This window comes from Passer montanus, unplaced genomic scaffold (assembly GCF_014805655.1).
Source record: "Passer montanus isolate IOZ18808 unplaced genomic scaffold, ASM1480565v1 scaffold5, whole genome shotgun sequence".
Classification (NCBI taxonomy): Eukaryota; Metazoa; Chordata; class Aves; order Passeriformes; family Passeridae; genus Passer; species Passer montanus.
In genome coordinates this window covers 17,629,620-17,698,185 of record NW_024369929.1, presented here as the reverse complement: position 1 = coordinate 17,698,185, position 68,566 = coordinate 17,629,620, and the positions used below count along the sequence as shown (strand labels likewise).

The 68,566-nt window shown below is 58.2% G+C and overlaps 2 protein-coding genes and 1 long non-coding RNA gene across 4 annotated transcripts; 2 read left to right on the top strand and 1 right to left on the bottom strand.

Annotated features, from left to right (window-relative positions):
- Positions 1 to 3: 3 nt before the first annotated feature.
- WDR76 (WD repeat domain 76) lies at positions 4 to 6,697 on the top strand (the record flags this gene model as incomplete). Its single annotated transcript, XM_039723036.1, has 12 exons — positions 4 to 153; positions 569 to 661; positions 1,052 to 1,107; positions 1,540 to 1,663; positions 2,369 to 2,470; positions 2,557 to 2,600; positions 2,696 to 2,849; positions 3,531 to 3,683; positions 4,270 to 4,484; positions 4,857 to 5,012; positions 5,795 to 5,848; positions 6,310 to 6,697. Coding segments are annotated over 12 exons (1,554 nt in total), but the record flags the coding sequence as incomplete, so codon positions are not given.
- A 1,398-nt stretch (positions 6,698 to 8,095) lies between these two features.
- FRMD5 (FERM domain containing 5) lies at positions 8,096 to 65,221 on the bottom strand. 2 transcript variants are annotated; one of them, XM_039723245.1, is made up of 15 exons: positions 65,031 to 65,221; positions 23,682 to 23,786; positions 23,197 to 23,239; positions 22,642 to 22,720; positions 20,379 to 20,476; positions 19,707 to 19,830; positions 18,640 to 18,727; positions 16,702 to 16,790; positions 15,974 to 16,037; positions 15,214 to 15,305; positions 14,215 to 14,289; positions 13,233 to 13,301; positions 12,752 to 12,858; positions 9,527 to 9,867; positions 8,096 to 9,347 (listed from the first exon to the last, which is right to left on the bottom strand). In XM_039723245.1, the coding sequence occupies exons 1-15, from the start codon at positions 65,130 to 65,132 to the stop codon at positions 9,300 to 9,302; spliced, it is 1,524 nt and encodes a 507-aa protein (XP_039579179.1). In that variant the 5' UTR covers positions 65,133 to 65,221; the 3' UTR covers positions 8,096 to 9,299. The 2 variants fall into 2 exon arrangements, with proteins under 2 accessions (XP_039579179.1, XP_039579178.1); XM_039723244.1 differs by having other exon boundaries at positions 8,096 to 9,867.
- On the top strand, positions 23,223 to 24,363 carry LOC120509038. Its single transcript, XR_005629139.1, has 3 exons — positions 23,223 to 23,344; positions 23,612 to 23,765; positions 24,086 to 24,363. It is a non-coding gene; the product is annotated as an uncharacterized LOC120509038 (long non-coding RNA).
- Positions 65,222 to 68,566: the final 3,345 nt, after the last annotated feature.

The following is a 68,566-nucleotide window of genomic DNA, read 5'->3' as shown; positions in this document are numbered from 1 at the left end:
CGCTCCCCGGCCGGCAAGAGGCTGCGCCTGGAGCCCGACAGCGGCCCCAGGGCCGCCCCCGGCTCCCCGCCCGGCCCCAGCTCGGCTGCCCGCGGCCAGGACTGGCTGCGGGATGCGGACAGCGACGGCAGCGACGCGGGAGACGCGGCTCCGGTGAGTACCCGGCCCCCGGCGAGCATCTTCATAGAGTAAAGCTTTTAAGTGTTTTTTGTCTGTAAGTAGGTTTTATTCCCCCTTCTTAACCTCTGGCTGGCAGTGTCCTACTTCATCTTATCCTTTTACTAAAGTTTTAAGTTCTTTATTGAGTCTCTTTTTCATTGCTTTCATTATTAAATTTTTTATACAGTTCTCTTCATAGAGTTAATGCCAGAGTAAGTTTTGTAAAGCAAACTGGACCTGTATGGACAGATTTTGATACATGACCATCCCAATTTGTATGGTCTTACATTTGTTATTATATTTGTTAAAAATAATGTAATCAGTTTAGAGGTTCACTTCCCTGAGCCCGGGACCACTCTTGCAGCCATGTAACTGTATGATGGAGAGTGACTGTCTTTTCATTCTGTAGGATGGATACTCCCACCTATCAGCCTATGAAAGGAAAAGACTAAAGAACATCACAGAAAATGCTAAATTCTTTGCTGCTCTAAAGCTGCATGAGGTTTGTATTGGATCTAAATAGCATTAAAATGCTCTTTCCAAGTGTCAGAATTACACTGTCATCTCTCCTGGTGTGAAACCCTTTCCTCACTGGGCAGCTGTATATGAGGAAAGCCATGAAAATCACAGAATCCTGGAGTGTTTGGAAAGGACCTTATAGCTCCTTTCATTCCACCCCTGCCATGGGTAGGGACACCTCCCAAAGTCTGGGGTGCTCCAAGCCCCATCCAGCCTGGCCTGGAACACTTAGAGGAATGGGGCAACCACAGTTTCTTTCTTCTTACTATAAATAATTGCAGTAAGTTCATCGCTGCCTTGAGATAATTGTATTTTATACAGGTTAATTCTTTAGGCTCATTATCTATAATTAGTCTCTTTTTTTCTCTTTAAGTCAGCTGCAAGACTCAACCAACTTACCACTAAAAGGCAATCTCAGGTCACTAAAAGGTACAGTAACAGTAGATGAGATTTATATCCTTGGTTTTTCATTGTGGGAGGAAAACAAATGTTGGGAAAAGGTGAGGGGAAAAAAAGGAGAGAGTGTGACCAAGGTGCAAGGGAGAGGGTAACCAGTAAATGTGGAGGAGAAGACATTGGCTGTGGCAAAACAATGCCAGGTCAAGCAGATGAGCTGAAGCCCAAGTAAAGAGTGAGCTGTGTGATGGGAGAGGGTGGGAATGGCTGGGTGGATAATGATGAGGAGAGCTGGGAAGGGATGCAGAGAAACAGGGGCAGCACCTGCGTGTGCGAGTGCTCGTGGCTTTGTTCCTCACTGCTGTGGGTGGAAAAGCAGGCCCAGGAGGGGCTGGTGCCAGCCAGCTGTGCCTTGGGTCTGTCCCTAACCTCTGCTGTGTAGCTGAGGTGTTCTGGTTGTTCCAGGCCCAAGCCTAAGAAGGTGGAGGACGAGCCAGCGCTGCGGCGATCCATGCGCCTGCTCAGGGTGGAGCCTCCGCTGGACATCCCGCTGCTGGACACGTTTTCCCGGCCAGAAGCAGAGGAATATGTGAGATGGGAAGGGCTGCAGCAGGGGAGGGTGCACAGCAGCTTTGGAAAGCCCCTGCTGGTGACACCGATGGGTGGCACTGGGCATTGCGCTGAGGCTTTTGGGGGCTGTGACACAGGACAGGAAGGAAGGGTCACTTCAGTCACCCCGAGCAGGTGCCACGGTCTCACACGAGCCAGGCAGTGCTCTGTGGCCCAGGCTGATGGCATGGTGCAGCTGGGGATTCACAGAAGTGTCCTGAGGTAGAACATCCCATACCAACAGCCCATGGAGCTGGGCAGCCTTAAATCCAAAGGTTTATTACTCTGGTTTTTATTTCACTGTAACTTCTGAACTGGTTTTATTTTCCTGGGTAATATTTACCATCTCTTTGATGCAGTGATGGAGCAACAAGTAAAAGGCATGTTGTTCTGAGAGATGGGAATTTAAATCTTCCGTGGAGCTGTAGAATAGATTTGAATCTGTAGTAAAGGTCTTGCTGGAGTATCAGGAGAGGAAGAAACCCAGGGAGGCAGTTGGTCTGTGCTGCCAGTGAAATTCTCTTTATCTTTTTAATAAGGTCATGATATCACCTTCTCTTTTCATGGTTTGTTTCCTGTCCTGTTGTAGGCATGTTCTCAGAATGTCTGGTGAGGGAAAAGTACCAATTCTCCTAGTTTGTGGTTTAGTTGGTTTGAGTTACAAAAATTGCCAATGTCCTCCCAGCCTCCAGTTCCAGTCGGACCTTTGCCCATGCTTCCAGAGGGCCAGGTGGCCAGCAGTAAAAGGACAGAGGCCTTACTGAGCACGTGGATGAGGATAAGTGAGGTATTCCTGGTTTTATTTGTTAATTTTGGGTCATGTAATTTCTCTTGGGCTCTGGTTTTGATTAGATACCTCCTTTCTGTCTGTAGGTGAAAGCGGATGATGCTGAGCGGGGCACACCTGACATGAAGAGGTATTGTGAAAACAGCAGCCAGAACTGGGGGTTGTCTGGCCCCCCTTCCTTCCCTAGTGAACGTTTTGGTGATGGTTGTCATTTTGGTTTCCCAGGTACCAGGAGAGCCTGGGCAGCATGGTGCTGAGGGAGGAGAACATCAGGAAGGTGGTGAAATCCCGGGTGTGTTCCATGGCCATCCACCCTTCCGAAAGCACCATCCTCGTGGCAGCTGGAGACAAGTTTGGGCACGTTGGCCTCTGGAATGTGGTGAGTGGCTGATGTGCTCCTCACCTGAACAGGTGTGTGGCTCAGGACAGCTGCAGGTGGGGCATAGCCTGGGGTGGCATTTTGTCAGGCTCCTGAGAGTGTTTTAGGATTTTTCCATTCTTAGGGATAATACCTGGTGGTTGTCAAGAGTGATTGTCAGATGTTGCCAGAACGGCTTGCCCTTTTGCTCTCCCTTGTATTTTTCTGAAGTTTGAGAGCAGAATCATCTTTGTGGGATGAACCAGAACTTGGTCCAAAATGACCTGTTCAGTTTCTTTTAAATTATCAAAATGATGAAGAGAAGACACAGGAGATCCTGGGTTCATGCAGTTTGGGTCACTAATTCGGCCTGAACTCTCAGTAACCCAGCGTGTCCATGTTTTGATGTGGTAGCAGAAACCAGCTGTGTGGCTGAAAATGAGCCAGGTGCTGCTGTCCAGATCCAGGGCTGGTGGCTGCAGTGGCACAAATTGCAGCAGGAAGTTGCAGCATTCCATAATCAGGGACCAGAAGCAGTCTCACTGTCCATATCACCTGTGCTGTTGTCTCCTCTCACCCAGCACCCTCTGCCTCCTCCAGAAAACATTGAAAAGACAGAGCTTTGGCGTTGGGAGTTGTAGTCAGTAACAGAAATAGCTGCAGTGATCAGCACCTGTGTCTGTGGGATCTGTCGTTTTGCAGGGCTGCGGGACGGAGGAAGGAGCCCACATGTTCATCCCCCACAGCTTCCATGTGAACTGCATGCACTTCTCTCCCTGCAACCCTGCTCACTTGCTGTCCCTCAGCAATAACACTCTGCGCTGTGGCGATGTCACCAAGGCTGTCTTTGATGAGGTGAGGCACTGCTGGGAAGGTTTGGTCTGCTTGTACCAACTCATTCTTTGGTTGTTTTATTAACAGGAAAGTTCAGGTTCTAGTTCCACAAGGACATGTGAACCAACAAATTAACATCACATAAAATAGGGAGATGTTTCCTACTCACCAAAACCCAGTGACAGCCTTGGTTCTCCCAGTTTCCAAGTTTACATTTCTGCACATGATTAAAAGTTTCTGGAGCACTGGAGAAGGGAAAGATAGCATTAATCCTCACTCAGTGTGTGCTCAAGGCCAACAGCTCTTTGACTGCTGGAACACTGAGGTGACAGTACCTTGTAGGAGCTCTGACAGGGAATTCGGAGTGTGCTGGTGCTGGTCTGGTTTGGATGGTTAATTGTCTCCTGATTATTTCCCCTGTGGAAAGCATCCTTGTTTCACAGAAGGGTTTACCTGCACAGCTGGATGAAGCTGTCACATGGGCTGCATGGTTTTTAGTGAATTAAAGAGGGAAAAGATGAAACCCATAGCCCAGGGAGTGTTTGGGTGTTAGCACAATTGCCTGTTTATTTTAATTCTGGTGACATTTAACCTTCCCTGGGCTCAGGTCTGCAGGAGTGAGGAAGACTTGTCCTGCTTCGACTTCCTGGAAGAGAATGCCTGCACTGCCATAGTGAGTCAGTGGGCTGGGCCCGTGGCTCTTGTGGACAGACGGACGCCAGGGGTGTCCTCGGAGCTCTCTGTGGACATTGGCTTCAGGAGGATACGGACAGTCCACGTGCACCCCGTGAAAAAACAGTATTTCCTGGCTGCTGGGTCCGTGTACGTAGCCCAGACTGAACTGGCTGTTTTCTCAGTGGTCTCTGGGCTGGGGAGAGCTGGGGCTGAGGGGGTTCTCAGCCTTGATTTACAGTCAGAGCTGTCTCGGTCCTTGTAGGAAACAAGTTCTCAGTCCTTAGCAGGATTTAAGGTGGGATTTGGTTTGATTTCCCAAATCAAATGGGGACAGATGGGCCCCGGTGGACTTTGTATGGAGGGCTGGTTGGGGTGGTTTTGTTACTCCCAAAATCCCTCAGAGCCACGATTTGAGTGGATATTGAGGCTCTGAACCAGCTCCCACACAGCCTGCCGTGCTCTGGAGCTCTTTTGGTGAATGAAGGATAATTCCTGAAGTGTTTGTGGTACCTGTTGCAGGGATGTTTGTGTTTTTGATGTTCGGTACCTTCGGAACACCAAGGAGAACAAGCCCCTGAGCACTCTGACAGGACACACCAAAAGTGTGGCCTCAGCCTATTTCTCACCTGTCACTGGCAGCAGGGTGGTGACCGTGTGTGCTGATGACAAGCTGAGGTAAGGCTGTGGTATTATTATTATTACTATTATTATTAATAATATTATTATTATTGTTGTTGTTATTATTATTATTATTATCACTCCTCCACATGACCCATCATCAAGCACCTTCTGTCTTTATCACTTTTAAAAAATTTAAAATATTTACTTGCATTAATATTTTTTATGTAGTTCTTGATGATCTTTTGGTTTGGTTGGTTTTTCCCCCAATTCTCATTTTCCCTTAGGATATTTAAAAGAAAAATATACAGTTGCTGTTAATCTTTAAAAAACAAACAAAATCAAACCCCACGAAAACAGCCAGCCAAAACCTGGCTGGTGAACACAAACACAAAATGCTCAGAAGCTAAATTTGTTTGTAGCTGGTACTTGAAATGATGATGGTATCAGCTCTTCTGTAAATAGCCTATCATTTCATCATTTGAGCTGCTGTGAGTTGCTCGTGTTAGAGGTTCTTCTTCTCCTGGTTACTTTGTGACCGAATTCAGATGATGACCTGATTTTGGGTGGGCTGGGCAGTTTTGGCCCCGAGGGTGGGACCCCAAGTTCATGGGGTGGAGGAGCAGGTGGGATGCTGGGCTGGCCCTGGGGCCCTGCAGCCCCTCCAGAGCTGCCAGGGTGGGCTGCAGGTGCAGCTGAAGGCAGTTCCAGCTCTCTGAGCACATGCAGTGCTTCCAGCTGGGTGTCTGTGCACACTCCAGGGCCCCAGCTGCTCTGTGTGAGGCAGGGCTGGCTTTCTAGCACAGGTTCTTGGTGTTAATGTGCTCTTCTGTGCCCAGGGTCTACGACACCACGTCCTTGTCACCCACTGTCACACTGCTCAGCTCCATCAGGTAAGGACAGCACACCTGGGCCAGGGCAGCGCCGTGGCTGCGCCTGTGGAGGGACAGGACACAGGGAATGGCTCCACTGCCAGAGAAGGATGGGATTTTGGGAAGGAATCGTTCCCTCTGAGGGTGGTGAGGCTCTGACACAGGGTGCCAGAGCAGTGGGGCTGCCCCTGGATGTCTGGCAGTGCTCAAGGCCAGGCTGGACAGGGCTTGAGCAGTCTGGGACAGAGGAAGGTGTCCCTGACATGGCAGGGGTGGCACTGGGTCACCTCTAGGGTCTCTCCCAGCCCAAACCATTCTGGTATTCTTGTGCCATCCTGCCCATCCCAGGACAGGGATCCACTGCAGGGATCTGAGCACTGCAGCATGAGTGCTGAAGGTTTAGAAGGCAAGGGAGCAGATGGGACATAAATGATGATTTAAAATGCTGGATTCACAAGGAAGAATGTTCCTCTTCCCTGCAGCCACAACAACAACACGGGCCGCTGGCTGAGCCGCTTCAGGGCCATCTGGGACCCCAAGCAGGAGCACTGCTTCCTGGTGGGCAGCATGGCACAGCCCAGGCAGATCGAGGTCTTCCAGGACACGGGGAAGCTGCTGCACTCCTTCTACAACGTGGACTGCCTCAACTCCGTGTGCTCCATCAACGTGGTCCACCCCAGCCAGAACATCCTGGTGGGAGGCAACTCCAGTGGCCGCCTCCACGTGTTCAAATAGAAGTGTCTTAGGTCTTCATTTTCTACCTTCCTGCACTGACTTTGTTTATTCTGTATTAAGCAGTTCTGAAGCTGATTGTTGTTTCTCAGGACAGAAGTGTACTTTGAAAGTCTTAAAATAAATAGTTTAAACTGCCTTTGGCACCCATGTCTTCCATGGAAATAAAAGTGATCCTTGAGCCCCCAGCTGCCTCAGCCACTCCTGGGGCTCCAGCTCCTTCCCTGGACATTCTCCAGCCCCTCAGTTCCTTCCTTGTGCTGAGGGGGCCAAAACTCCTGGGTGCATTTGTAAAATTGGGCTCCTGGAGTACAGAGACATGCGAGGCACTCACCTGCAGCTCTGGAACTCTCACTCCAGTGAGAAGCTGCTAAAAGACCAAATTTCTCACCGTTTGAGCTGTTTTCACAAGAAAAATCAGAATCGCTGAACAAAGCTCATCCCGACTCTGCTTTTCATGATATTTAAATATTTATTTAAATTTAAAAATACTTTTCATGGCACCAATGATTTTATGCTAACTAAGGTATTGGATATGTAGAAAAAGGTACATTTTGAAGGAAAAAAAGATGTAACTTACAGTATTTGGCACATGAAAGGTTAATCTCTAGGTTTTCTTTATGAAAACTAAGAAATTCACATTTTCAGGTATTTTACTGTCTACTGCTGAAAGATGCAGTATGCTAGGACGAGATTCATGGGTTTCTGATCTCAGAACCTATGGAAACAACATTTTGATAGAAAGACGGGTAAAACTAACAGGGCCTGAAACACACGACAGGATCTGGGAGCGACGGGAGAAACGGACAACGGAAAATCACCAATTCTCGTGGTTCTGCAGTAAAACGCTGGGGGACAGCGGCAGAGGTGACCTGGGGCTGGCACAGAGCGGTACCCGAGGAAAGCCAAGGTGGAAGGGCCCGGCTGGGGGCTCCGAGGACGTGTCCGAGAAGGATGGAGCACGTGGGATGGAGCTGTGCTGTCACACGTCACACAGAACATTGCCGTGAGGAGAGGAGGAGGAGGAGGAGGAAGGACGACACTGCAGCGTTAACCCGGGGTAAAAAATGTCAGCGTCGGGACGAGCACAACTGCATAGAAACATCAGCGCTATGGGCTGAGGTAGGAACACTACACTAAGAGTTAATTCTGCTATGTTGCATAAAACAGGATTATCATGTAAAAAACTCGCTCCTCCGCCTCCTGGAGCCTTCCCCGGGGCTCCTGGAGCCTTCCCCAGGGCTCCTGCCGTGCTCTGGAGCCGGGGCTGGACCCCAGCCCTCCTCGGGCTCGTGCTGAGAGCGCTGTGACGCGGGCAGGGGGGCTGTGCCCCCGACGGGACCTCTCCCCTTATTGCAGTGACAGGGAGCCCGCGGGGCCCAGCGTCACCGTCCCGCCCGCCGGTGGCTGCTGGGTGCTCAAAGACAACACGGACATCAGGCTTTGTAAAACTGCAGTTATGGCCCCAGCTTACAGAAAAATCTCTCCCTGAGATGAAATTAAACTTGCTCAGCTGTTTTCACCCTTCTGGTTTGGTTTTTTTTTTTTTTTTTTTTTTTTTTTTTTTTTTTTTTTTTTTTTTTTTTTTTTTTTTTTTTTTTTTTCCTGATGTGTCCAACTTGTCACCCCAACCTGACCAGAACTGGCTGTTATTGCTGCCTGTGGATGGGCTGCTGCTGCTCCTGGTGACCAACAGCCTGGGGATCATCACCGGCACGATGAGTTGGGTTTATTGACTTGCACTCAATGATGGTTGGGGCTAAAGGTGTCCATTGGCTTCGTCAGTGTCACCTGCGCTTCCAAACTTGTGTCCTCTTGGGAAGAGTCCCAAAAGCAGAGCTCCTTCTCTGTCCCAAGCCCAGCAGGGCTCGGCTGGCCTTGGGCTCCCGGCGTTTCCTCTGAAACCTTTGCTCACTGGGAGCCGCTCGGTCGCGGCACCCACGGTCACCCCATCCGTAAAGTAAAAAAAGACTGGATTAGATCTGATAACAAAATAGCATTTCCTTGTTAAAATAGACCTTGAAATGTCTCTCTTTCTTTTTTTGTTTGTTTTTTTTGTTCTTTTTGCTTGGTTTTTTTACAAAACAGGAACAACTGGCGGAGGGTAAAGGTCATCCCAATAAATCTGACACAGTCACTTCAGCTCCACGCCAGGTTTGGCCGCGCGTGCCTGGCGTCCCCTGGCTTCCATGCTCCCCTGCCCTCGGGAGCACCGATGCTTCAAGGCTTGAAAAAGTGGCGAAGGGCCGAGTCCGCAGCGGGGCGAGGGCTCGGGAGGAGGGCACGGGGCGTCCCGGAGCCTGGCGGCTGTGTCACCTCCTGGGAGGCTCCGTGAGCAGGGAGGGCTCTGCCAAGCGGTTCGTGGAGGGCGGGGGCGCGGGCACAGTGCGGATTGAGTACCGTGACAGTACACGAGTGTTAAATGAAACCTCAGTAGCACCATTGCTAAAGCTCCTGCGGAACGGCCCCGCCAGCCCCGGCCGGGGCGGCAGAGCAGAGAATCCAAATAATTCCCCTCTGCTCGGTGCTTCCCAAGTCGTGCGCGGGGGATCGGGACGGGAGGTGTTGTGCGGGCTCCGGGGCTGGGAGCACGGGGAGGAGGGGGCTCCGGGGGCTGCGCCCACCCTCCTCTTCCTCCCGGAAAGCCGCCTCCTCGCCGGCCGGGCTGGGGTCGGGAGGGGAGGGTTAGAGAGTGACGGCGGCAGGTCCAGGCCCCCGTGGTGGCTCCTGCCTTCAGGTGTCAATGAGCAGGTTTACCACGGCGCGGAGCTTGCAGGCAAACCATCGCCTGAGGGGACAAAAGTATTGGTAATGGAACTGCTCGAACTCTGGGGTCTGGCGGATATCGCGGAAAAAGGCAGTGTCAAGGTCGGACTCGGTAAGGACGATCAGGAGGAGGAGCAAAACAAAGAGGAGTCCAACTGTCACAAGGAGCAAACGGAGGACACTTAAAAGAAACTTATTCACCTGTTGGGCCTGTGCCGGCCCCAGGCCGCCGGCGCCCGGGCACAGCGCCCGCAGCTCGCCCTCCGCCTCTGCCGCCGGCGTGCCCGCCTCCGACTCCTTCTCCTCCTCGATGCTGCACGGGGCCCCGTTGGCCTGGCGCGACAGCAGCATCAGCTCCAGGCTGTGCTCGGCCACGGGCGTGGGCAGCACGCTGTCCGCGGGGCTGTAGCTCTCGTCGGCGATCACGGCCACCCGCTCGCTGCTCTCGGCGCGGCCGCTCCGGCCCGGGCCCGCGAAGGCGTCGCCGTGGGAAGCCGAGCGCACCGGGGTCGAGTGGGCGCTGTCACGGAGGGACTCCAGGCCTGGGGAGACAGGGCAGGGGACGCTCAGGGCGTGCAGTGGGTTCCCCTCCCCAGCCGGAGCTGCCCGCACTGCCCACACCGGTGTCCCCGCGGGACAGAGCGCGGCGGCTGCCCTGGGTCGCTGCTGCTTGTTGCTGTTGGTCCTTCAGGACCTGCAGCCCCTTCAACAGGACCTGTCACTGTGGCGGTGACACCTCGACACCCGCCTGGCTTGTCACCGGCACCGCCAGCCGCTGGCTGCCAGCCGGGACCGCGGCAGGGTCCGGGCTGTTCCACGGGCAATGACACACACCCGCGGGCTCCTGCTGCCCTGAGGTGACAGTGACAGCCCCCCGGCAGCTGCCCGCAGTGCTTGGGGCCCCTCTGCTGCTGGCACTGCCAGCCGTGGCACTGCAGCACCACGGGCACCTGCCCGGGACAGGGTGACACAGACAGGAGCGGGCTGGGGGCACGGCCATCGCAGGGATGGGGGGCAGAGATGAGAACCCTGGAGGTGCGCGAGCAGAGGGTCGTGCTGGGCTGGTGGGGGTCCCTCAGCACACAGGGGAGATATCCCCATCACATGCAGGAACACCTGCAGCACAGGCTGCTCTGAGTTCACCACAAACCAAATGTTTTATGTCACTCACAGCCAAGCAGGAGCTGTGGCAGGAGCTCTGTGCCAGCCCCAGCCCTGTACCAGGCTGAGCTTTGGTCCTTTGTGCCAAGGAACTCCTGCCCCTACCAACATCTCCTCTAAATCCCCAAATTCCAAGAAACCACACACATAAGGGACTTGTTTCAGGTGGTTCTGGCAGGCAGGAGGGGATAGGAACTCTGCTATTGCAGCGGCCCCAGCTCCAGGGAGGGTGTCTGAAGGTCATGGTGGGGACCAGCTGGTCCCCAGGGCCACCCTGCAGGCGGCTGGAGAGGGACGGGGCTGGACCTGTCACCGGGGGAAGAGCACAGTGCACTGAAGCACCTCGACATGCTGTCACCACGGCCTGGCTGCCGGAGGGTGAAGGGCAGCACCCGGAGCTCATCCGGCCGCATTCCCGGGGATTTGCAGCCTCTCCTTTGTGAGCGCTGCCCGGATGAGTGCCACAGCAACGCCGGGCTCCCGGGCACTGAGGAGGGAACACGCTCTCACCCTGCCAGCTCTGCGCTCTCCCCTCTCATGGGAGTGCTCCCCACGGCACCCGCTGTGTCCCCGACACGGGGGACAGCCCCTGAGGGGGTGCCACCGCTCATCACCACAGTGACAGCCGTGCTGGCCCCCAGACCCAAACCCTCCTGCCATCTGCTCCCACAGGACTGGCAGCAGAAGCTGGAAAATGCTGGAAATCCGAGAGTCCAGCCCCACCACCAGAGCTGGTGTGGTAACAACAACCTGGAGCCCGGCCAGCCTGGGAGACCCCAGCCCTCTCCCTGCCACATACCCTGCACCCCCATTCCTGCCCCCCTGCTCACCAGCCGACCACAGGAACCAATCCATGGGAACCCCGTGCAGCTGCAGGAGATCCCAGGAGATCCCAGCGTTACCTGGCTCGGGCGGCTCCCCGGCGCCGTCGGGAGCAGGGTGGCCGAGGCTGGGGGCAGCCGGCAGCAGCGGCAGGATGCCCAGGGCCCGGGAGAGCAGCCGCGGGCCCAGGGCCAGCACCCGCACCCGCACCCCCCGGCAGCAGTGGTTGATGAGCCACAGGTGCACGCTGACCCTGGTTTTAATCTTTACCAGGCACTTCACCATGGTGGCCCGGGGCACGGGGACACGAGCAGTGCGGGGACAGCTCCGAGAGGGGCACTGCTGCCGGCCCTGGGCTCAGCACTATTTTGGGCGCCCGCATTCCCACGGGACCGAGCTGAAGTGAGAGTGAGGAAAAGCAAAGGGGTGGAACCAGCTCGGGGTGATTTATGGTGGGAGGTGATTTAACGCACTGGCCGCTTCCCAGCGGCATCTGGGGACAGACTGTCACGTGGAACTGCGTGGCAGAGGTGACCCTGTGTGCTTCCATCCCCAAAACTGGCACAGCCACCAACCCTGGGATCCCTTGGTGGAATTAAATCCTGCCCAGGGGGCAGACAGTCCTGTCCCTGCCTGCATTCTGGGACCAGGATCAGGGTGGCTGAGCAGGGGCAGGGCTGGCCCCGTCCAGGGGCAGGGAACAGCCCTGTCACTGGGAGTCACACTGCTGTGAGCAGCAGGTAACACAGCCACAGCCCCAGCATGTCCCCAGCCCTGCGGGGCACCGCCACAGCTGCTCCCAGTGCTCTGCAGTGCCAGACCTTCTTCCCAGTGCCTCCTACTCTGACACAGCCCCAGGACCGGGAGCAGCCTCCCTGCTCCAGCCGGCTGCAACACCAGCTTTGCTGACAGCAAGCCACAGGGCTGTGGCCTCAGCTGGACACTGTGCACGTGTGTGTGTGTGTGTGTGCGCGTGTGTGTGTGTGTGTGCACGTGTGTGTGTGTGCACGTGTGTGTCTCTGTGCACATGTGTGTACATGCATCTGTGTACCTGTGTCTGTGTGCACACCTGTGTTTCTGTGCACACCTGTGTCCGTGTGCCCTGTCCATGTGTCTCTGTGTGTGTCCTTGTGTGTGTCACTGTGCCCTGTCCGTGTGTCGCTGTGTCCGTGTGCCCTGTCCGTGTGTCCCTGTGTCCGTGTTCCCGTGCCCCAGCGCGTCGGGCAGGGCTGCCCCATGTCCTACCTTCCATGATGGAGATGTGGACGGCTCTCCGCCGGGTGCGGGGCACGCTGCTCAGCCGGGGGCCGTGCGTGAGCCTGTGTGTGTGTCCCTGTGTCCGTGTGTCCCTGTGTCCGTGTGCCCTGGCCGTGTGTCCCTGTGTCCCTGTGTCCGTGTGTTCCCGTGCCCCAGCGCGTCGGGCAGGGCTGCCCCGTGTCCTACCTTCCATGATGGAGATGTGGACGGCTCTCCGCCGGGTGCGGGGCACGCTGCTCAGCCGGGGGCCGTGCGTGATGGAGGGGCAGCTCCGGCTGGGCACCAGCCCGGCCCTGGGGACAGCAGCGGGGACAGGATCAGGGCCAGGGCAGAGCCAGCGCTGCGGGTACACCCTGACCACATTCCCACCCAGGCACACCGCAGTGCCCTGGGCATGCTCCCACCTTGGGCACACTCCCACCTTGGGCACACTCCCACCCTGACCACACTCCTACCCTGACCACACTCCCACCCAGGCACATGGCAATGCCCTGGGCACACTCCCACCTTGGGCACACTCCCACTCTGGGCACACCCCCACCCTGGGCACACTCCCACCCAGGCACACGGCAGTGCCCTGGGCACACTCCCACCCTGACCACACTGCCACCCCGGGCACGCTCCCACCCCGGTCTCCCGCCCCTGGCAGCTGCTGCCAGGCTCTCACCGGTGGATCTCGGGGGGCTCCCTCTTGATCTTGGCGCTGGACTCCATCACCTCCTTGGCGACACGGCCGCTGCAGGAGGGTCAAGAGCAGCAGGGTGAGGACAGGAGCACAGCCCTGGCAGCCACACACAGCCTGGGCCCCTCCCCACTCGGCTCCCGGGGAAAGCAGGGGTGCTTGCTCCAGGGGAATGGGGGTGATGGAGAAGGCTGCGTGACACCTCTGCCACCATATTTTGCTGCTTTTTCTGGCATGGGATGTGGACACCAGGGGTGACCTCCCCTCAGCTGAGATGGACACAACACGGGCATCCAGCTCCTCCCATGCCAGCGAGGAGGGTGCCAGCACTGTGCTCGCTGAGGGGACATGCTGGGGTGCCCCATGCTGGGGACACCAGGTCCCCAGTCCAGGCTCTCGCTCCAGCAGCTCAGCACAGGAGTTTAGGGACAGTAGTGGTTTGTTTCACACCTCATTCTCAACCCCCAGATTTCCCATCCTCCACTCCTGTCCCTCCAAACCCTCTCCTGTGAGCTGGGGACAGGGGTGGCCTCTGTGACACAGGGACAGTGGTGCAGGTGGCCTGGTGGGGTCAGTGCTGCAATGGGGGGTCTCTGGAAAACCCTGAGGTGTCCTTGGGCTGCTGCAGCCCCAAGCTGCTCCCCGAGGAGCACACAGTAGCACACCCAGCAGCTGCTCCTGCGGCAGGATTTACCCGTGCTAGGATTTACCTCTCCAGGATTTCAGGATTTACTGTGCCAGGATTTACCCGTGCCAGGATTTACCTCTCCAGGATTTACCTGTGCCAGGATTTACCTCTCCAGGATTTACCTGCACCAAGATTTACCTGCACCAGGATTTACCTGCACCAGGATTTACCTCTCCAGGATTTACCTGCACCAGGATTTACCTGCACCAAGATTTACCTGCACCAGGATTTACCTGTGCCAGGATTTACCTCTCCAGGATTTACCTCTCCAGGATTTACCTGTAGCGGAAGCGGCTCCCCTTGAAGAACAGGTTGCTGCTGGACACCGTCCGCACCTGGCTCGACTTCTCCAACCTGCAAGAGCCCAGGAGCGCTGTGAGAGCCCTGCCCAGCACTGGCAGCAGGGCCAGGTGAAGGAGCAGAGCCCTGGGGCTGTGACTGCTGCTGCTCCAGGTGCCACTGGCCAGCAGGACAGGGCTCCTGCATGGACACAGCCCATCCCTGCCGGCAGCCAGGACAGACACACGGCCAAGGGCTCTGCAGGGCCTGGGGTCACAGGGCCAGCAGTGACACCCTGCAGGGACTGGCACTCTCTATACCAGCAGTGACACCCCGGGGGGCTGAAAGGCTCCCATGGCCTGGGAACTGCAGGGTGACAGACTCAGCCCCTCCTGGGCAGGTGGGCTCCCACCAGGGTGCCCAGAGGGACCATCCCACCCCCTCCCCACCCCAGGAGTGCCCAGCAGCACCTCAGGCCAGCCCACGGTGCAGCACCCAGCGGTGATTCACTGCCACGATTAATCACAGGCAGATTTGTAAAGCAATATTGCAATTTCATGTCGTGTTCGTGTAATGAGGAGTGAAACCTGCTGATTGCAGCTGCTGATTGCAGAATTCCCGGTGGGAATGCATCGCATGCTCTGTCTCGCAGCTTGCTGATTAAAATAAAACTCATTACGAAGCACAGAGTGGCCTGGGTTAAGGATGGCACGAACAGGATGGTGCTGCTCGGCATTCCAGGCTTCATCCCAAATAAGTAGTTATCATTTCCTGATGGGAGTTTGCTGAGGAGGGATGAGCACAGAGGGGCTGGGAAGGGAGGGTCCCTGCAGGGCAGAGACCCCACCCAGGGCAGTGGTGCTTTTGGTGGCTGCTGGCTCTGCCAGGGCCACTGGGACAAGGTGCCACATGGCCAGTGACAGACCCCGGTGCCTGGGTGGAGCCCACAGGTGGGCACCCAGCCATGGGGTGCAGGACAGCCCAGACAGCAGCACGTACTTGTAGAAAGCCTGGTTCTCGATCCCGCACTTCCAGAGGTGTTTGCAGGCTTCTGGCGTCGGGGCAAAATAGGTGAGAACAATTTTCTTCTCCTAAAGGAAGAAGACAGGGAGTCAGGGGGAGAACAGGGAGGGGATGTTCATCCCACAAAGAGTGGAGTGTACGGAGCTGGAGAGTGGCACTGGCAGGGGCAGCTAAAGGAGGAAGAGAGGGAGTCAGGGGGAGAACAGGGAGGGGTGCTCATCCCACAGACAAAGAGTGGAGTGTACAGAGCTGGAGAGTGGCACTGGCAGGGGCAGATCCTGCTCTGGAGCCGTTTGGGATGCAGGGCTCAGCCTGGTGCAGCACCTGCCCTGAGGGATGGGCAGATGTGCCCACAGCTCCCAGCCTTTGGGAACAGCCAGGGGCTGTTCAGAATTCCTGCAGATGGCTCCTGTGGGAGCCAACACCAGCCAGAGGAGCTCTGGCTGACTTTGAGGGATGATGGCAATGAAGAAGCACCTCAGGAATAATCCCAAGGGAGGGCACAGCCAGGAGCTCTGGGGGGCCTGGCCTGGGCTAAGGGGGCTGTGGGGTCCAGTGCCCACATCTGGGCACCAGCAGGAGCGGGGAGGTGACCCCAGCACTGGCCCAGAGCTGCAGCTGCTGTCCCCATGTCCTGCCCTGCAGGGCGGGGGTGGTGCTGCCCCATCCCTGGAGAGCCCGCCGAGGGGAGGAGCACGCTGTGCCCAGGATGTCCCACGGGAGGGGCAGCACTCACCTCCTTCTGACTTACGTACAGGTAGAAAGTCTTCCCCTCGAATTTCATCTTGGTCACCTCGTTCCTGGGGGGACAAGGACAGGCAGCTGGGAGCTGTGCCCAGCCAGCAGCTTCCAGAGCCTGCTCTCCATCCCAGGAGGTGCCACAGGGTGCTGAGAGCAGCCCTGGCTCACAAACCCGGGGCTGGAGTGGGGGGCAGCCCCAGTGGAGCTGGGGGTCAGCGGGGGCTCACCCCAGGACACTGGCAGTGCCAGTGCCAGGGACACACCGGCCAGACCTGGGCGTGCTGTGGTGACCCAGGGACAGCTGAGAAGGCTCCCGGGGGCTGGGGGGGTTGGGGTGTGGCTGGCACGGGGATGGTGGAGGTTAATGGGGACAGATGTAGAGAGCAATGCTCTGGGGCAGCAGAGCTCTGGGTGCACCGAGCACTGCCCGGTGCCCACACAGCCAGCCAGCCTGGGGGTGGCCAGGGAGCGAGGGGAGCCCCTGGGGGAAACCACACTGGAGCGAGCTCACACTGGGGATGAGCTCAACTCACACTGGGAGTGGGCTCAGCTCACACTGGGGATGAGCTCAACTCACACTGGGGATGAGCTCAACTCACACTGGGGATGAGCTCAACTCACACTGGGAGTGGGCTCAGCTCACACTGGGAGTGGGCTCAGCTCACACTGGGAATGAAAACTCACACTGGAACTAAGGTGAGCTCACACGGGGACTGAACTCACCACTTGATGAAGTGAACTCTCTTGTTCCCCTGCAGGACGACGAAGCCGAAGGGGGTGAAGGCCAGGAAGGCTGCATTGCCAGACACGTCCTGCAAGGCAACAGCGAGGGTTTGTGCGGCTGCTGGGCAGCACAGCTGGCACAGCTGGCACGTCACTGTGCCCCCAGCCCCAGGGATGGCTCGTACAGCTGCTGGCAGCACAGCTGGCACAGCTGGCACGTCACTGTGCCCCCAGCCCCAGGGATGGGCACTGCACCACCCCAGGGGCTGGCGCTGCCAGCAGGATGTCACAGTGGTCTGTTATCTACATTAAATGTCATATTGATGTTTATAGAATTCCTGTTATTAATATAATACCATGTTATAATTGCTGTGATTAATGTATATTTATATATTTTTTTTAATATATATATATAGTAACTATATTACTCTGTGTAAGTATATATAATTATTATATAGATATATGCTATTTATTTGGTATATATAATTACTATAATATATAATTTTTAATATGGTTATTATATTATCACAGAGTATCCTGAGTCACAATTACCTGTTATTATTAAATGTGATATTGACATTTATAGAATTCCTGCTCTTAATATAATACCATGTTATAATTGTTGTGATTAATGTGTATTTATAGATATATTTATGTATATATATATAGTAACTATATTACTCTGTGCAAGTATATATAGTTGTTATATAGATATATGCTATTTGTTTGGTATATATAATTACCATAATATATATAGTTTAATATGGTTATTTATTATATTATCACAGAATATCCTGAGTCACAATTATCTGTTATTATGTATATTAAATGTCATATTGACATTTATAGAATTCATGCTATTAATATAACACCATGTTATAATTGTTGCAATTAACATGTATTTTTATACATATATCGTAACTATATTACTCTAAGTATATATAGCTATTATATAGATATACACTACTTATTTGGTATATATAATTACCATAATATATATATAGTTTAATTTGGTTATTTATTATATTATTACAGAATATCCTGAGTAGGAAGGGACCCACAAGGATCACTGACGTCCAAGGCCTAAATATATATATATTATATATAGCAATTAACCCAGAACACGATAACCCCCAGCTGTACTTGCCTCCCTCGGAGCCCTGCCCAGCCAGGGCCCGGGTGGCACTGAGCCAGTGCAAACCAGCCCTTAGCCCAGTCCAGGGACTGCTGAGCCAGCCCAGACCAGCAATCAGTGCCAGCCCCTAGCCCATGCACTCCTGAGCCAGCCCAGACCAGCAATCAGCCCAGTCCAGGGACTGCTGAGCCAGTCCTACCCCAGCAATCAGTGCCAGCCCCTAGCCCATGCACTCCTGAGCCAGTCCAGACCAGCAATCAGCCCAGTCCTGGGATTCCTCAGCCAGTGCAAACCAGCAATCGGTGCCAGCCCCTAGCCCAGTCCAGGCACTCCTGAGCCAGTCCAGCCCCAGCAATGAGCAGAGAGCCACACGCAGTGACATCCTCAGTGCATGAAGAGCACTCCCAGCAGCAAACTGGATTCCAGGCTGGGCAGGGCACAGGGATGGGCTGTCCCAGCCAGATTAATGCCTGGTGGCTCCTCAGCCACGTCACTGACCTGGTTCTGCTTCTGCAGGAGGGCATCGACCACCCTGTCACAGCTGTCTCTGCTGAAAACGCTTTCCTACAGCTCCCCTGGGAGGTCTCAGAGCCCTCACCCTCCCCTCTCCCCCGTGCTCTCCCCCTGGCCAGGGAGGGGGCCGAGGCTGAACAGGGCTGATGGCCCTAGCACGGCCCCTGAGCACAGCCCCAGAGCTGCTGGAGGTGACAGATGCACCGGGGACAGCCCCTGGCACCTCAGCAGGCAACTGGCCCCGGAGAGGAGCCCAGCAGCCTCAGGAACGGGGTCAGGAGCTGCTTTACCTTACACGGGTGGGGGTCAACCCCGTAGGTCTCCAGAGTCTGGGCTTTCCTGAGGAAATTCAGCTCTGAAGTAGCTGGTGTCTGCCCACTGCAGGAGGGAAAAACAGGGAAAAAAGAATATTCCATGGCAGACAGGAAGGTGAAAGGCAGCTGCAGGGATCCTGCTAACAATGAAGCACCAGCCACAGCACATTCCCACCACATTTTTATGGGATCACGGGAGCCCAGCCCTGGAGCCTGGCCCACCCTGTCCTGCCAGCTGCACCACAAGAGCCACGCTGGACTGGCAGGGGTCAGAAGGCATCTGCCAAATGTAGGGAGGGATTCCCTGCTTGCAGCACAAACTTCTCATCAGGGGAAGGAAAGGTGGCAGAGGGCAGCAGCCCCTGGCACATAAGGACACGGCTCTGATGGGTTTTTGGGGAGTTAAACCCACTTCCTTCCCTGGGAACGCTTCAGGACACAGCTCCAGAGGCACCAGCAGTGCCGTGGGATGATGGGGATTGCTGATGGCTCTACAGCTCACGTCCCTGGAGAGGGCAGCAGGGGTTTGTGAGGGCCCCGGGCACTGTCCCATGAAGGTCACAGCCCCATGAAGGGCACTGTCCCATGAGGGTCACTGTCCCATGAAGGTCACTGCCCCCATGAAGGTCACAGCCCCATGAAGGGCACTGTCCCATGAAGGGCACTGTCCCCATGAAGGGCACTGTCCCATGAAGGGCACTGTCCCATGAAGGGCACTGTCCCATGAGGGTCACTGCCCCATGAAGGTCACAGCCCCATGAAGGGCACTGTCCCCATGAAGGGCACTGTCCCATGAAGGTCACAGCCCCATGAAGGGCACTGTCCCATGAGGGTCACAGCCCCATGAAGGTCACAGCCCCATGAGGGTCACTGTCCCATGAAGGTCACTGTCCCATGAGGGTCACTGCCCCATGAGGGTCACTGTCACCCTGGGCCGTGCTGGCTGAGGCAGAAGCAGGTCCCAGCTGGATGTGACACACGAGTGACAATCCCAAACAGGGCCAGGGGTGCTCTGGGTGTCACCGCCCCCGCAGCTCCCCCACCTCAGCTCTGACTTGTGGATCTCGGCGATTTTCCTCTCCAGCTTCTCCGAGTGCTTGGGGAAGAACTGGAACTTGGAGCTGTAGCCCTCTGGGTGCTTGCCGGGGTCGTAGTCCCCGATCTCAGCTGGGGGGAGACAGATCAGTGGGGAAGAGCAGCAGGAGCAGAGCACAGCGTGCACCCCATCCCCATCCCAGCCAGGGCAGCCCCCAGCCCCCAGCCCCGCTCCCACCCCGCTGCTTCCCAGGGGGGATCCTCTGCCAGGCACTAACGGCATCAGTCCACTCTGCTGCCTGTGTGAGCCACCTGCCCCAAATTTGTGAACTCCTCAGGCTGCAGGAGCAGGCAGGAGAGCAGGCAGGAGGGCAGGGGCTGGGTGAGCCCAGGGGCTGCTCTGGGGGACACTGTGCAGGTGTGGCTGCTCTGGGGAACACTGTGCAGGTGTGGCTGCTGTGGGGGACAGTGTGCAGGTGTGGCTGCTCTGGGGGACACTGTGCAGGTGTGTCCCTGCAGGTGAGAGCCCAGCAGCCATCCTCGCCCAACCCAGCCTGGCCCAGCCCAGCCCGGCCCAGCCCGGCCCAGCCCAGGTGGGTGCCCTGGGCCCTGCAGAGGGCTCTGGCAGGGCAGCACGGCAGGCTCCTGGGCAGGCAGAGGCTCTCTGCTGCCCAGCTCACCCTGCAGGATGTAGGCAGCCAGCAGCGCCGCGTCCGACGTCTTGCACAGCAGCCGGCCGTGGTACAGGTCCCTCTTGATCTGCAGGAAGACCAGGTACCTGGGCACAGGAGCAGAGTCCCCTCATCAGGCACACTTTAAATTACTTACCCAAACAGCCCATTTAGACAGGAACACCTGCCACCAGGCACTTGCTGTGGCACCTCTCTCCCAGCAGCCCAACCTGGCACTGGCTGGGCTGACCCTGCCCAGGGTCTCATGATCTGGAGCCCACCAGTGCCTGCTGCATTTCCCCTGGATGTTCAGCTCCCCATAATGTGATTTTCCCCTTCCTAAACTTCCTGTGCCCTCCCTCATTGCATGCACTCACATCCCTGCTCCGTGCTCGCTGCATCCCCCAGGGCCAGCTCCTCCTGTGCTCCCATCCCTGTCTCTGTGCCCAGTTAAAGGACAAACTATGCTGGAAAAATCACACATTCCAATAAATTTAAAGCTAAGTAACATTTTGGGCTGCATCATGTGGCGTTTGGGAAAACCTTTAGCTGGTAAAACATAAGTCATGAGGGAAGGAGCAAAAATGGAGCGCTCGGAAATGAATTTAAATAACCAGATTTGCACTCTGCAGTCCTCGGTCACACCTCATTGCTCAAATCTGAGTTTATCACGAGGTAAGCCATTAATTTTCACAGATAAGAAATACATTAAAGAGAAATCTTGCTATTAGAGTGGACTCAGTCCAGGGAAAAGTGAATTTTAAGCCCAGGTTCCAGCTGCAGCTGCAGGCACACCTCAAAGGGCAGCAAGCAGAGGCAGCATGGGGGCCTCAGCCTGGGGCTGTGGGGGTGGCAGAAGGCAGAGTTAGGTCAGGTTTTGGGAGGAAATTCTGTGTATTGCACCCCCTGCCATGGGCAGGGACACACTGGACCAGGCTGCCCAGTGCCAGGCCCTCAGCACCCTGGCAGAGAAGAATTTCTCCCCCACATCCCAGCTCAGCCTGCCCCTGGCACTGCAGGCTGTGCTCAGAGTCCCTCTCAGGGACCCCTTTTGGGAGGAAATTCTGTGTACTGCACCCCGTGCCATGGGCAGGGACACACTGGACCAGGCTGCCCAGTGCCAGGCCCTCAGCACCCTGGCAGAGAAGAATTTCTCCCCCACATCCCAGCTCAGCCTGCCCCTGGCACTGCAGGCTGTGCTCAGAGTCCCTCTCAGACCCCGTGGCAGGGACCCCTTTGGCCTGGGGGGCTCTCAGGTGTCCCACAGAGGTGCCAGCTCCGAGCCCTTCGTGCAGGCTGCAGCCCAGGCAGAGCTGCCCGGGGCTGCTGGGGATGCACAGCTCCCCTTCCAAAGCTGCTGCGCTGGCTCCACGGGGCCCTGGTGTCCTTCCTGCTGCCAGGAAGAGCAGCACGAGGAGCCCCTAAAGATAGAAGCTCAGGAGAGGCTGTGCTGCCAGCTCTGCGTGCAGCGCCTCGCCAGCGCTCCTGACGTCAGGGGACACGGCTGCCTGTGGGGACACCAGGGGCAGGGACACCACACCTGGCAGCCCCAGCAGGACACGGCTGCCTGCCTGTGGGGAGACCAGGGGCAGGGACACCACACCTGGCAGCCCCAGCAGGACACTGCTGCCTGCCTGTGGGGATTTCAGGGGCAGGGACACCACACCTGGCAGCCCCAGCAGGGTAAGGACACGGCTGCCTCTGGGGACCCCAGGGGCAGGGACACCACACCTGGCAGCCCCAGCACGGTAAGGACACCCCGAGCTGGGGACGTGCTCAGCAGGGCACCAGTGCCTGCTCCTGAGCCTGAGCAGCTGTGGCACAGAGCTGGGGCTGTGCTCGGGTGCTCTGCCCTGGAATGGGGTCTGGAACTGGCTGCACCCAGAGACCAAGCCAGGGGCTTTAATCACAGAGCCCAGGGATGGCTCAGACAGGAAGGGACCTTAAAGCCCACCCAGTGCCACCCCTGCCATGGGCAGGGACACCAACACTGTCCCAGGCTGCTCCAGCCCCAGTGTCCAGCCTGGCCTTGGGCACTGCCAGGGATCCAGGGGCAGCCCCAGCTGCTCTGGGCACCTGTGCCAGGGCTGCCCACCCTCAGCCTGTGCTCCCCACCAGGCACAGCAGCTCCTGCTCACCCTGGGGACTCCTGAGCTTTCCCCCCAGCAGAAACAACCCCAAAGCATGCGGGCTGCCTGGGAAATCCCCGTGGCTCTTCCCTGACTCAAAGCCAGCTCTCCCGTGTGCTCCTGCCCGGCCAGGCCACCCTCACCTGGTGATCTCCTCCTTCAGCGCCGCGGGGTCCGTGGGGTAGAACTTGACTCGGAAGCACATGGTGAAGGGGGGCTGGGCTGCAGAGAGGGGGACACCGTGTCACCAGAGGGCAGGGCTGTCCCCTTCACCCCGCGGCACCCCGCTCCAGCCAGGGCACATGGGGGCTCACCTGATGGTCCCCCCAGCCTGCCCTTGGAAGGAGGGGCAGCACTCCTCACTGCAGGGGCCATGGCCAGAGCAGGTGACCCTGGCAGAGCTGAGGGGAGGTGCCAGTGGCTCTGGCCACCCACCAGCCAACCCACTGCCCGCTCCCAAATGCCACTGCTCAGCCCCTCATTGCTCCTGCTCTCCCTGGAGGCTGCTGCCCTGTGCTGGCCGTGGCTGCCCCGGGGCTGGGGGGGATAACCCTGCTCTCAGCCCACCAGAACAGTTCTGGGGGAGCTGCTCCTGGCACAGGGGCTGGAACCGACCCCCGAGGGGGCAGGCTGCAGGAAATGGGAATACACGTGAGATGGAAGGAGCAGAGTCTGCCCAGACCTCCTGCAACACTCACCCCGCATCTGCTTCACAACCGACTTGGTGAACTCCAGCCAATGCTGAAAGGAAAAGAAGGCAATTAAGGACTGACAGCTGTGACTTGGAAGGTGGAGAGGATGAGGAAAAGGAGTCCTGCTCTGGGTGGGAAAAGCCACCTGAGTGTGGTGAGTGGCCCTGGAAGGGAGCAGGAGGCTCAGAAGGTCCCATCCACAGTGAGGGAGCCCTGGGGGTTCAGGGTGAGCAGATCCCTGTGCCCTGGGGCTCAGGGTCAGTAGATCCCAGTCCCCTGGGGGCTCAAGGCTGTGAGTAGATCCCTGTGCCCTGGGAAAGGGAACGGCCCCGCTGGAGCACCCAGAGCCCACCCAGGGCAGGGCAGGGCAGGGCTGCTGGGGGAAGCCCCTCACCACTGCCTACTCCTGGTTTTGTTCCAGCTCCCTCTCCTGTTCCCAGCTGCCAGGACAGGCCTGAGCCTCTCCCCAGCCCGGGCAGGGGCTCTCTCACCCTCTGCTTGTCGGGGTCCACAAAGCGGATGCCGAAGTAATCCTTCTCCAGCAGGTTCAGGTGGTGGCACAGGAGGTCAAACAGGTACTGGCCCTTGGCATCTCTCTGCAGGACAAAGAGGGTCAGCGGCAGCTCGGGGGGCGTGGGGCAGAGCCCGGGGGTGCGTGAGGGGTCTGCAGCCTGTGGGGTGACACCAAGGACAGCGCAGCCCCCACACGGCTCCTGGGTGACATTTGGGCTCCAGAACCTTCTCCCATCCCCGCCGGGGCGGTTGTGCCCCACAAGAAGGGATGAAAAGCCCAGGCCCAGGTGGGAATGTCGGGATACCTCCGGGGAGGAAGGTCACACCTGAGCCGGCTGTGTAGGGAGATCACGGCCCGACAAAAAGCTTTATCCCGCTGCAGGGTCTGCTTGCACCGGCCTCTCCTCGCCTGGCTCCACACCCGGCTAAACACGGGGCTTGTGCGGTCAGCCCTGGGCTGCTCCTGCGCGGAGCTTCGGCCACCACGCCCAAACTCCCCTCCTGCCCTTCGGCTGGGGCTGCGGAGCCGCTGCTCTGCCGGCGGCCCGCGTCTGAGCATTAACCCCTGCCACGCCGCTGATTCCCCCCGGCGAGCGGAGCCGCTGCGCATCGCCGCGGATCAAAGGCGGCTGCTGACAGCGCTGCCTGCTCCTTCCCCAAACGCGGCAGGAACACCGCTCCCGACACCTACACGGAACGCGCCGCTTGTCTGATCAAATGAGAGCGGTATCCCATCAAATAGCGCTTTATCAGATCAAATGAGCGCGTTATCGGATCAAATGAGCGCGTTATCGGATCAAACACTCGCTCGGCAGCCGCGGACTGCGGTGGGAAGCCCACGGGACGCAGCAGCCCGTGCCTGGGGCTCGCTGCCGCACCAGGAAGGTGTCTGTGCTGGGAATAAAGAGGGTTCCACGCATCGCAGCCGTGCCCCGGGGATGGGCAGCCCAGCCTGCAGCCCGGCCCTGCCCCAGGTAATCACGGACACCGAGGGTGGAAAAGCCCCCCGAGACCCCCGAGTGCAGCCAGCCCCAGCACGGCCGAGGACAGCACTAACCCATGCCCCAGTGCCAGCCCGCAGCCTGGCCCTGCCCCAGGTAATCACGGACACGAGGGTGGAAAAGCCCTCCGAGACCCCCGAGTGCAGCCAGCCCCAGCACGGCCGAGGACAGCACCAACCCATGCCCCAGTGCCACATCCGCAGGCTTTAAACCCCGCAGGGATGGGGACTCCAGCGCTGCCCTGGGCAGCGGGAGAGCCCTTGGCACCACGGAGTTTTCCCGGTGTCCGCCCGAGGCTGCTCCCTCTCCTGTCCCTGTTCCCTGGGGGCACAGCCCGACCCTCTGGGGTCCCTCCTGCTGTCGGGGAGCTGCAGACACCGAGAAGGGCCCCCCTGAGCTCCTTTTCTCCAGCCCTTGCCGGCTCCGGGGCTCCTCTCTGCCCTGGAGCAGCCCCGCTGCTGGCCCGGCCCTGCAGAGACCCACGGAGCTCCAACCCGAATCATCCCCGCTGGACCCCGAGGAAGGAGTGCCAGAGCCCCCCGAGCCGTGCTGCAGGAGGGGAGGGCTGAGCGCACATCCCAGCACCCCGTCCCTCCCCTGAGCAAAGCTCACGGGGACGTGCCCGAGGCTCCTCTCCGTCCTTCCCCTGCCCCAAAGCAGCAGCGCCTGCAGGGCTCTTCCCTCTGCGATCTCCACAGGGGAATTGCGGGGAAGGACAAAGCAGACACCCCCCGTGCCCGGAATGTGGTGTGAAACCACGGATGGCATTACAGGGAAAATGCTCCCTCTTTGATCTCCCTAACTTGAATTAAACATATTCTAAATTAATCATTAGCAGAATGTCTTTCAGGAAATTATCTGAACTGCCTTTACAAATCACGACTTAAAAGAGCTCCCATTGCATAACACGGGCTTAAATATTCCATGTTTGGGTCTTCACATATTTTTATAAAGTGAGACTCCTGTCTGTCTGCAGGCTTTTGAGGTCAGCCTTTGGGGTGCCCAGGCTGCCGGGGAGCCCTCGGGCAGCTGTGGCACACGCTGGGACGCCACGTGCCAGGCTGGCACCGAGGGCTTGGCCCCGATGCCAACACCTGCCAAGCACCTTCAGCATCTGGAGGTGCCCCCAAGGGAGCCAGGAGGGACCCTGCATCGGGAGCTCCAGTGACAGACACAGGGAATGGCTGCCAGTGCCAGGGGCAGGGCTGGATGGGATACTGGGAATGAGGAATTGTCCCTGGCAGGGTGGGCAGGCCCTGGCACAGGGGGGCTGCCCCTGCATCCCTGGCAGTGCCCAAGACCAGGCTGGACAGGGCTTGGAGCAGCCTGGGATAGTGGCAGTGTCCCTGCCATGGCAGGGGTGGGATGGGAGATTTAAAGTCCCTTCCCTCCCAAACCAGTCTGGGATTCAGTGACTCTGACTTAGGAGCCCTTGAGGAAGAGCAGCGAGCTGAGCCCGTGCTGGCACGCCTGGCTGCCCTCGGGCACTGTGTCACTGCTGCTAACCCCAGGAGTGGGACTGGAGCACCCCAGCCTGGCTGGGCTGAGGGGACAGCCAGGATGGCTCCTGACACACTGCCCCAATGTTCGGGGTCACAACAACTCCCTGAGAGAGAGGGACTGTGCCGTGGCAGCTGCACACCTGCAGAGCTGCACCTGTGCCAGGGAGGGATGTGAGCCCTCAACGCCCTCAGCCTCTCAGCAGAGCTCAGCCAACCCCATTTGGGACCCACCTGGCCCTGACCCGCTGCCAGTGCTGCCAGCCCAGCGTCCCAGTCCCCCAGGGCCCTCAGCACCTCTGGAAGTGTGGGAGCACAGGGTGCACCTGCAGGATGCTGGGGTTTGGCACAGCTCCTGCAGGAGGGCTGTGAAGCAGAGCCAGGCTCTGGGGCCACGGGCTCTGGCACACACAGCGGCCCAGGGGACTGCCAGACTTCAAGAAGATTAGAGTAACCTTGCATTCTTGGCTTTTCTAAGCTTCTCAGCCAAAATTAGGGTCACCCGCAGATAGAAAAATAAATGAAAATAAAAAAGAGAGAGATTTAAAAATAGCAGCTCATCTGCAAATGACCAGAGGGCTCAGCTGAGGCAGGAGCCTTCAGTGCCACCTGTGACAGCCCTGTCCCAAAGTCCTGCCTGCAGGAGGGGAGGCACAGCCACGTTCCAGACCCTGTACCCCATGCCATGGCAGGGCTGCTCCACCCCAGCTCTCGGGCAGCTGTGGCACAGCACCAGCCCCACGGCTGGGGAGACATCTTCAAACATCTTCACTTCCCAGCCTGTGTCACCCTCACCTGTCTCCTCCACAGCCCCTGCAGCACCCCCTGTGCCAGACCCAGCCCAGCTCAGCATTCCCACTCCTGTACCTTCAAACATCTTCACTTCCCAGCCTGTGCCCAGCACTGTGCCACCCTCACCTGCCACCTCCACAGCCCCTGCAGCATCCCCTGTGCCAGACCCAGCCCAGCTCAGCCTTTCCCCTCCTGGGGTGCCAGCCCCAGCCCCAGCTCAGCCTTTCCCCTCCCGGGGTGCCAGCCCCAGCCTCAGCCCAGCATTCCCACTCCTGGGGTGCCAGACCCAGCCCCAGCCCAGCATTCCCACTCCTGGGGCTCAGTGCCACGTTCCCCCCAGCTGCTCCTGGGATTCAGCCCAGGATTTACAGAGGCAATAGAAGCAGCTGAAAGTGGCTCCTTCCTGCGTTATTTGGGTTGGAAATCTCCTTGTGGGCTGCCCACTCGTCCCTGCTTCCTGAGCTTAGGAGGAGATTATTTTTTTAAAGGAAAGCGTCAGAAAAAGTCTATTTTACAAAGTGAAGTTTAGCTTAAGTCTCTTTGGCAGCAACATCTGAGCTGGGAGAGATCAAAGACCCTCCAGCTCCGCTGCCAACATGAAGAGATTTTCACCAGCAATTTGACTGCAATATTGTGGTTTAAATGCTTCATTTTCCAAGTTCAGCACCGTGCTGTACGAGCCCAGGATTTATCATCCCTCAGACAAAGTTAATGTTGGCTCTGCAGGCTGGGCCAAGTCCTGACTGACAGCTCTCAGCCCTCTCCGTGAGCCAGGGCCTCTGCTAAGCCCTGGAACGAGGAGGAAATGGGCAAAAATAGGCCGAGAATATTCACTTCCAGGCAGGGAATAAGCAGCCCGAGATCCAGAACAGCTGGGGCAGAGCTCTCCAAGGGGTCCCTGCCTGCACTGACCCCTCTCCCAGGGCCCCAGGAGGGGCTGGGGGCTCCCCCCGGGCAGGGGGGGTTCCCAAGGACAGGGCAGGGCTGGGGCTGTGCCTGCACCTCCGGGGGAGTGGGGCAGGAGGGACCCTGGGACTGAGGGCAGTTGGGTGGGAAGGGGCCTCAGGGACCACCCCATGGGCAGGGACACTGCCACTGCCCCAGGTGCTCCCAGCCCTGTCCAACCTGGCCTGGGGCACTGCAGGGATCCAGGGCAGCCCCAGGGGTCTGGGCACCAGTGCCAGCGCCTGCCCACCCTGCCAGGGACAATTCCTTCCCCAAATCCCACTGAACACTGCCACTTTGAAGCCATTCGCCCTTGTCCTGTTCAGATGACAAGAAAAGATGCCCCGGGAGGCACAGGTGAGGGCAGGGCCTCAGGGGAGTGCCCACCTGCCCAGCCCAGGAGACTCGGGGAAGGAAAAGGGCTTTTACATAACTGCAGTGTAATCCTGTTATATTTATAGCATATGCATTTCAGTATTAATTCCCTGTTATCTCTAATCCTTCCTCCTCGCTGACACAGTAATTTCTGCCTTCAAGACTTATCTGGGCAGTTTGATCCAGAAGTTTACAGAGCTCTTGAGGAGGGAAGTTCCTAATGAAGGGCCCCACGGAGCCTTCAGCTCCAGATTATCGGTGCTGCTCTTAATCCCCTGCAGGCTTCCAAACCTTCGACATGCTGGCATCTGCAGAAAGTCCCTAATCATGGAGTTTCAGCCAGTGATGTCCTCATTTCGGCAAGTCTGCAGCGGGACAGCAGTTCTGCAGATTTTTAAACCCATCAATAATGGGGAACTTGTGCCAGGAGCTCTTCCTGCCCAGCACCCGGGCAGGGCTTATCTCCACTTCTCCTGACAGCCTCCAAGGGCTTGGCAAAACTTGCTCTGTGCTTTCCCCGGGGCTTGCCTGGCCCTGCAGCTCCCCAGGCACAGCCCCGGGGCTCGGGCAGGGAGCAGAGCTGGGCTGGGCTGGGCAGGGCTGTGCTGGGCAGGGCAGAGCCATCCACCCTGCCCACCCCACCTGCCCAGGGGCTCGCAGGCTGCCCGAGGTGCTGCCAGCTGGCACGGATGCTGCAGGCTGCTCCCTGCCCTGCCCAGTGCCCGGGGCTGGGCTCTGCCCGTCTCACCTGTGCAGGTGCCCCCCCTGTTGTGTTATCCAGTGACCCCGGGTCATTGATAGAAGAGCTGTATGCTGGTGCAGGGCTCATCCCCAGCGCTGTCTGTGTCTCACCTGCTGCCCAGGCTGTGCCACATTCACTGGGAAGATTCTGCCCTCTGCCCCTGGCTTAGTGTGCATCATTCACCCCTGAACAGGCTGGCCAGCCCCTCCCTGGCCAGCCCCTCCTGTGGCAGGAGCCCCCTTGCAGCCCAGCGCTGTCTCGGCTGTAAAAAGCCAGTTACAGATAAAAAGTCTGTTGTTAATATTCACCGGCAGGGTGAAAGGCCCCTCTGCCGAGCCCCAGCTCCCCCGGGGCAAGGCAGGACATCCCCAGCTCCACAGCCCGTCCTGGTGGCCCCAGGCTGGCTCCTGCACAGGCTCACAGGGGATGCAGGAATGTTCTCCAGGAGCCCAGCCTCCCCTCCGGTGACGGATGACACGTCACCTTCACTCTGCTGCCACGGAGCTTTTATGAATTGCATTGAGGATTTATAACTCTATAATTGAGAGGCACAGGAAATCTCTCTCCATAAAGCCAAATTGGTTTTTCCAATAACTCAAACTCCCTTCTTTCATTCATGCAGCCTGGAGTGGCTCCATGCGGCTCTTGTTGAATTTGGCACTCCCCTGCCATTAGCATGCAAAAGGCTCTCGGCACAACCAGAATTGTTTAGAGGCCGAAAAACGCGTTCAGAGACATCATCACCCTGAGTGCCTCTCCTCGGGAAGGCAGCCCTGCCTGCTGCGGGCAGGAGAAGCTCGGGCTGCCGGGGCTTGTGGGGACCTGAACGCCTTGCCAGTGGAGCTGGGAAGGGCATGGAGCCCCAGGAGGGGCTGAGGGAGCTGGGAAGGGGCTCAGCCTGGAGAAAAGGAGGCTTGGGGGGCACCCTGTGGCTCTGCACAGCTCCAGCTGCTGCCAGAAACTGTCCCCAAACAGCTCCAGAGTCCCTGAGGCTGGTCCCACAAACTGTCCCCAAACAGCCCCAGGGTTCTGAGACCACACCGGACCAATCCCCCGGGCTGGAGGGGATGCTGAGCACCCCAGGGTGCCAGCAGGCTGAATGAGCCCTTTACCTCGTTCGTACTCCACAAGTGTCCCCAAACCTTGTTTCTGAGTTACAAAAAGCAGTGGAATAACCCAGCATGAGCTGTTAGGCTGAAGCCCTGGGCTGGCAGTGCCAGTCAAGCAGCTAAACCCCGTGTGAGGGGTGCCCTGCACCCCGTGCCTCCCCCAGAACCAGTGCCAAGGATTGCAGCTGCCCCACAGTATTTCCCTGCAGGGGGGTGTGTGGGGTGCTCAGCTCATGCGTCCCGATTTAAAATCAGAGCCAAAATAAGACAACAAAAATCAGGGAAAATCCTGACTGCAAACACAGGGCAGACGCTCAAAACCCCAATTCAGACTCAAAGCTAAGAACAGGTTCAGAAATAATTCATATTTCCGTCTCCCAGAATTGCACCTCAAGAATAAAGGGCATCATGCACCAAGAGAGGAGCTCGAGCCTCGTGAGTGAGGCAAAACAGCTTTTATTTGTGCTACAAGGATGACCATATGTGGAATCCTTCTGGGAGACCGCAATCAGTCAGATTAACATGATAATGAACTCTGATTTGCCCAGCCACGGCAGGATCTTTGTCCTGGGAGAAGTGGCTCTGCTCCCTGAATATTAACAACAGGACTCGGCTTTTTACAGCCGAGACAGCGCTGGGCTGCAAGGGGGCTCCTGCCACAGGAGGGGCTGGCCAGCCTGTTCAGGGGTAAATGATGCACACTAAGCCAGGGGCAGAACCTTCCCAATAAACGTGGCACAGCCTGAGCAGCAGGTGAGACACAGACAGCGCTGGGGATGAGCCCTGCACCAGCATACAGCTCTTCTATCAATGACCCGGGGTCACTGGATAACACAACAGGGGGGGCACCTGCACAGGTGAGACGGGCAGAGCCCAGCCTTGGCCAGAGCAGCCTCACAGAAAACCTCACCCGGCAGAAAATGCTGCTGCCCTGCTCCCAAAGCGGGTCTGGGAGGGCTGTGCCAGCTCCGGGCAGTGCCTTGCCCGGTGGGGATGCTCTGGGAGCCGGGGATGCTGCCCAGCATCACGGTGAGAGCCTGCTGCCCAGGGTGACCCTGCTGCTCCCTGTCCCGAGGGATGCTCTGTCCACTCGCCCCATCCAGGGGCCAGGACAGTCCTGGCTCACCCCCCAGCCAGCATAAAACCCCTCCAAAACCAAGCCAAAACCCCCGCTTTGCCTCCAGATGACTCAGCCAGCTTGTTTCCTCACTTTCCACGCAGGTTTTTCTCTCCTAATGAGGCTTTGGGCTGAAAGAGCTGACCTGGAGCTGCAGAATGGTGCTGGGACCCCGCACACCACAGAGCTGCACAGGCACAGCTCCCCCCATTTCAGGGTTCAGCCCCTCAGGTCCACACGGAGCACTTCAGCCGGCTGTGCTTTAGGGAGAAGGAAGGAAGGCGAGAGAAGCTGCTTTGGCTGCCGTGGGTTTCTTTCCAAAGGCTGCTGCAGCGATGTGGGAACAGGCACCAGGAGAGATGCGTTTGTCATCTCAGCAAGGCCCTTATTTTGCCGCTGGGTTTAACGGCTCAAAATACATATTCATTGAAATGCTAATGTCTGCTTTCACCTGGGACCCAACAGAAGCCCTGGGAAGCGAACACCGACCTTTCCCGAGCCTCTCCATCCCTGCCTGCCTTCCCTCCCGGCAAAGCCTCTGAGGTGGCCAGGAGCCTGGGGACCTTGGGGGGCAGAAAGCAGAGCCCTGCTGGGAACTGGGACCCACGGGAATGCTGACCCATGGGAATTGTGACCCACGGGAGCCCCGGGGTGGCCTGGAAGGCGCTGCACAGCCCCTGTCACCCCCGGCCCCCAGGCAGGGCTGTGGCTGTGGTGGGGGAGCTGCAGGGGCAGGGTGTGCCAGGTGCCACCCTGCTGCCCCGTGCCCTGCAGCCCTGGGAGGGCAGGGTGCCAGGGGGACAGAGCCCAGGGACAGCCCCAGCAGGGCCATTCCAGCTGCAGAGGGATGGGCTCTGCTCAGCTGCTCGGTTTTTACAGAAAAGCCCCAAAATGCCCCTGTCCTTGCAGCCACACGGCAGTGTCACACATGACCTTTTCAGACAAACGGGGAGAGCACAAGGCATTCTGTGGGTGCTGCCCCGGGATGCTGATGTGGGCTGGCATGTCCCTGAACACAGGCAGGGCACGGCGCTGGGCTGCTGCAGCAGCACGGCTCAGAGGGGCTGTGCTGCCCAGGGCCACCCCCGGGGCGTCCCCCACCTCCCAGCCCAGCCCCCAGCTGGGAACTTCCACTCAGGGAGCACAGCAGGGCCTTGGCAGGCAGAGCTCTGGGTTCAGGCAGGATCTGCAGGAACATCTGCAGGAAGGATGTGCCATCCTCCATGGCAAGGAAAGCTGCTATTCCATCCATTCCCAAGCTGTCCAGCAGGACCCAGCTGCCCACAGGAAGCCAGAAGCAGGATTACTTGCTTTGTTGGTTTTTCAGGCAGAAACGAGTGACCTTATTTCTGTGCTCTGGCCCATCCCTGCCCTGGCTGCCCACGGTCCCTGGCAGGGACACGGCAGGGCTGGGCACTGTCCCCTGCTGCCAGCACGCTCTGCCCTGTGGGACCATGCTGCTCCAAGCCCAGGGTCAGCTCCAGCCCAGCCCAGGGCATGGGAACAGTGACCCCAGAGGCCGAGTCCAGCCCAGGTCACCCAGGGCTTCCCCTCCCATCCTCCCTGCATGGAAAAGGCACAGAAAGGCCAGGTGAGGGACCAAGAGCCTCTTGGCAGCCCCTGCACCCTCCCTGGTGCTGAACTGGAGCAGCAGCCCACAGAGCCAGCCTGGATTTTAACAGCAAAGCCATTTCCCACGTTCCACTCTGTGAGTAAGGGATCCCACAAACAGGCAGAGCTTCCATCGCTCTGAGCAGCCCTGTTCCCTGGGAGCAGCACCCCAAAGCTCTGAGCAGCACCCCAAAGCTCTGAGCAGCCCTGTTCTCTGGGAGCAGCACCCCAAAGCTCTGAGCAGCACCCCAAAAGCTCTGAGCAGCACCCCCAAAGCTCTGAGCAGCACCCCCAGGCCCTGCGCAGCCCCATTCCCTGTGAGCAGCACCCCCATCACTGAGGGCTGCGGAGCAGGAGCCAAATCCCAAATCCCAGGCGCCGCTGGGAAGCTGCCTTGATGTTAACGTGTTTACTTTCCACATCAAACCCGGCACAAGAAAGGATTGCAGCTCCACGAAAGCGTGTTTGACAAAGCACCACGGCTGGAGAGGAGCTGCTGCAGGAGCGGCTGCGGCTCCGCAGACACCAGAGAGGAGCCAGGAGTGTCCAGGGCAGGGACAGGGACCCACCTTGCGCCCAGAGAGGAGCCAGTGGAGAGGAGCTGCTGCAGGAGCGGCTGCGGCTCCGCAGACACCAGAGAGGAGCCAGGAGTGTCCAGGGCAGGGACAGGGACCCACCCGCACCCAGAGAGGAGCCAGGAGTGCCCCAGGGCAGGGACAGGGACCCACCTGCACCCAGAGAGGAGCCAGGAGTGTCTCGGGCAGGGACAGGACCCACCCGCACCCAGAGAGGAGCCAGGAATGTCCCGGGCAGGGACAGGACCCACCTGCACCCGGAGAGGAGCCAGGAGTGTCCAGGGCAGGGGACCCAGCAGAGCCCCCAGCCGTGTGCCAAACCCATCCCCTGCGCACACCGGAGCCAGGGAGGAGCCAGGGCAGTGCCACACTCCGGCGACAAGCAGAGGACAAAGCCAGCAGCTCCAGCAGCTCCCGAGGCAGGGGAAGCCCGTTCAGACCCCTCCCCACAGGGAGGGCGGGGGGCGAGGCAGGGCAGGGTCCCTGCAGGGCAGGAGGCGAGGCAAGAGCAGCACCCCCTGACCCGCACAGGGCTGCCCAGAGTTTGTACTGAAATTAAAGCTGCCCATCAGTCTGTACTGAAATTAAGGCTGCCCATCAGTTTGTATTGAAATTAAGGCTGCCCATCAGTCTGTACTGAAGTTAAAGCTGCCCTCTGTGCCCCACGGGCTGGCTGGCACCTCCCGGGGCTCAGCACTCTGCCCTGCCAGGTGTGGCTCACCCCAAGCCCGCCCTGCCTGGCAGGGTCACAGGCAGCCAGGGGATGCTGCCAGCGGGCACAGCAAGCAGAGGGCTCAGCTCCCATTTCAAACCAAATTCCAAACCATTCCCACTCCCCAGGTCGGGAGGGACAGGGAGCCCCAAGCACAGCCCCCCCGAGCCGTGTCAGTATTCCTGCTCACGGAAAGAATGTGGGACTGCAGACAGACAGAGTGCCCCCAGCCCTGCCAGCCCAGCACACAGACCCCAGCCTCTCCAGACTCCTTCATCACTGTTAAAAATCAGCTCCTGGCAACGCTAAAATCAGAGCCACGAAAAGAAACTGTCTGAATTCCACGTCTGTGTCAGTGTCCCAGACAGCCAGGGCACTGACACTGCCTTAAATGCTGCTTAGAGAGAATTTCATATTTAGAGATAAAAATAATCCACAGAAACATGGCCCAGGGCTCTCCCAGGGGCCCAGAAGCAGCTGAGCTTGTTCGCAACCTGAGTTTCAGGACAGATGTCTGCTGACAGCAGCAGCTCCTGGCCCTGCTGCACCTTCCCAGGACAGGGGCAGCCATCCCATCCCATCCCATCCCATCCCATCCCATCCCATCCCATCCCATCCCATCCCACCCCATCCCCGTGAGCCCAGAGCAGGGCCAGGCTCTGCCGCTGTCCCCAGCAGCCCCAGGGACTGTCCCTTGCCAGCAGGAGCCTGTGGGCAGGCAGCTGAGAGCAAGCGTGGATTACAGAGCCCAGCAGGGATTACCAGTGTTGAGGGCAAATCTCTGCTCCAGCCCAGATGGCTCCTGAGCCCGGATCAGCCCGGGAGGCAGGGCCCGGGGAGAGGCTGTGCTGGGCATGGGCTGGCATCCCACGGGAATGCTGCACACCCCACAGCTCCATGGGCTGAACATCCCACAGGGAATGCTGCACACCCCACAGGGAATGCTGCACACCCCACAGGGAATGCTGCACACCCCACAGCTCATGGGCTGAACATCCCACAGGGAATGTTGCACACCCCACAGCTCCACAGGATGAACACCCCACAGGGAATGCTGCACACCCCACAGCTCCATGGGATGAACGTCCCACAGGGAATGCTGCACACCCCACAGAGAGCCAGCAAAGCTGGGTTCACTGGGCAAAACTGAATATTCAGGCCTTCAATACAATGAAAAGAAGCTGATGAAGGTGCAAACATGCAAATGTTTATGTTGGAAAAGCCCTCCAAGATCATTGAGCCCAACCCTCCCCCAGTACTGGGATGGAATTGAGTGCTCTGGCTCCTGAGTTTATTTTAAAACAGAGGCCTGAGAGGCAATAAAAATAATTACAGTAATGAAGTCATTGTGCCTGCACTATCACATCAGATTATCTCAGGGCTGACAGAAGATGGGTCCCCGAGGAAAAGTCTCCCTTTACTCAGCGAGTCAGGAGTGCTGCCAGGACAGCCTGGGCACTGCCAGGGTCAGCACAGCCCCTCACCAGCACTGCCAGCACAGCCTGGCATTGCCAGGGTCAGCACAGCCCCTCACCACTGCCAGGACAGCCTGGGCACTGCCGGGCTCATTGCCCCCATGGAAGTTCCACTGGAAACATCCCTTTCCTCCCTGTGCCACTCTCCCTGTGCCCCCCAGGGGCAGCCACCTCGTCCCAGCACAGCCCCTGCTGCAGCCATGTCCTTTTGCAGCCCCTGCTGGCAGCTGTCCTGTGTCCCAGCTGTCACCGAAGGGTCCCTGGCTGCTGTCTCAAGGCTCTGTGCTGCTGCAGGGCTCTGCAGCCCCGGGTGTGCAGTGCAGGGCCAGCTCAGCCCCTCGGTGCCACCCCACTGCAGCTGCCCTGCCAGGGACAGGGACAGGGGACACAGCAGAGGACAAATGCTCTGTGCCAGGCGTGCCTGGGGAGGAGAGCTGGGGCTGGGCGAGCAGAGCCAGGTGACACAGCAGAGGACAAATGCTCTGTGCCTGGGGAGGAGAGCTGGGGCTGGGCGAGCAGAGCCAGGCTGAGCAGTGACTCAGCTCTGCCCAGCAGCTCCACATCCACGGGAGGGACGTGAGGGAAGCAGGAGCCCCAGCCAGGGAAAGCGCCAAAAACCCTCTCGTCCAGGCACAGGAGAGCAGGGACATCAGGGGCACCTCAGGAGCTCCCAGCCTGGCTGCAGCAGGGATGGTCACAGCTGGGGCATCTCAGCCCTCCCCAGGGGCTGTTCTGAGTTAAACCCTCTCTGGCTGGGGCTGCTCAGCCCAGAGCAGCAGCTGATGGTGGGTGTTCACCCCCTGGAGCAGCCAGAGCAGGGGAACACCTGAATTCAGCTTGGGGAAAGTTCTGGGGAGACCTCAGAGAGCTGGAGAGGGGCTGGGACAAAGGCTGGAGAGACAGGACCCAGGGAATGGCTGCCAGTGCCAGAGGGCAAGGACATTGGGAATTGTTCCCTGGCAGGGTGAGCAGCCCTGGCACGGGTGCCCAGAGCAGCTGTGGCTGCCCCTGGATCCCTGGCAGTGCCCCAGGCCAGGCTGGACAGGGCTGGGAGCAGCCTGGGATGGTGGGAGGTGTCCCTGCCCAGGACAAGTGGGCTTTAAGGCCCCTTCCCAGCCACACCTGTGGAGAGCTGGAGAGGGGCTGGGACAAGGGATGGAGGGACAGGACCCAGGGAATGGCTGCCAGTGCCAGAGGGCAAGGATATTGGGAATTGTTCCCTGGCAGGGTGAGCAGCCCTGGCACAGGTGCCCAGAGCAGCTGTGGCTGCCCCTGGATCCCTGGCAGTGCCCCAGGCCAGGCTGGACAGGGCTGGGAGCAGCCTGGGATGGTGGGAGGTGTCCCTGCCCAGGACAAGTGGGCTTTAAGGCCCCTTCCCAGCCACACCTGTCTGCAGGAAATCTGTCAAAAATCCAATTCCAGCTGAGCCCAACTCCTGCCTCATTGCTCATTGTTAACAACCACCAGTCCCTGGGGGCAGAGACCCTTCCCTGCCCAGCTGCCCCATCCCAGCCCAGGAAGAGGCAGCAGCAGCACCCTGGAGCTCCTTCCCCCTCCCACAACATCTTGTGCCACCAATTATTTCTGATTATCCACGTTAAAAAGGGCCCTCAGCCCCCCTCGGCAATATTTACCTCCCTTAATTAAAGATGGCAGCAATAAACATGAAATATGGACAAAAGGAGATTTTAATAAATGCTGCCTCGGGGAGCCAGAGCCAGCCTGGAAACATTTCATGTCTGCTGCTGCACTGCTATGGAATTCAGACAATGCATGGCCACACAAAAGCAGTGTTAAAATAATTATCGTGAATTAGGCTGGGGAAGGCTGGAAGCCCCCAGGTGGGGGGAAGAGCCTTCCCACAGATTTTGGAGGAAAAGCCACGAGCCTGGCTCCTGTCTGCTCCGTCTGACAGGAGAGCCCAGCACTGGCACCCCTTCCAGCACAGCAAATAACAATAAACACTTCTCTGCCTCCAACCCCGCTCTCAGCTGCCGATTTCAAGGTGGCCAAACCTGAAATAATTAGTCAGTAACTAATTAGTTTTTCCCTGCCCTGAGGAGCAAGGACCCAGCTCCCAGTCAGCATCCAAAGGCAGGATTCAAATATTTGCATTCAGGAAGGAAAAACTCCTGGCAAAGTGCAGGTTTAAGCATTTAAATTGGAATTTCTTTGGGACAGGGACTTTGGGCCCTTCAGGGTCATGCAGAAACTCTTCTCATTTTGCACCTCTACAGGAGAGGGCTCCAAAATCTGATGGAAAACAAGACTCTGGCAGTAAATAAGGAGGAGGAGTGTCTTCATGGGCAAACCCATCCTCTGACCCCGATCCAAGGCAGGATCCACTGATAGCAGAGAGCAGGCACCAAAATTGGTGAAAAATGAACCCTGTCAAATCTGCTTGAGCTTTTGATGAGTCTAAAAATTGGTTAATAAAGGCAACCGTGCCAATGTAATAGATTTAGACTCTGGCAGACACTTAACCTGGTGTGGCATGACATTTTGATTAAAAATTAGAGTGGTACAAGAGCAACATGACACGCACTAACAGGATTAAAGGCTGGCTGCAACACAATTAGGATGCTGCAACTCCTGGGTGGTTTCACAGGGATCCTTAACAGGGAAAACAGGCCCAGCTCCCAAGATTTGAAGCAGAAAGCCACAAGGAGCCAAAGCAGTGCTCTGCAGCTGGCAGAGAGCACAGAGCAGAAGGTGCCAGGTGACTGGTACAGAGCAACTGGAATTGTGAATCAAATGAAAGTTAAAAATCAGCGCCCAGGCCCTGGAACGTCCCTGGCCAGGCTGGACAGGGCTTGGAGCAGCCTGGGACAGTGGAGGGTGTCCCTGCCCCTGGGTGAGCTTCCAGCTCCCTCCCAGCCCAAACCCTCCTGGGTTCTGTGCTTTCCTCTCTGCCAGGACAAGTGCACAAGCTTGGGAAGGATGCACATCCACCTCCTCTCTTCCTCAAATCTTCCCCCAGGTTAAGAATCCCACCTGGACTCACGAGCAGGGCGCTTTGCAGGTGGTGGGAATTCCAGCCCAGGTGGGAATCCAAGCCCAGGTGGGCATTCCAGCCCAGGTGGGAATCCAAGCCCAGGTGGGCATTCCAGCCCAGGTGGGAATCCAAGCCCAGGTGGGCATTCCAGTCCAGGTGGGCATTCCAGCCCAGGTGGGCATTCCAGTCCAGGTGGCCCTGCAGCTCGTCTCCAGGAGGTGAGAGGTCCCAGCTCCTCACCTGAGGGCACAGGGCTGGTGGCAGCAGGGCAGTGACAGGGCACAGGCCCTGGGGTGGGGCAGGAGGGGTCTGCAGGAGGGGTCCCTGCTGCCCACAGGCTGAGCCTGCTGCTCAGGGACAGGCAGGAAAGCCTCAAGCTGCCTCCACAGGAGTGACCACAGGAGTGACCACAGGAGTGACCACAGGGGGTGGCCACACATCACAGCCCCCCCAAGCCCCTGCTCCCCAGCTCAGCTGCCCCATGGATCCCACCTGCCCCTCCTGGAGTGACCACAGGGAGTGACCACAGGGAGTGACCACAGGAGTGACCACACAGCCACGGGAGTGACCACACAACCATGGGAGTGACCACAGGAGTGACCACAGGAGTAACCACAGGAGTGATCACAGGGGGTGGCCACACATCACAGCCCCCCCAAGCCCCTGCTCCCCAGCTGCTCCTCAGCTGCCCCATTGGTCCCACCTGCCCCTCCTGCCTGGGGTGGGGCAGAGCCTGCCCAGGGGGGTCTCTGGGGCCACTGACCCCTGGCAGGAGCAGACTGCAGGGCAGAGCCCCTTCCAGTGCCCTGGGTGGGACAGGGAAAGCAAACCCCGGGCTCTGCAGCAGCAGCAGGAGTTCCAGGGCACAGGTCTGGTTCCTCCTTTGTGCTCCTCCATCACCTCCTGTGTCCCCGGGGTGGCACACAGCCCCTGTCCCTGTCCCTGCCAGCGCTGCCAGGGACACCACAGGACCATGGAACCACAGAGTGCTTTATGCTGGAAATGCCCTCTGAGCTTGTGCTCCTCTATCACCCCCTGTGTCCCCAGGGTGGCACACAAATGCCCTGTCCCTGCCAGCGCTGCCAGGGACACCACAGGACCATGGAACCACAGAGTGCTTTATGCTGGAAATGCCCTCTGAGCTCCCCCTGTGCCAGCACTGCCAAGGCCACCACCCTGTCCCCAGCTGCCACTCCAGGGCTGCTACCCCTCCAGGCACAGCGGCAGGCTTGGCACAGCCAGGGGCCTGCTCTGCTCCTCCCCTTCCCCTCTCTGGGAATATTCCATGGAAATACTGTCGTGGCTGCCCTTCCAGCAGCACTGAGCTGGTTAATCCCATCCTGCTTCCTGCAGAGAGCCATGGACCATGCCACTTCCACCCAGACTCTGCTATTTTGGAGCCACCAGACACCTCTGACTTCTAATTTTATCTTTTGAATGAAATAAGCCCAGAAGCCCCCCCAGATGCCAGGCGTGCATTATAACAATGTGTGATAAACCAGGCCCGGGCTTCTGGGGAGCTTCAGTCACAAAACACAGACAAAACCTCCATCCATCTTTTCCTGAGGAAATTCTTCCCACACCTCTAACACTTGCTGTTAAAGTAACACCCAGTCCTGCCAGCGTTACACCCCGTGACCAGATCTGGGGGTATTTTGGGGACTGACTGAGATTAAAACCACATTTAACACCTGGTTTCTCTCCCAAATCCCTCTACCTCCTTCCACCCCAACTGAACTTGTAGAATCATGGTTTCTGGTGCTCTGGTTTTCACTTTTTGTTGTTTTGTGTAGCAGTCACTCCAGGCTGGAAGAGCAGCCAGGCTCCAGCAGCCGCCCCAGATCCCTCCAGGTGCCTTAAAACACAAGTGCAAATTTAGGTAGGGAAAAAAAGGCCAAGGTTTTGCTGATTTTAGCATCAGAGCCCAGCACCCCGCTCACCCCTGGCCCTGTCAGCAGCCCCAGACCTGCAGCAGTGCCCTCCCCGAGCCCTGTGCCTGGAGCAGCAGTGCCAGGGCAGCGCTCGTCACGCCGATGCTTTTTGACTAATTACTGCTATAAAAAGCAAAAAGCTGTCAGAGAGAATTATTCAGCTTCTGCAAGAGTGAAACAGAGACACATCTGAGAGGAGATGGTGCCCCTTCAGACTCCGGCGGTGCCTGCAAGGATTAACTCCAGCCTTGCAGCACCCAGCAGTGACATTATTGACTGCACCACCCCAAAGGGCCCCGAATGCAGGGAAAGGAGGTGGGAGCAGGGGAGAGGAGGTGGGAGCAGGGGAGAGGAGGTGGGAGCAGGGGAGAGGAGGTGGGAGCAGCTCGTGGTGCAGCACAGCCCTGGGCAGCAGGAGTCCCAGAGGGAGGGTTTGACTCCAGGGGTTCTGCTGCCAGAATCACAGCATGGTGTGGGCTGGCTGGGAAGGGACATTGAAAGTTGTCCATGGCAGGGACACCTCCCACTGTCCCAAGTGTCCCCAAGGCTCATCCAGCCTGGCCTGGGGCACTGCCAGGGATCCAGGGGCAGCCCCAGCTGCTCTGGGCACCTGTGCCAGGGCTGCCCACCCTCACAAGGAACAATTTCTCCAGAATATCCCATCCAGCCCTGCCCTTGCACTGTCAGAGCTCCAGCACAGCTGACAGCACATCTGCTGCCAGAATCACAGCATGGTGTGGGCTGGCTGGGAAGGGACATTGAAGGGTGTCTGTTCCACCCCTGCCATGGCAGGGACACTGCCATTGTCCCAAGTGTCCCCAAGGCTCATCCAGCCTGGCCTGGGACACTGCCAGGGATCCAGGGGCAGCCACAGCTGCTCTGGGCACCTGTGCCAGGGCCTCACCCTCCCAGGGAAAGATTTCTCCAGAATATCCCATCCAGCCCTGCCCTTGCACTGTCAGAGCTCCGGCACAGCTGACATCACACACACAGTGTCACACTGTGACATCACACACAGCACACGGTGTCACACTGTGACATCACACACACACTCATTGTCACACTGTGACATCACACACGGTGTCACACTGTCAGAGCTCCAGGACAAAGGCACATCACACACACAGTGTCACACTAGTGTCACACTGTGACATCACACACACTCATTGTCACACTGGGACATCACACACCAGTGTCACACTGTCAGTGTTCCAGCACAGCTGACAGCACACACACAGTCACACTGTGACATCACACACACGGTGTCACACTGTCAGAGCTCCAGGACAAAGGCACATCACACACACAGTGTCACACTGCCTGGTGTCACAGCCGTGTCCTGGCAGATCCCAGGGAAGGCACTCTGTCCTGCCTGGGGACAGTGACAGCCTCAGGAGGCCCCGGGCAGCCCCCAGGCCCAGGGGGTGGGAGGCAGGGCTTGTCCCAGGTCTCTGCCCTGTCCCCCCTGGGTGCAGGGGGTGGCTGCAGGAGCTGCACCCCTCTGCTCCCTGCAGCTGCTCCTCCAGCAGCCCTGGCAGCCCCTGCTGAAAACAAAACCTCAAAACCGGATTCAGAGGGAGCAGCATGGGCAGAGCAACCCAGAAATCCCTCAAAACCAGAGGAATTAACCACCCATTAATTGTCCTGGGGCAAAAAACCACAACGAGCTCATTTTTGGCTGAGCTGTTTCTGACCACAAAATCTCTTTCATGGCACGGCCTCTTCCCCTTCTTCCTCTGACTTGGGTTTCCAATTTGCTCACTCCAAAGCGTCTCTTTGTGTTTGCATTTAAATTTTCACCTCCACTGATTTCCCGAGCCAAACCCCACTGGGTGAGCAAGGAGCAGAGAAACCCTGCCCAGGCCCAGGGGCTGCAGCAGCGGGGCACAGCTGGGTCCAGCAGAGCCTGGCAGTGCTGCTCCCTGCTCTGAAATCCCCTTCCCCACTGCAGGAGCATCCCAGCACCTCCTTCCCTGCCCCAGGGAGTGTTCCAGGCCAGGCTTGGAGCCACCTGCTCTGGCAGAATGTGCCCCTGCCCATGGCAGGGGTGGGGTGAGATGGGCTTTAAGGTCCCTTCTGCAGTGGAAACTCCCACAGCAACAATGCTTTTCACCCTTTTTCACTCCTCATTTGTTCGATTTACCCCATTCATTATTTTTAATTCTTGGTTTGAAGGTAAATCTTTGGAGGGCTGAGCTGAAGGAGCTGGTTCTGTGAGCTCCTCTCTGCTCTCCAGCACAGAGAAAATATTGCCACCACATTCTGCTTTGCACTGGGCTCTGTCACTCAGGCAATAAAGTGGATTGATTCCAAGGCTGGAGGCAGGCTCGGGGCAGCTCCCTCAGGCTCAGAGGACTCAGGCAGGAATTCCCACAAATGGTTACTGATGGCAAGTGGCAGCAGAGTCACAGACAGACGTGACAAAATTGGCGGCTGGAAAAACCCCCCCAGAAGGAGCCCCAGCCAAAGCCCTGCCCGTGGGATGTAAGAGACATCCAGGCCTGGAGCAGCCCCGGGGAGCTCTGGATCTCCAGCAGCTCCACACCTGCACTGGCCCCGGGCTGGGTCTGCAGGTGGGGTCTCACCTGGGCGGGCAGAACGCCCCTCCCCTGCCCAGGCTGGGACCAGCCCGGGGCACGGGGCTGGCTCTGGGCACGGGGTTTGCCCTGCTCCCCCTCCCCACGCTGCTGAAGGCTCAGCTGGCCCTGAGGGTACCTGAAGGGGTGAGGGGGTGAAATCCGGGTGGGGATGGTGTGGGAGCAGCTGCCTGCACAGGAGCTCAGCCTCTCACCTTAGAGAGCAGAGAGCTGACATGGCCACGGTCCCCAAATGCCTCCACAGAGAGAAAATATCAGCTGCTAAAGGGCTCTTCAATCAAGGGAAGAGAGGCAGCACAGACCCAGTCCCCAGGGGCCGCAGCTTGGATTAGGAACAAGATGCAGTTTTTAAAAACAAGAGCGATTAAGCAGTGGAATAAACTGCCCTGGGGGTGGTGGATCCACATCCCATCGAGAGGAGCTCTGCCCCAGCACGGCTCCAGGACAGCCCTGGGTGCCTTCACACACTGCCAGCTCCCACAGCCCCGGGGCACCACCAGCACGGTCCCTGGCACAGCACAAATCCCAGGATAGCTCCCTGTGCTCAGCCCCGGATCAATGTCCTGGTCTGCACCGTGACTCTGGGTGAGCTCCCTCTGTCACCCACTGCCCCACCCCTGGCAGTGCCCAGGGCCAGGCTGGACGGGACTTGGAGCACCTGGGGCAGTGGAAGGTGTCCCTGCCCCCTTAGAACTGGATGAGCTGTAAGGTCCCTTCCAGCCCAAACCATCCCAGGATTCCATGACCACAGGGGGTGGCACACGTGGCTTCTGTGCAAAGAGCTGAGGAGGGGAAGAAGTGAAAAGGTGGGAGGTGAGGAGGTGGCCCATGGTAGCCAGCCCTCTCCACCACTGATTTCCACAGACACAGGTTTCCAAACAAAGCCAAACTATTGAATTTGCAGTAAGTTCACCTTCTGGGCCAGCTCTCCGTGCCCAGCAGGACGCTGGCAGTGCCAGCACGGGGTGCCTTGGGGCAGGGCGCTCTGCTGCCAGGACCATGAGCTGTGGGAGAGGAGGCAGGGATGGATGGGCAGGCTGTGGCAGCTGGGGAAGGCGCTGCCGAGGTTTCACATGCAAATGGCCAGCCCAGGCTGAGGAGCAGCTGGGAGCATCGCTGGAGGATGCTGTCACCATGGCAACGGGACCAACACTATCCCGGATCAAGGACAGGGTTTCATTGTCCAAGCCCGAGGATGGTTTAGCGCCGTTCCTGGGGACTGGTGTCAATAACAGTTGCATCCCATTTGCCCCGGCCCCTGTTGTCTCGGCGATGAGCTCTCCAGGTTTTCCTGGAGAGCGTTTCCTCGGAGGCGCCGCGCCAGGAACGCGACTCCGAGCTAAGTGGTTTGCTCGCCGGCAATCCCCTGCCATGCCCACACGCTCTGAAACACAGAGCAGGCTGATTAACTATTAATAACAGGGCCCCGGGAAGCCACTCGTTCTGCCCCGCTTTGTGCCAGGTGCTCCTGAGCCCCCGAGCTCTGGCCGTGGCTGCAGGACCCTCCTCACCCTGCCGTGGGTGGGACACACGGGATGGACACCCCAAACCCTTGTGCCCTGTGCTGGCACTGCCCGGTGCCCTGCAGCTGCACATTCCAGCAGTCTGGCTGAGGATCAGCTGAGGTGGATGGTGATGATGGTGATGATGATGATGAATGACAGGGCACGGCCGTGTGTGCACACAAACCTGCCCAGTGCCCCTCGAGGATAATGCCACATCCACGTGAGTAAAGCCTGGAATGAGTTTCCTACTTACAGAGGGTTGGACTCAATGATCTTGGAGGTCTTTTCCCACAAAAATGATTCCATGATTCCATGATACTATGATTCTATGATTCTATAAAATACATTGATATTGCTGCTGTGCTGTTAAATTATTTCCTGCATAGAAGGAGCCTTGGCTGGCCACAGCAAGGTCTGGCTGGAGTGAATCCCATCCCTTGTCCCTTCGGCCTCCCTGTGCTACCACAGCTGCTGGAATCTGCCGTGAGACCAGGGAGCTCCATCGTGCCCAGGTCCTGGGAGCCCAGGACAGCCCCACGCAGGCAAAGGCAAGGGTTCAGCAGAGCTTTGGAAGCTCTGGGCACAGGAGCAACACTGCATGGTTTTATTATGGTCCTGGGCTGTTCCCAGAACTCATTCTGTTGGATGAACATGGCCAGGCTCCCCCTCTCTTGGAGCACAAATGTCACCGTGCAGCACGGAAAGTGCCCAGCCCTGTTCAGAGGAGGAAACTGTTCCTGATGGGGTGTCAGTTCTCCCTGTGTCAGTGTTCCCTGTGTTGATTTTCCCTGTGTCAGTGTTCCCTGGGTCAGTTTTCCCTGAGTTAGTTCTCCCTCTGTCAGTTCTCCCTCTGTCAGTGTTCCCTGTGTTGATTTTCCCTGTGTCAGTGTTCCCTGTGTCACTTTTCCCTGTGTCAGTTCTCCCTCTGTCAGTGTTCCCTGTGTTGATTTTCCCTGTGTCAGTGTTCCCTGTGTTGATTTTCCCTGTGTCAGTGGTCCCTGTGTTGATTTTCCCTGGATCAGTGTTCCCTGGGTCACTTTTCCCTGGATCAGTGTTCCCTGGGTCACTTTTCCCTGGATCAGTGTTCCCTGGGTCACTTTTCCTGGATCAGTGTTCCCTGGGTCACTTTTCCCTGTGTCACTTTTCCCTGCAGACCATCTGCTCCGCACGGGGTTTCGGCTGGGAGGGAGAGGAGCGGGGTGAGGCAGCCCTGCTCAGCCCAGGGCTGTGCTGCTGTGAGCCTGGGGTGCTTTCACCCCTTCCCTCCCTCCCACGCTCCTGGCTGAGCTGCAGCTGCGGTCACTCCGTGTTTCAAACCCCGTGGCTGCAGCATCCCTGAGGATGAGGGATCAGCAAACCGAACCCGCAGGGAGCAGGGGCTGCCAAGCCCAGCTCTGCAGCCACTCTCCCTCTGTGCAGCCCAGCTGCTCCCAAATCCTGGCTTTCCCACCTCTGCCAGGGCAGAGCTGCCCTCTCCAGGAAGAAATTCCTCCTGATGCCCAGCCTGGATCCCCCTGGCACGGCCTCAGGCTGTGTCCTCTTGTCCTGTCAGATTTCATGGTGCTCAGAGCAGCCCCCCATCCTTCCAATCCCCACATTCCAGTGTGACTGTCCCAGGCTCGGGAGCCAGGCAGCAGCCCTGGTTTCCATTCAGCTTGTGCCATGACTGTCATCCCTCCTCAGCATTCCCAGCTTCCCACTCCCCGAGCAGCCCACGCCAGACGTGGCCAACAACCCGGCCCTTCAAACACACACAGAAGTTTTCTTTTCTTCTTTAACCAACAACCACTGTCACTAAACCCCCTTTCTGCTTAATGCAGCTCTGCATCAAAACACCTCGGAGGCAATTCGTTTATACCAGGAGAACTTCTGAGGCTGGAATTTTCCCTGATGGCACTGCTGGAAGGCTACAGCAGCCCAGCAGGTCAGCGAGCTGAAAGCAGTATTTCATCTGGCAATTTATTCAAATAAATCTTTCAAAACATGAAATAAGCTATAAAGATGGAGACTGTCAAAGGCTGCAGTCGCCGAGCTGCTGAGAGGAATGACCAAGCAGGAGCAGCAGCCGTGGGACACCAGCCCAGCTCCCCGGGCTGGTCCACGAGGGGCTCAGCAGGATCACAGGGATTCATGATGAAAAGGTGGTTTTGTTAATTCCTACCATCACATCTGCAATGATCTGGGCACCCAAGAGAAATGTGGGAAGTCACCAGCACCCTGTGGGGGTTTTAGAGGCTTTGAACACCCCAGGTCCGAGCTCAGCCCTGGCCTGGAGCCAACCAGGCAAGGGGAATTCCAGAGCAAAGGGAGGTTTTCCTGCCACTGTCTGGGCGAAGGAGGAGCTGGAACAAGAGTCCAGGCGCGCTCTGGGGGAAGAAGAGCCCCTTTGTGGCGGGCACACCGCGGGCATTGTCCGCTGGCCGCTCGCCCCCGCTGGGGCACGGGCTCCTGTGCCACAGCCACAGCCAGGCTCAGCTCCCTCCCTCAGCCTCTGCTCTCCTCACCAGCTCCACCGGGAAGAGAAGAAATGATGGAGTAATCACAGAGTCCTGGAACGGTTTGGGTTGGAGGGGCCTCAAAGCCCCTCTGATCCCACCCCTGCCATGGCAGGGACACCTCCCACCGTCCCAGGCTGCTCCAAGCCCCATCCAGCCTGGCCTTGGGCACTGCCAGGGATCCAGGGGCAGCCACAGCTGCTCTGGGCACCCTGTGCCAGGGCCTGCCCACCCTTACAAGGAACAATTTCTTCCTGATATTCCACCCTCTGCCAGGGAGCACACATCAAATTGTTAATACTTATGTTGGATCCACTGCAATTCCAAAATTGTCAGCCTCATCCAAATCTGAAGGAAACGGTTTTGCTAAAACCAGTCAAGGTTGACCTTGATTAGGCTCCAGTTTCATCAAAAATGCTGAATTTTGGAGGAAAGGAAAGGAGGGCAGGTAGCTGTATTTTGTGCTGGCACTGCATCCCTGCCTGCTGCTGGGAATGGAACTGGCTGCTCAGGGAAAACCAGGCAACAAAGGTGAGTCCAGCAGCTGAGGCGCTGGTGCTGCTGTGAAGATTACAGGCCTGGCAGGATCTGTGGGCTTGGCTCTTCTCTCACGGATGCCCCAAAATGAAAAGCTGCTTTGAGAATTCTAGAATGGCTGTGCCTTAGCCCGGCTCTCATTGTGGGATCCCATGGCTCCGACCCCTTTCTGCAGCGCCTGGTGCAGCCTGCTCTCCAGGAGCTTTGGGACCTGCATCTCAGGGAAGCTGTGTCCCTTCTTCATCGCCCTCAGTGGGGATCAGCCCCTGCCCACGTGTGGCAGGTCCCTGCAGTGCTATCCCTGATCCCGCTCCCCACAGCATGGCATGGCATGGCACGGCACAGCTTCTGTGTGCTGGGCACGGCTTCCCTGTGCCAGGCACAGCTTCTGTGTGCCGGCCAGGCGGCTCTGCTGATGCCCATTAGCTCTAATGGGAAGCTACAGAGCCATTCCCTCCCATCAGGGCTGATGGGCAGGGCAGGATAACGCGGTTACAGCCACAGCGCCCTCCCCGCCGCTCGGCAGCCACGGCCTCACTCCCTGGAGACTGAGCCACATTAGTCTGTGCATGGCTGGGGAAGCAGTTCCTTAAAGCAGGGTGAGCATGGGGCAGAGACACCTCCCGAGGCACAGCTCTGGGGCAGCTCTGGGGCAGCCTGGCAAAGCCTCCCCCTGGCACTGGCACTGGCACTGGCACCAGCAGCCTCCCGCAGATCAGAGCTGTGGAACTCTCTGGCCCTGGGAGAGCCCTCGGGGCAGCTGGAGGGAGGAATGCAGGCAGCAGAGACAGGCAGGGAGCACTCTTCACACTCCAGCATCTTGCTCCAGCACCCACTTCAGTACCCACTCCAGAATCCCACTCCAGTGTTCTGTTCCAGTATCCCTCTCCAGTACCCTCTTCAGTACCCTCTGCAGTACCCACTCTGCCATCCCACTCTGCCAGAGCAGCTCCTTCCCACTGTCCAGGCAGCAGGATGGAGACTCTTTGCTCACTTGTTCCACACGATTCACATTCACTCCCAGTTAATCCCCTGCACCTACTGGGTCAGGAAAGGATTTTCACATTTCTCTCTCCTCACAAACACAGGAGGAGCTTTCCGTCCTCAGGACCGAGCCCAACCTGCTCTCTGGAACTAAATCCTGATCCCACCCGAACATCTTGGATTCTGATCAGAAACTTGGTTGTTTCTGGGTCTGCTTTGAAGTGTGGTTCCATCAGGAGCCGTTTGCAGCATGAGAATGAGGATTGTGTAACGATTTCTCCTGGAGATAACGGCTCTGCAGGAGCTGCCAGCCGGAGCACTGGCACTGATGGAATTGGCAGTGGAGGAGCCCAGCCTTGGGAATTTTTCTTTCCTAAGTGTTAGTATTTCATAATAAAGATTGTGATTACTAATCCTAGGGAAATAAAGCAGCTGAAGAGGCTTCCTGGTCTGATGTGGGTGCGCAGCAGCCCGGCCTGGCCTGGGGCTGGCACTGCTGCTTGGCAGGCTGAGCCAGAGTCTGCTCACATCCAGCATCCCGGGGGCACTGGGAAGGGGTCCAGGAACACAGGGAATGTTTCCTCCTGATCCTTCTCCTTCTCCACACCCTCACTACCTTCATCCCCAGGAATGGGTCCCTGCACTCCCAGCCCTTTTCTTCTCCCCCTCCCCATTCCAGAAGCAAACCCAGACCCCCAGTTTCCCTTCCCCACATTATTTCCCTTTGCTGCCCCGGTTTGCAAAGCCCCTTTTGCTTCTCTTCCCTGAGTTCTGCAGTGTTCCCCGTTCCTGCTGTGCCCCGAGTGCTGTTCTGTGTCCCCAGGGGTGCCCCCTCGGGGGTGCTGCCGTGCCCAGCCCGGGCAGGACGGGCTGGCTCGGAGCTGTGCTGGTGAGCCAGCAGCTCTCTGCAGCTGGACGCCAGCAGGGAGCAGCTCCTCTCTCCAGCGTTCCCCACCCCGGGCCATCTGCAACTTTCTGGACTGCAGTCGCTGTTTTTGTCCTGTTTTGCCCTGGTTTTGGGATCAGCTGCCAGCCCAGCTGTGGTGACAGCTCCCACAACAAACCCGGCCCCAGTGCACTGAGGGGTCCGGGTTACATGGGGAGAAACTGCCTGGGAGCTGGCCAGCAGTGCCAGGGCCCTCGCTCCTGCAGAGAAGGCAGGTCCTGGCACAGCCCCTCCGGGCGGCTCCGTGGCACGGGGGCCTGGCAGAGGGGTGGCACTGCCGTGGGGGAGCAGCCTCGGCTCCCACGAGCGAGCTCTGCCAGGGCACCATGCCCACGGGGCTGTGCCCCCTCAGGGGGACCCTCCTGGAGCAGAATCCCTCTGCATCCCTGAGCCCCCGTGCCAGCAGTGCCAGCTCCCGAGGCACACAGCCCCACGGCAGCGCGCATCAATTATTGAGGCACCTCGTTAAACATTGAGATGGGGTGACGGGCAGGGAGGAGGCCGGGACGTCAGCAGCAGCCCTGCAGCTGCACAGCTGCCTGTGCCCCATCCTGGCTATGGGTGACGGGCAGGGAGGAGGCCGGGACGTCAGCAGCAGCCCTGCAGCTGCACAGCTGCCTGCGCCCCATCCTGGCCCCCAGTGCCAGGGAGCCGAGCTCCCGAGTGCCCCAGCAGGCTGGGGATGGGGCGCCACAGCCAGAGCCCCCCGAGGGCAGGGCAGCCCGGCTCAGCCTGCACAGGGTGGGATTTAAGGTCCCTTCCCACCCAAACCATTCGAGGGTTCTGCAGTGCCAGGGTTCTGTAGCCACCATCCAATTTCGGCAAGGAGTTAGGCCCTGGAGCAAATACCAAGTGCTGTTTGTGCACCTGAACCCTCCTCAAACACAGTTAAATCTCTGGTGCCCCCTGGGACTTTTCTGTCTACATTTTAAAACACCCCCTGGTTGCTCCTGTGCTGGAAGCAAACCATCCCCAGCCATGGCAGGCTGTGGCCAGAGGAATTCCCCGTCCTGTTGCAAACCCCACTAATTCTGCAGCATCTTCCTGCCTCTCTTATCCAGGGGATGTGGGATCGGCTGCAAATGGCACCAGGGCGCTCTATTTAAACTGAATTTTTAATGTTTATGTTTTACCTCGCCTCTCTGTGCAGTGACTGCACTGAATCACCTCAGAATGATTAATTCCTGGCTCGTTTGAAAGAGTCCATGTGGTGTTGTCCCCATTCCCTGGAAAGCCTGTGTGGACGAGGGCCACAGATCCACCATCCATGGCACAGAAAACTGCCTCATCCTTAATGGGGACACACGGAATGATTAACTGAATTCTCACCCCCAAAGCACCCCACAGAGCTGGGGGACCTTCCTGCCCAGATTCCCACCCATGGCAGCAGGTGTCAGCAGCTTGTCACTGCAATGAACTGGGGAACTCCTGTCAAGGACTGGAATCAACCACTTTGGGCTTTCCCAGGGAGGTTAATCCACTCCAAGGCAAAGAAAATATTTATCTCTCCATCTTTAAACCCAGTTTGGTGCTGAGGTAGACCCAACACCTCATGATCCAGAGGCACCTGAAGCCAAGCAGGGCCTCTCCCCTCTGCCCTGCTCTCATGGCTGGTGGCAGATGAGGAACTGGTCCAGCTCCTCCACAAAAAAATCTCTTGTGAGTCCTGGATCCAATTAAAATTATTTCAGGCTTAATGATTCAAGCTGCTGGTGATGGAGAAGCTTGTTGCTGTGTGAGCTGTCCCTCTGAAGGAAGGCAGAGAGGGAACATTCCCTGCCCCAGCAGGGCTGCTGGGCCCCATGAGGGCTCAAACACGTCTGGGGCAGTGACACCCCGTGCCAGGGGACCCTGCTGTCCTGCCAGGGGCACAGGGCGATGCCCAGCAGGGCTCCAGCTCCTGGCTGAGCACAGGGTGCTGCTGGGGGCACGGGGCACCCTGCTCTGCTCAGCTGCAGGAAGCATCCCGAGAAAATCACTGTGCTGGAGCCCCTGAGCAGGGGTGTGTAACAGGGTTTGTGTCTGGGATCACACTGGGTGTGTAACAGGGTTCGTGTCTGGGATCACAGTGGGTGTAACAGGGATCATGGCTGGGATCACCCTGGGTGTGTAACAGGGATCATGGCTGGATCACACTGTGTGTAACAGGGATCATGTCTGGGATCACAGTCTGTGTAACAGGGATCATGGCTGGGTGTGTAACAGGGATCATGGCACAGTGTGGTGCTGGGGGCACGGGGCACCCTGCTCTGCTCAGCTGCAGGAAGCATCCCAGGAAAATCGCTCTGCTGGAGCCCCAGAGCAGCCCAGCACCTCCCCAGGGGCAGGGGGCAGAGCTGCCCCAGCCTGCTGGACCAGGTGTGTCTGCAGCAGCTCCCCGTGCTGGGATGTAACAGGGATCACCCTGTGTGTAACAGGGATCATGGCTGGGTGTGTAACAGGGATCATGTCTGGGATCATGTCTGGGATCACACTCCGGTGTGAAACACAAGCTTCCATGTCTCCAGTTTAATGCAGGAAAGGTTCTGCCTGTCTGTTCCAGTTACTCACATCAGAGTGGGTTTCACAAGGGATTAGTGCAGCCCTGCTAAAGGAAAGGGATGCTCCTGGAGAGCTGCAGGAGCACAAATGGAATTAAACCTGTGGGACACCTGTGGGCATAGGGAAATCAGTGCAGCTGGCACTGGTTTATTGCACACTGGTGTGTGTGCACACTGGTTTGTGCACACAGGTTTGTGGCTGCCCTCTTCCATCCCTGGCAGTGTCCCAGGCCAGGCTGGGCAGGGCTTGGAGCACCCTGGGAAGGTGGAAGGTGTCCCTGCCATGGCAAGGGTGGGAGGGGTAAGCTTCAAGGGCCCTCCCAACTCCAGCCATTCCACGATTCTCTGATTACTTTAACCCCAGATAAACACTCTGATGATATTTTCTCTCTCTGATGTGTTATTTGTCCTACCAGAACCAGTGTGATTCACAGGCACACGCAGAAGGGACAGGGAAATAAAGGTGAGGAGGTTCCTGATACCTGACCTCAGAGAGGGGTGATCAATCTGCTCACCCACCATGGGGCCATGCCAGTGGCAGTGCTTGGAAAGAGCCTCTGGTGCCCCCAGGGAAGTGCTGGGAGCTGCACTCTGCACAAGGACACACTGCTGCTGCCAGAGCAGGCACAGCTGCAGCCCCAGGAGCACCAATCCAGCTGCAGGTGCACCAATCCAGCTGCAGCCCCAGGAGCACCAATCCAGCTGCAGGTGCACCAATCCAGCTGCAGGTGCACAAATCCAGCTGCAGGTGCACAAATCCAGCTGCAGGTGCACCAATCCATCTGCAGGTACACAAATCCAGCTGCAGGTACACACCTGGCTGCAGGTACACCAGCCTGGCTGCAGTTTTGGGGACACAGCACAGACTGCAATAAGGAGAAGCCCTGGGATTAGAGGGGAGAGGCTCAGCTCGGGAGATCAGCCCCTGTGCTGCACAAAGGCAAGTTGAGCCAGACAAAGGCGCTCTCCTGGTTTATATTCTTAAGATGGTATCGAATTTGTTAGGGAGATGGAACAGCGGGAGACGTAATTTACCTATTTCATACAAGCCCTGGATATTCTGCGAATGGGTAAATTGATTTACAGAGCTGGGAGGCAACGCAGGGCTCCCAGAGATTATTTACTGACCCGCAGAGGGCACAGCCTCTGGGGGGAGAGGTGGGTGCAGCCTGCCCCACAGCCCCCCAGCACCCAGGAGAGGATGGGAGAGGATGGGCACTGAGGAGAGGATGGGCACCAAGGAGAGGATGGGCACTGAGGAGAGGATGGCAGAGGATGGGCAGCAAGGTGAGGATGGGCACCAAGGAGAGGATGGGCACCAAGGAGAGGATGGCAGAGGATGGGCAGCAAGGTGAGGATGGGCACCAAGCAGGGGCAGGCAGAGGGTGCCCAGGGCAGGGGTGGCCTCCTGGACAGCCTCTGGGAGGGCACAGCCTGGCAGAGGGTGGCACGTGGCACTTCCTCAGCAGAGGCCATAATTCCTGTTAAGATAAATCCCAGCCACGGAACAGCGCTTTAAAATGAGGCTTTGAAGGAACGAAATAGATTAAAAGGTTCTTTTACAGCAAACTCCTCCCTGTGAGCACAGCGAGGCCCTGGCACTGGGCAAAGGGCTGCCCACCCTCACGGGGAGGTTCCATCCCGGTGCCCACCCATCCCTGCCCTCTGGCAGCGGGATCCATCCCTGTGTCCTGTCCCTCCCCTCATCCCAAACCCTCTCCGGTTCCCCTCAGCCCTGCTGTGTCCCGTGTCGGGAGCACAGACCATTTCTCGGGAGCTGCCTTTGCCAGCCCAGCCCGCCCCTCCAGCTCCTTCCCACCAGAGGTAATTACCTTAAGAGCTCGTTAGGGCGCAGGATGTGCGGCTGCTGCCTGGCAATCGGGCTCTATTTTTATCCCGGCCAGTCAAACGCGGCACTTTGACAGGAGCTGTCCCTCCGGCAGGAAGGAACTGCCTTCTTACAAATGACTTTCGCTAAAAGCCCAGTTCCTGTCTCTCCCAGCGGCTGGGACACCCCTGCCGACCCGGCCCAGCCCCAGCCCTGCCTCTGGAGCATCCTGCACAATTCCAGCTGACCCAGCAGAGCCCACAGCAGCCAGGGATCCTGCATCCCACCGGCGCCGGGGGTGCTGTGCAGAGCCCTGCTCACACCCAGGAGCTCTCCAGGAACAGACCCCATCCCTGGGTCCTTCCCAAACCCAGGGATGAACCTGCCCCCCACAGCCCCTGGGCACCCCACGGCCCCTGGGCACCCCCACGGCCAGGCTGATGCTCCCAGAGTCTCTCCACAAGCAGGAGCAGAGCAGGAGGATGTCAAACACGCCTGAAATGTGTATGGATTGCAAGGCCATAAATATTTGAAGGGGCTGAGTGAGTCTGTTGGAACGCTGTGCAAGCTCCAGTGCCCCTCAGCCCTTCCCTTGGCCAGGATGCCAATCCCTGTGGCTCACCGCCTGTCCGAGTAAAGGCCAGGATAATTGCAGCACTTACAGGAGCGCTGTTGTGGGGCCTCTGCCGTTTATCACAGGGCTTTTCTCCCAAGCACACCTGAAAGCAGCCAGAAGCACTCACCCTGCCATGCCTGCTCCCTGCGAGGCTTCTGTCCTGCCAGGGTAATCACCTGCGGCCAGAATTGCTCTGCCTGGAGCCTGAGAGCACACCCTGGGCATGGGAATGGGAATGGGAGTGGGAATGGGAATGGGAATGGGAATGGGAATGGGAATGGGAATGGCACGCTTCTGTGGGAGCTCTGCCACCCTGGGAATAGGAATGGGAGTGGGAATGGGAATGGGAGTGGGAATGGGAGTGGGAATGGGAATGGGAATGGGAATGGGAATAGGAATGGGAGTGGGAATGGGAATGGGAATGGGAATGGGAATGGGAGTGGGAATGGGAATGGGAATGGGAGTGGGAATGGGAATGGCACGCTCCTATGGGAGCTCTGCCACCCCAGCACCCAACACAAGCTGCACCCCGGGCTGTGCCTGCTGGGGGTGGCAGGTCTCACGAGGCTGAGGCAGGGCACACAGAGGGAGTGGACAGGCAGGTGCAGGAGCAGCAGCTGAAGGAGGGGGAAGCTCCTCAGTGCTCCTGCTGCTCCCGCAGCTCTGTGCCCCAGCGCTGCAGGGACACCTGCCGTGTCCAAAAGCACAGCTCGGGAAGGGCAGGAATTACACACCCCCAGAGGAGCTCCAAAGCACCCAGCCCGCTCCCCATGCTGCTCCCTGACAGCCCAGAACAAATCCCTGTGCTGACTACAGAGCCCTGCAAAGAGGAGCTCTCTGCTCTCACTGCTTTCTGTGCTCTCTCTGCTCTCTCCTCTCCCTGCTCTCTCTGGGAATGGGAATGGCACGCTCCTATGGGAGCTCTGCCACCCCAGCACCCAACACAAGCTGCACCCCGGGCTGTGCCTGCTGGGGGTGGCACTGCCACCCAAGCTGTGCCTGCTGGGGGTGGCAGGTCTCACGAGGCTGAGGCAGGGCACACAGAGGGAGTGGACAGGCAGGTGCAGGAGCAGCAGCTGAAGGAGGGGGAAGCTCCTCAGTGCTCCTGCTGCTCTCACAGCTCTGTGCCCCAGCGCTGCAGGGACACCTGCCGTGTCCAAAAGCACAGCTTGGGAAGGGCAGGAATTACACACCCCCAGAGGAGCTCCAAAGCACCCAGCCCGCTCCCCATGCTGCTCCCTGACAGCCCAGAACAAATCCCTGTGCTGACTACAGAGCCCTGCAAAGAGGAGCTCTCTGCTCTCACTGCTTTCTGTGCTCTCTCTGCTCTCTCCTCTCCCTGCTCTCTCTGCCCTCTCTGCTCTCCCTGCTCTCCCTGCTCTCTCTGCTCTCTCTGCTCCCAGCACAGTCCCTGCCCGGCTGCTGTGGCTCTGCTCAGTGCCAGGGGACACTGCCTGTGTGTCACTGCTGGCACGGGCAGCACCAGCAGCCAGGGAGGAGCCCTGTCACTGCCATTTGTTCATTATTGGATAGATTTTGTACTGGTGCCTTGTTCAAGGTCCCTGGTACTTCACCGTGCCCAGAGCAAAGCCCAGATGTGGGGCTGGGGTTCCGTGAGGGGTGTGCTCCTGCCTGGGGCTGTGAAGGGCACAGCCTGCTGAGCTCCCCGGAGGGCCCCAAGCACCCCGGGCTCCATCCAAGCCCCACAGGCAGGAATCTGCCACCAAAGCAGAAATCTGTCACCAAAGCAGAAATCACAGGCAGAAAAAGCCCCGCTGTGTGCTCAAGGAGTCGCTCCCAAGGAGAGGTGACAAACCCTTCCCTGCTGGTTTGGGGTTTGTATAAACCTTGGGAACAAGGGCAGCCTGAGATCACACAGGGAACAAGTGCTGGGGGACAAAGGAGGGGCAGCAGTGACAGGGGCCACAGGGAGAAAAGTCTGTTTGGGTTTAGGAGAAGAACCTTAATGCTGGGGAGGAGCTCAGGATCTCCGAGATTTCAGCAGGGACTTGTTCCAAGAGAGCACTGGGGAGGAGCCTGACAGAGCCAGGGCTCAGTGCCACGGGGCCACCAGGGTCCCTGTGCAGATGGAGGGGGACAGGCTGGCACAGCAGGAGTGCTCCATCACACCTCTGCTGCCCTGCTCCTGCTCCACTGCAGCCCAGCCCTCTGCTCTGCTCCTGTGCTTCTGCTGCCCCCACACCTCTTCTTTTCCAATGGCCCCACGAGCTCCAGGTCTTCAGGTCCCAAAAACACTCTGTTCTTGTTCCACATTTCCTTTGGAAAGCCATTTTTACTTGCAAGCCAGAAATATTAGTCAGCAAACTATACAGTGCAAGGCTAATGAGGACTAGATCGATTCATGAGAAGTACCTGCTCAGCAAATTTATTATTTTTCAAACATAAGTCTACTGGATTCCAGCTTTTTCCCCCCAGTCCCCAAACACTGCCCATTCCATGAGTTAAGTGCATAAGGGATAGCTGCAATTGCTACCTGATCCATGTATCCTTAAAGCCTCTTTCCAGCTCCAGAATGGCTGACTCAATTTTAGTCATTTTTTTATTAAAGAAAAATCCCCTATGGGCAGCTGGATGGATATTTCCTTTGGGATCCCAGCCTGTGTAGGAAGGTAGGAGCCAGCACGAAGCAGCCACTATAAACCCTCTGAAAAACACAAGCCCCTCATCGATGTGACAGATATGCCACTATAATTAAAATCTTTGGCAACAGACATTATGCAGCCAAAATATTCTATTTCGGGCTGCAGCATTGATCAGATCCTGACATCACACATTAACGAGCTGAGGCCTTGCTGGCTGTGGAAGCTGCTGTTAATTGTCATGGAGAAAAACCACCTGGATTGTCTGGTGAGACACCAGGAGCTGCCAGCCCCACCTGCATTCCCCTCCTGACCCAGCCCAAGGGTTTGGCCCTGCTCAGGAGCCCAGGGCTCGTGTTCTTTACTGCCAGGGAGGAAAGATTAAAATACATGTGAACCTTGAGTTTCCAGCGAGCTGCCCAGTGCAGAGACCTGGCACTGCCAGCACAGGAAAATGGGACTCAGCCTTGGCTTGCTCCAAGGATTGAGGGAACGGAGGGAGGCTCCCAGCTCAAACAGCCAAAGAAAGGATGGTAAAATGATTATGGCAGAATTCTCCTGATGAAACCACCAGGGTGGAGCCAGCAATGCCTGCATCTCTCCAGGAGGAACTTCCCAACCTTTCCATTTTCCCAACACCGAGTACCTGACAAGGATCCAGGGAGGTTTGCAGCCTGTTCCCTCATCTGAGAGGAGCTGTTTCCATTCACAGCAACTTTCCTGGCCAGGACCAAAGGCCAACAGCCAGGAGCACAAACCCTGCCTGGTTGTGTGAGGAGCCCTGGGATCATGCAGGAATGGATGCACAGAGTGGATCCCGAGGCTGGAACAGCCCTGCCCCACCCTGGGGTTACATAAACCCAGCCCTGCCGTGCTGTTCTGACGGGCATCGGCCGCGACAGCCGCTGACTGCGCTGAGCGAAATCAGATTTTCCTGCATTTCACCCCGAGTGCCTCCCAGATAACAAGCTGGAGGAAGCACAGTGGCATCCTGTACTCTGTGTGTGCACAATTAACCAAGTTCCTCGTCAAATTTCAGCTGCCAAGTCACTTCTGTGGACAAAGACAATGGCGCTGGTGAAGGTGATGTTCTTGGAGGGTAATTAATGCCCAAGTGTAATTAAGGGGCCTGCAGCTTTAAAAGGACAATGCAGGAGGGACAAAATGCCCAGCTGACCACCAGGATCCCACTGGATCATTCCTCCACAGTTACAGAAATCCTGGTTTTGCTTAGAAATAAAGAGCTTTTCTCCTCCACCACCTGAAGCCCATTCCCACACCTGCCCTGGCCCTGCCTGGGAAAACATCAGACCCTCAGGAGCAGGCATTGTTTGCAAATAGAATTATCAATCCCAGAATGGTCTGGGTTGGAATGGACCTCAAAGCCCACCCAGTGCCACCCCTGCCATGGCAGGGACACTGCCACTGTCCCAGGCTGCTCCAAGCCCTGTCCAGCCTGGCCTTGGGCACTGCCAGGGATCCAGGGGCAGCCACAGCTGCTCTGGGCACCTGTGCCAGGCCTGCCCACCCTGCCAGGGAACAATTCCTGCCCAATATCTCACCGATTCCTGCCCTCTGGAAGGAAACACATTTCCAGATGATTTATTTTCTGAAGAGGAAGGAGCTGATCTCCAGGATCTGGGCAGAAGAGCTGGCACATCTCTGCCAGCCCTGCTCACCTGGCTGCTGCCCCAGCACCCCCTGGCATCCTGACTCACACCCCATGGGCACACACGCTGCTGGGTGACACATTTCATCAGGTTCCGTCTCACTTTCAGTTTTCTATTTCTGTTTTCCAGCAGCACCAGCACTGCACACGCTGGCGGAGCTCGGTGAGGCGCGGGAACATTCCCTGTGCCAGCCCCTGCCCAGCACAGCACAAGCACAGAAGGATTCGGTGTCCCTGAGTCCCAGGGAAGGCATTCCCGCACGCAGCTCGCCTGCTCCCACCCCGCTGCCCTTCACGCTCCCCTTCCTGGCTGAGCAGAAATGCTGTGGCAGCCGGGGCTCCTGCAGGGCCGAGCTGTCCCTGTGCCTGTGCCTGTCCCTGTCCCTGTCCCTGTCCCTGTGCCTGCCCTGCTCCTGCCCAGCTGCTGCTGCTGGGTGACAGCCCCAGAGTGCTCCCAGGGGGATTCCTGCTGTGCTCACCAAGGACAGAGGTTTGCCACTCTCCTGGGCCTGGGCAGCAGCTGGCAGAGCTCTGCTGGCATGGGCTGGGGCACGAGGAAAATGTCTCTTGTGGTGACAAAGGTGGCACATAGATCAGATTTCAGAGAGGGACCAAATGCCACAGTGGGTGCAGCACTGATGGCAACACAAGGGGAGAGCCCACAAATCAGGACAGGATGTATTTTCCTGAGTTCTGAAGCTTCCAGCAGGCTGCTAGGAGCAGCCAAAGGTCAGTAACTACTGACCCTGCCAGAGGAGGGCATTTACCCCCAGCCTTGGAGCCACCTGCTCCAGTGGGAGGTGTCCCAGCCCATGGCAAGGCTTGGAACAGGATGAGCTTTCAGGTCCCTTCCAACCCAAACCATTTAGTGATTCTATGATTCAGTGATCCCTTCCAGGCACCCCCAGCCCTGGCATGGCAAAGTCTGGCCCAAGGCAGCCTCAGTGTCCATCAGAGCCTGCTGCCGTCTCCTGTGCTGTGCAGGAGCCACAGGCCTGCAGACACTCACTGTGGACACACCAAGCTCACAGCAACTCCAGATCATCACTGCTCCCCTACTGCTGCAATAATTTACCCTGGAAACATTTCAAAGAGGAGAATTTGACCTGACACCTTCTTATTTGCAGAAACAACTCCAGAGCTCTCTGTAACCAAACAATAATTGGGTTTTCTGCCCACAAACAAGTGGCTGATGGCAGTGGCAGCATTCAGGGCTCTGCCACAGCCCCAGCCTGACCCCAGGCTAAGGAGGGACTGTCCAACGTCATCCCCGCGGCCACGGTCCCGCCCCGGGCTCTGAGGCTGACTCAAAAATTTAAAATAAGTGGGCTGCTCACGGCACTTTCAGTATTCCCCAGACGCCTCAGAAAAAGCCTCCTGCTGCACGTTACCTAATTCTGCCACGACAGAAGGAGCAGATTCCTTTTTGCTGGTGCTGTGGTACACATCCCCATGCAATGGCATCTCTGTGTGCGTGCGGAGCGCGGACAGCTACATCTCTATATGCCTCTGTGTCTGGATTTGCCTTCAGCGTCTTCCTCAGCAAAGTGATAAGCAAAGTAGTTCTGTCAGGAAATTGGCTCCTGAGAGGGGAATAGCCGGCGGGTTCACAGCAGGTAACGTTGTAAAACAGGTATGAAAAGTGAACAGAAAACAGACATTTCGGCTGGCGGAGAAAGAACAGCAATAGAAATATTTTCCACGGGTTTGCAAAACAACTTGGGGTTTTGCTCCCACTGAATTGTGAGTGAATACTGTCCCCCATTTTCAGTGGACATTTAGTGGATGTTTTCCTCAGCTGCCTTCTGTATCTTTTGGACGTAAATTTAAGAGGAAAAGGAGATGAAATGCTTCTTTGACTGCTGTTTTCCCTTCAAACTCATTGTGCATTTCAGGCAGTTCCCTCCCGAGCCTACCAAACCAAGTGTATGCAAATGCTGGAGCCAGGGGCGAAGGAGCTGCCCCGCCAGCACAGCTCACAGAGACACAGCTGAGCCACAGCGACGGCTCTCTGCTGCTAACACATTTCCAAGGCTATGAATATAAACATGGCTTTGAACAGCCAACAGCAAAGCCGTGCTCACGCTTTCAGCCTCCCTGGGACCCGCAGGCCGGAGCTGCCCCAGCCTGGGGCTCCCACTCTGCTCCGAGCTGGGGCTGCTCGGGGGCTCTGGAGGAGCAGGAGAGTGGGGGATGCTCAGAGCACCCGGCCCAGGGCTGGCCTTCAGCCTGGACCCCCAAACTGGGACCCACAGCCTGGGACCAGCGTCCTGAGACCCTCAGCCTGGGACCCCCAAACTGGGAACCCCAGCCTGGGACCCCCAGCCCGGGACACCCAAACTGGGAACCTCAGCCTGGGACCAGCGTCCTGAGACCCTCAGCCTGGGACCCCCAGCCCGGGACCCCCAGCCTGGGAACCCCAGCCCGGGTCCCCCAGCCCTGCACCCTCATCCTGCCACACGCTGCATTTCTGTCAATGGCTTTGGCCCCGCTCCCTGTCCCCGCACTCGGGCTCCAGCTGAGGAGGGAAGGAATGGCTCTGGGACAGACAGACAGACACCACAGTGGGAACCCCAGCCCGGGTCCCCCAGCCCTGCACCCTCATCCTGCCACACGCTGCATTTCTGTCAATGGCTTTGGCCCCGCTCCCTGTCCCCGCACTCTGGCTCCAGCTGAGGAGGGAGGGGAGGGCTCTGGGACAGACAGACAGACACCACAGCTGGGCACAGAGCCCTGGGTGGCCCCCGGAGTGGCCCTGTCCCCGTGCTCGGGGCTCCGGAGCAGCCGGCCCTGCGGAAGCCGCGGTCTCCTAACCTACTTCCCGGGAAAAGCAATTGGAAATTCTGCGAAGATAAAAAGATAATGAACAAATAACCTTCACTGCCACAAAGCCCCAGCTCCCCTTTGTGCTGCTGCCTGATATTAATGATCCTGTCAGGGCTCCTAAAGAACTTCGTGCTCCAAGTGGGAAGCAGGGGGTTTGTCCCAGAGTGCAGCCAGGAGCTCGCTTTCATTTCCTCCCAGTCTTAGGCAAGAAAGTTCTTCAATTCTGCGTCTAAGAAACCATATATTTATTTTCTCACATCTCCGCGTTCCTGTCGTTCTGCTGGGGTTTGAAACAAAACACCACTGTCTTTTCAGGAAAAAGCTTGATGCATCGAGCAACGGCAATCATTAATTATTTCGAGCCTTTTATGCCACCACTGACACCACAGTGAAGAATTTAAAACATTTCCTCAGACAAGCAACTCGCAGACAGCAAACCACAGCATTGCTGTGTGTTTCAGAGCTCTTTTCATCCCCGAGGGCGCTGCAAGGAGCCTGGCCAGCGGAGCACGAGGGGTGAAACTCCAATTAAACACCCGGCTGGAGCAGCCCTCACCACGGAGATGAGCCAAACACCTCCAGGGGTGGCTGCCCCTCTCAGTGAGCCCCCTCTCCAGGGGACACGTCTCGGGGCAGTGACACCTGTGAGCCACCCATGCCCACGGGTGGCAGCCAGCACGTGCCAAGGGATGGGGCAGGGATGGCACCGCTGCCTTCCCAACCTGAAGGATCCAGGCACAAACCACCAGCTCTGCTGCCTGAGGAGCTGCCCGTGGCCTGTGGCACTGTCAACAGCAGCTTTTCCCAGCCAGGAGCCCAGCATCCTCCTGTTCAGGCAGCTGCTGTGAGCCCCCGAGCGCTGGCAGGGCTCCGGGCCCAGCCCTGCTCACTGGCAGACAGATGCTGGGACAGCAGCTCCCCCAAACCAGCAAGCACTGGAATTCACAAAAAAACCTCATGACACAAGGCTCATGGAGGTGCCAACCCTGCTGCCCCTGACCACTGCACCCTGCTGTCTGTGCCCATGGCACCTCTGTCCCCCCAGCAGCATCTGGGGGGCCCAGGGATGAGTCCTCCAGGCTCCTCTGCCTGCCTGGATGGGCTGTTCAGGAGTGGAAATTCGGGGGAAAAATAGGAAGGATTCATCCCAGCTCACACAATGAACCGCTCGTTCTACATGGGAATATGAACAAAGCAAACCCTGGAAAATCAAATAAAAAAAGGCTTTATTTAGAAGCAGAATGCTCAGGTATTATCTGGCAGCAGCAAACCCCTACTCACACACCTTCATCAAGCGCAGCCAGAGGTTAATTTCATGACAGATTTCACCGATGCCATTATCTGAAATGTAAATAAACGTGCTCAGAAATCAGCTCTGCCTCCGGCGCTGCTGCCTCCTGCCCAGCAGCGAGGCCAGATGACCCGTCAGACAGGCCACGCTCCAGGGAGGGCACCGAGCCCGTCCTGGTCCCTCTGCCAGGGCGGGCACAGCAGCAGAACCAGGCGCAGGCACGAGCTCCAGCGCTGCGTGTGGGAGCCGGGCTGCTGCTCCGGCCGGGCTCCCCGGATTCCAGCAGAAATAGAACGGCACAAATGACACCCAACAGGCGCAGCACCAGGCGAGGAGACACTGTGGATCTCGGCAGGATGTGAAATCCCTGCGCTCGTGAGGGAATGACCTTCAAAACTCATTCAGCGCTCGCAGCCTGCGCCGTGACGGTTCCTCCTCACTTGCGAGACATTACACATTCCTGCTATGCTCTCCCTAATTTCGCATGGACTATAAATACTTGGCTTATAAGGCAGCATGAAAGCAAGTGAGAGCAAACATTTAAGTGGGGTAACCTTGCTTGTCAGGGTAGCAGGAGCAAATCCTCCATCCCTCGGGTCGCGCATGCTAAATGCCAGGAATCCCTGTTTACTATGCTACACATAAAATATCAACCGGAATATGGGACCGAGTCATATTTTCTCTTAAAAAAAAAATCACATGCAAAATGACGACACCTTGTCAAATTGTCTTAAGGGCAGAAAATCCAGATTTTTCTGAACTGCTCTGCCCACACTTTCTCTCCCCAAGTACAGTTTCCCGTTTAATTAGTATTAAAAACAACCTCTGAGAGACGAATTAGTTTGGCTTATGCAAAATAAACTGGGCTGCTGTTCGAGCCGTTTACTGGGTCACACTTTACAACCCCGGTGGGGGAGGTGAGCGGAGACCGGCAGCACTTACCACCATTCTTCAGTGGCATTTGCACAAATCACCCTATTTATCGATTTTAGGCTGTTTAAGCCAAAATGACGGGGCCTCCCATAGCCTGCAGCACCCTTGGTAACCGTCCTTTGGCATTATCACCAGAAGCAGGTTTGCGCCTGGAAATGGAAGGATGTTCACCCCTCCTCGGCATGACAGGCCAGGCAGAGCTGGGGCCCCCGGGGCTGGGCGGGGGGAGCTGTTGCTATTGACGTGTTGAGTCACCTTTACTCAAAACTCTGCCCCGAATTTTCCATCGCCCACGGGCTGGGCTGGGGCCAGCCGCCTCCAGCAGCAATCCCCGCGCGTGCGGCTCCGCACAGGTTTTCGTGAGCTCCCTTGCAAGGATGATGCTGACGGCAGGAATGAAGCGCAGGAGCAGCCGGAGCCAGGGATGCTGCTCTCAGCCCCCGGTCACACGGTCCCGGCACCGGACTCGCTCCAGCGGAGCCCCGGAGTGCGTTTCCCTAGTTTCCAGCAATACGACACATCCCACGACATCTGCGCGCTGAGCGCTGTCCCTCGCAGCCCTGGCAGCGCAGGGACCCCGGCTGAGGGGCGACGGCCCCTGCCGTGGGTGCCGGTGCGGGTCCCGGTGCCTCCCGGCACGGGGGCGCAGGGGGCGGCGGATGCGCGCCCGTCCCCGCCGCTCCGGACGATTACAAAACCCGAGCGCTCGTCGCGGCCAGCCGGGCGCTAACGGGGGAGGCAGAGCGGGCCCCCGGCCGCGGCGGGGCCGGGAGGGTCTGTCCCTGGCAGCAGCACCCCCGCGCACCCCTGCCCGCAGCATCCCTGCCCGCAGCATCCCTGCCCCGCAGCATCCCCCGTACTCCCCTCGGCGCCCACGTCCTCCCCGCGCTGCGCGCAGCCCCCGCGCCCTGCAGCGGGGGGCTCGCCCCGAGCGGCTCGGCGGGGCCGTGCCGTGCCGTGCCGGGCTGGCAGCAGCGGCCGCCCCCGCCGCTCCGCTCCTTTTGTCTGCGGGGCCGGCGGCAGCGCGGCTCTGCGGGGGCAGCGCGGCCGCGGTGCCGGTGCCGGCGGCGCGGGGGCTGACCTGGATGGTGCAGGTGTACTCGCTGTCGTCCAGCAGCCGCACGGTGCAGTTGTACTCGCGGTCCAGGTTCCTGCTGCTGCCACTCATCCACCTGCTCAGCATCTTCCCGGGGCGCGGGGCGGCGGGCGCTGCCGGAGCCGGGGCTCACATCCCGCTGCGGGGCGGCGCGGGGCGGTGCGGGGCGGGGCTGTGGGCGCCTGCGGGCTGGCCGCAGGTGGCCGCGGCTCCCCCCGCTGCCCGCAGCCCACCCAGGGGCTCCCCCGCACCGGGGACAGCGGCTCGGGACAGAGCTCGGGCACCGCGGGGCGCCGAGCACGGCCGGTGATGTCCAGCGGGGTCGGACATGTGGCAGGGGGTACCCGCGACCCGGAGCCCCGATCAGAGGGGCGGGGGCTGCCCCAAGGACAGACAGCAGGTGAGTGGGTGTGACCCGGCTGACCCACGGTCCCTGCCGAAGGGCCAGCCTGTGGCCAGCTCTCTTGTCAGAGCCCAGTTCCATTGCCAGGCTGGGATCCCCGTGGAGGGTTGGCAGCTGCCGTGGTCCTTCCAGCAGAGCCAGCCAAAGTGCCAACGTGGCCCCCAGGACGTGAGCTTGTCCCCTGGTGTTCATTTGTCACGGAAGGAAACCTTTAAATCTCTGGCTTTTGGACAAAATGGACTCCCAGAGCCAGCAGTGCTGACGGGATGGAGCTGGTGCTGCTCTGGACCAGGCACATACCTGGTGGCAGCAGCAGCATCACGCAGGGAGGATGGGAATCCTGCGGCCCCGGCCATGCCTGGGTGTCACACTCCCCAGAGCCATCCCCCAGAGCCCCACTGAGATCTTCAGCGGGGCTCCCCACACCACCCTGGCTGCACACACACCCACAAACGCCCAGATCAAACAGGACCCCTGTGAAGCTGTCCCCAGTCTGTCTCCCTGCACCACAGGTCCTGCTCCCTCTGCACCTTCCTGGCTCAGCTCCCCTTTGCCCAGAGCCTCTCCTTTGTTCCCCTGCTGCATTCCCAGGCTGCAGTGCAGCTCCCACCCTGTCCCAGGAGCACCAGCCTCCATGGCCCACAGCTTCCAGCCTCTCCCCTCTGCCCTAGGCCCACCCAAACACCAAGGCCCATTCCTGCCTTCCCAGCCAGAGCCAAACTCCTCACCTTCCCCAGCTGTTCCCAGCGGCCCTTCCAGATCTCTGCTGCCTGCAGGGCAGTGTCTCCCTGCACAGGAAGCTGCCCTCAGGCCAGTGGCTCTCCAGGCTCTCCCATCCCTGACCCTGCAGTGTGAGGGGCTGGGATCCTTCAGGACCCTGTGGTGCAAGGGTTACATTTTTATGGGTGGTTAGGGGTGAGTCCCCCCCAGGCTGCGTGTCCAGCTCCCACAGGAAGGAGGCTGCCCTCAGGCCAGTGGCTCTCCAGGCTCTCCCATCCCTGACCCTGCAGTGTGAGGGGCTGGGATCCTTCAGGACCCTGTGGTGCAAGGGTTACATTTTGATGGGTGGTGAGGGGTGAGTCTCCCCCAGGCTGCGGCCCCATCCCCAGCCAGGCTGGCTGTGCCAGGGCTGCCTGTGGCCCTTGTGCCCGCGCAGGGACAGCGAGGCCTAGGCCTGGCTACCTCAGTGTCCAGTGCCCTAAATCCAACGTCCACTTTAGGCAAAGGACACAGCGGGAACACGGCGCTGCAGGCAGCAGTGGGAACACCCTGGGAAGGACATTACCCTGCAGAAAACATGTCAGCAGAGCCAGGCTCTTGGCCTGGCTGGGATCTGCCGGGAGGCTGGACCCTGCAGCTCCCAGGAGCAGGGGCTGTGCCCGGCACGTTGTCAGGGGCGTGCTGCCGAGCTGGAGCAACAACGGCGCTTTTCACAGCTCCCGAACCATCTGGGCACTTGTACAAAGATGCTTGTATTCACCAAAGTGGCTGCCACTTTGTCATGGATCCCACTCGGCATGAATGGCTCCTCTGCCTGGAGCTGCCCCTGGCCCAGCTGAGGCTGCTGCAGCGTGGGTCTGGGCGCTGGCAGGTGCTGCTCTCAGCGAGCAGGGCTGGCACAGCTGAGCATTAATGAGCCCGGCTGAGGGCAGCCCGGGGTGCCCAGCCCCTGCCGAGCCGGCCCCGCCGCAGCTCTCATCCTGCACCCGGGGAGCGCTTTTGTTCAGGTTCCCATTCCCTGCTTTTATTTTATTTTTTTTCCTGAGGCAGCACAGGAAGCCCTGGGCTGAGCTCACCCCCCTTGTCCTGGAAACACGGAACAGCACTGGAGCCCGACAGCTCCACGCTCCTCTCGAAATACCTGACAAGGCTTCCACAGAGCGTATCAAAGGCTGGCAGATGCCTTTATGAAAGTACTCTGTGTTTGCAGCTTTGATCGACAAGAATGCACTTTTCATGAGTAACGTCTTTTTCTTCCCCCTTTAATAATTTATACTGTAAATCCTACAAATTCTCACGATTTGGATTCTCTGTTACTTGCAGTATTGAGCTAAAGCATTCAAAATGCAGCTTTCCTAATGTAAAGTGAATTCTTAGCTGTTTGTTTTCCAGCAGTTTTTTAAATGTCACTAAGAGAGTTGCCCAGAGAAGTTGTGGCTGCCAGATCCCTTGAAATGTTCCAGCTCCTGGACAGGGCTTGGAGCAACCCGGGACAGTGGAAGCTGTCCCTGGGTGGGATGAGATGAGATCTAAGGTCCCTTCCAACCCAAACCCTCCCAGGATTCTGTGATTCTGTGCATTCAGTAGAAAATATCACTCATTATCTATTCTGTACATAATCCATGCATCTGTCATCCATTACAGCACGTCACCACAGGTAGCTGGAGCTGGGAGAGCAGAGCAGCTCTAGCTGAGGTGAGGAGAACAGGACGTGGCTGCCCAGGGGTGCCAGGGCTGGGGATGCTGAGTGCTGGCTCAGGGCCTGGCTGGAGACCCCAGGGGTCCAGGGTGGCTGTTCACCTCTAAATGATGCAAATGCTGGCAGGGGTAACTGCTTCCTGTGCTGAAGTGACGACAGCACAGCCCCCTGCCGCCGTGTTTGGGTGCAGCCTGCTCTGCTGGGACACATCCAGCATTCCCTGGGCCTGGAGCGGGATGCTGAGTGCTGGCTCAGGGCCTGGCTGGAGACCCCAGGGGTCCAGGGTGGCTGTTCACCTCTAAATGATGCAAATGCTGTAGGCAATAATGACTTCCTGTGACCACAGCACAGCCCCCTGCCCCCGTGTTTGGGTGCAGCCTGCTCTGCTGGGACACATCCAGCATTCCCTGGGCCTGGAGCGGGCTGTCAGCTCTGCTCTGCCTTGCACAGCTACCTGCATCTGAAATTGCATAAACCCACTGTTCTCAGCTCTGGGCTGCGACACGGGGCAGCGCTGCCTGCATGAGATGTCACACTGGGGCCCAGCTCTCAGGGCCTGCCCGTAATTCAAGTGGTCAACAGCGCTGTCAGCATTCCCATCAGCCTTCCAGAGCAGCTGGGCTCATCCCTGGGCAGCTCTCCAGGCTGCCTCACCCATCATTCACCACCTCACGTTTGCTCCCAGCTTCCTGTGCAGCG

What these genes read in the sequence shown, in the direction of transcription:
- FRMD5 (XM_039723244.1), bottom strand. Translation starts at nt 65,132, where the DNA reads ATGCTGAGCAGGTGGATGAGTGGCAGCAGCAGGAACCTGGACCGCGAG. An exon ending in ATCCACAAGTCAGAGCTGAG is followed by an intron (nt 18,728 to 19,706) that starts GTGGGGGAGCTG and finishes TCCCTCCTGCAG; the next exon opens with TGGGCAGACACCAGCTACTT. An exon ending in AGAGTTCACTTCATCAAGTG is followed by an intron (nt 16,038 to 16,701) that starts GTGAGTTCAGTC and finishes TTGTCCCCCCAG; the next exon opens with GAACGAGGTGACCAAGATGA.